This window comes from Humulus lupulus, chromosome 6 (genome assembly GCF_963169125.1).
Source record: "Humulus lupulus chromosome 6, drHumLupu1.1, whole genome shotgun sequence".
In the NCBI taxonomy this organism is placed as follows: Eukaryota; Viridiplantae; Streptophyta; class Magnoliopsida; order Rosales; family Cannabaceae; genus Humulus; species Humulus lupulus.
The window spans coordinates 221,702,688-221,774,776 of record NC_084798.1 but is presented as its reverse complement, the minus strand read 5'-3'; the positions used below and the strand labels follow the sequence as shown (position 1 = coordinate 221,774,776).

At 32.6% G+C, this 72,089-nt stretch overlaps 7 protein-coding genes across 8 annotated transcripts; 4 read left to right on the top strand and 3 right to left on the bottom strand.

The window, feature by feature from the left end:
• The first annotated feature begins 12,284 nt into the window (after nt 1–12,284).
• On the top strand, nt 12,285–15,766 carry LOC133783477 ((R)-mandelonitrile lyase 4-like). The gene is made up of 4 exons (XM_062223112.1): nt 12,285–12,434; nt 12,928–13,602; nt 14,508–15,291; nt 15,574–15,766. The coding sequence occupies exons 1-4, from the start codon at nt 12,353–12,355 to the stop codon at nt 15,611–15,613; spliced, it is 1,581 nt and encodes a 526-aa protein (XP_062079096.1). The 5' UTR covers nt 12,285–12,352; the 3' UTR covers nt 15,614–15,766.
• A 3,386-nt stretch (nt 15,767–19,152) lies between these two features.
• LOC133783476 (putative 4-hydroxy-4-methyl-2-oxoglutarate aldolase 3) lies at nt 19,153–19,930 on the top strand. The gene has a single exon (XM_062223111.1). The coding sequence runs from the start codon at nt 19,369–19,371 to the stop codon at nt 19,870–19,872; it is 504 nt and encodes a 167-aa protein (XP_062079095.1). The 5' UTR covers nt 19,153–19,368; the 3' UTR covers nt 19,873–19,930.
• Nucleotides 19,931–20,049: 119 nt separating this feature from the next.
• On the bottom strand, nt 20,050–24,145 carry LOC133783475 (COP9 signalosome complex subunit 6a). Its single transcript, XM_062223108.1, has 9 exons — nt 23,724–24,145; nt 23,537–23,625; nt 23,355–23,448; nt 23,040–23,101; nt 22,869–22,947; nt 22,564–22,656; nt 21,453–21,553; nt 20,828–20,883; nt 20,050–20,423 (listed from the first exon to the last, which is right to left on the bottom strand). Exons 1-9 carry the CDS (start codon nt 24,043–24,045, stop codon nt 20,342–20,344), a joined length of 978 nt encoding a protein of 325 aa, XP_062079092.1. The 5' UTR covers nt 24,046–24,145; the 3' UTR covers nt 20,050–20,341.
• A 220-nt stretch (nt 24,146–24,365) lies between these two features.
• LOC133783474 (peroxisome biogenesis protein 5) lies at nt 24,366–32,143 on the top strand. 2 transcript variants are annotated; one of them, XM_062223107.1, is made up of 15 exons: nt 24,366–24,611; nt 24,730–24,861; nt 24,950–25,112; nt 25,355–25,548; nt 25,953–26,204; nt 26,712–26,828; nt 28,099–28,242; nt 28,966–29,171; nt 29,606–29,852; nt 30,047–30,131; nt 30,374–30,487; nt 30,711–30,931; nt 31,218–31,283; nt 31,452–31,546; nt 31,645–32,143. In XM_062223107.1, the coding sequence occupies exons 1-15, from the start codon at nt 24,489–24,491 to the stop codon at nt 31,721–31,723; spliced, it is 2,238 nt and encodes a 745-aa protein (XP_062079091.1). In that variant the 5' UTR covers nt 24,366–24,488; the 3' UTR covers nt 31,724–32,143. The 2 variants fall into 2 exon arrangements, with proteins under 2 accessions (XP_062079091.1, XP_062079090.1); XM_062223106.1 differs by having other exon boundaries at nt 24,367–24,611; nt 26,706–26,828.
• A 5,446-nt stretch (nt 32,144–37,589) lies between these two features.
• On the bottom strand, nt 37,590–39,709 carry LOC133784542 (scarecrow-like protein 18). The gene has a single exon (XM_062223840.1). It carries the CDS (start codon nt 39,186–39,188, stop codon nt 37,833–37,835), a length of 1,356 nt encoding a protein of 451 aa, XP_062079824.1. The 5' UTR covers nt 39,189–39,709; the 3' UTR covers nt 37,590–37,832.
• A 6,449-nt stretch (nt 39,710–46,158) lies between these two features.
• Nucleotides 46,159–49,090, bottom strand: LOC133783472 (probable protein phosphatase 2C 18). The gene is made up of 5 exons (XM_062223105.1): nt 48,499–49,090; nt 48,021–48,407; nt 47,598–47,715; nt 47,079–47,302; nt 46,159–46,997 (listed from the first exon to the last, which is right to left on the bottom strand). Exons 1-5 carry the CDS (start codon nt 48,745–48,747, stop codon nt 46,476–46,478), a joined length of 1,500 nt encoding a protein of 499 aa, XP_062079089.1. The 5' UTR covers nt 48,748–49,090; the 3' UTR covers nt 46,159–46,475.
• Nucleotides 49,091–62,287: 13,197 nt separating this feature from the next.
• LOC133786160 (ribosome-inactivating protein gelonin-like) lies at nt 62,288–63,157 on the top strand. Its single transcript, XM_062225371.1, has one exon. The coding sequence runs from the start codon at nt 62,288–62,290 to the stop codon at nt 63,155–63,157; it is 870 nt and encodes a 289-aa protein (XP_062081355.1).
• The last annotated feature ends 8,932 nt before the right edge of the window (nt 63,158–72,089 follow it).

Sequence of the window (72,089 nt, the reverse complement as noted above, 5' to 3'; positions counted from 1 at the left end):
TATGCATGGTTGATTCCTTATCCTAGCAATAAATATAATCACCCATATCATCTGATATCATTCAAAATATATATACCATAAATGTGTTATTCTATATTGTAATAACTCTCATATAGTCCTAAAAAAATTTAGTCTCAATTTAGGACCAGTTATAAAAAAAAAAAAACTCTACATTGTAATAAGTTATAATATTTCTTGGTCTCGCCTTTAAAAAATAAACCTCCACGTAGTAATAATTGACATCATATTAAATATATTTATATATATGCTATATTTTAGATACTAAAAATTCATAATAAAATTAATTATCAATTTAGACTTTTAAAATATTATTGTATATTTCCAACATTATATTTATATAAATATATACATTGTAGTCATATTTTTCTGTTATTTTGGTTTATCAATGATTTACATTAAATTTGACATGTTTTATCAATTATTATTTAATTTAAATTTAAATATATATTTAATAAAATATGTTTCTCCCAACATTATTTATTTATGTAGATAGGTTTTAGTATATGTATAGACATATAGAGAGAATAGATATTATATGTATATAAATATATATATATATATATATAAATCCACTTTTTGTCATTGGTAATATCGTATGGAAATTGTGGATCTCCTAAAAATATACATTTAAATATTGAATGATAATTGTGGATCTCCTAAACAAATAAATAAAATTGTGGATTTCTTTTTTACCTTCACATGTATATATATCTCATAAACCTTTCTATTTATCATAATTCTTTGAAGAAATAAGAAAATGAATGCAAATGTACCTACTCCCTTAACATAATCACAATCATCTTTTAAAAACTCCAAATTTCCAATTTTTGTTTGAATAATTTTGTCAAACACCATAAGTAGCTTCTTCTTAGTAATGAAATACAATGAAAAACAAAAACAGGGGAAGAGTTATTTACTTTACATTTGTAGTTGAATGCAAAATAAATTTAAACCGGTTGCATAAGATATAAAAACTAATATAATATTAGATAAAAAAATTTATTTTTTTTCCTTCAAAAACTTGGAAAAATATTATTTTAGCCCTTGTATTTTTTCTGAATACGCGATTGGCCCATGTGTTTTGTTAAATGACAATTCAGATCAGATCATGTGTTTTACAAAATAGTACCCTAGACCTAATTTTGGTCAAAATATTTTCAATTATAAAATCAATTATCGGGTCATTATTGATGCGATGGATTCAAATAAGCAACAAAAATGGTCGAAGAGCTAAGAATGAAATATTATATTTGAATTTTTTTTTACTAAAATTAGATATAATGTACTATTTTGATCAATTTTGTAAAACACATAGCCCGAATTATCATTTAACAAAACAAATGGACCGATTGCATATTTAAGAAAAATACTAGAGCCAATTTGGTATTTTCCCAAAAAACTTTGATACTATATTTACATTATTTGTACTTTCAATCAATTTATTTGTCTCAAAATTTCAATTTTTTGCATGTTATAACTACTTTATTTGTCAATCCTCATTACACTATGTTTTTATAACTTATCATAACTATGATATTACAATATATAACTATGCTATTCATACCATATTACCACATCATACCTATATTACATTTTCTCAACTTTTGAATTGATTAAATTGCTTGTAGAACTATGAAATAGAAAAAGACTTGTGTTTTTTATTTTAATCATTTTACTCATATCTTATCTTTAAATAAAAAAAAATAACATAACATAATAAATGAACATATGCAATTTCAATGTAAAAATATAATTTATTATGCAAATTATAAATTATATAACAACGTTCTTCTTCTCATTAACTTAAAAGGGAACTCCCAAGAGATTTTTCAACAATAATATAAGCAAAATTGTGAATTTTATAGTAAAACTTGGTCAACTCCAATTTAGTGGTATCTTCATAAGATCTTCCCAAAATTGGTGGATATAAGATACATACATATTTCATTTTAGTTAAATTATATTTTTATTATAAATAATTTTTAAAAGAAAATAAATTGTCGTTACCAATGAAAAAAAATATATCCAAACCATTCTAATATAAACTAAATTTTGTATTTATTTTGTTTATGATATTAACTATATATATTTTTTACATTTTTTAAATTAAAATTATAATGGCAGCACATGTCCACAACTAGTATTATACTATATATGTTTGTATCATCCGAGGAGAGCTATAGGTGCATGCATACATGATATATATATATACATAATATATATATTTTAAAATATATAAGACACACTACTTTTTATTTTATTATATAATGAAAAAAATATTATATATTTAAAAAGAAATAAGTATGCATTGTAATTATTCAAACTATATATGGTCTCCACCTCATCAATTTTGAAAGATATATGGTTGCCTTAATTATAAAGAACTAGAAAATATAAGCGCGCTCCGTGCAGTCTTTTGTAATTATTAAAACATATATATTTTAAAATATTTTTTGGGAGATTGTGGGGTAGTGATTCATTTTCACCATACTCGTACAACATGTCATTTATATGAACACGTGAAGACATCTTGACTATAATTTTCACCTTGTATTTTAGTTGTTTACCTATTTTGACCATTAATTTTTTTTTAAATTAACTTGTGGACATTGTGTTTTGTCAAAAATTCAAAAATAGGAATGTAAAGATAGATTATTTGAACCACGTATAATTTGGTTGATTACCTGTTTGAATATTTTATTGTTAAAAGTTAACATTTGAATTCTGAATTTTGTCAAAAAGTTAAAATATAAATAAATAGATTTTATTATTATTATTATATGTAGATATTTCAATTGTTAAGATATTTTAGAAAATAGAAAATGAATAAAAAAATTAGATTAAATGAGAAAATAAAAAAAAGTGATTTGAAGAGATTTTAGAGTGCCACATAATCTCCTTGAAGCTCTCATTTATATATATATATATAGATTGTAAAGAATCATAAAGATGGATGGCATTGGCACGTGGGCTAAAATTTGAGTATACAAAAAAGTTTCAACCAACAAATTGATTGAAATGCAATATATATAATTTGCACATGTTTTAACTTATTGCATATAATATATAAAGGAGAATTCTCCTATAGGAGCTTCACTTTAAACTCTACTGGTAGGACTCTCAGTGTTCTCGACCCGTGAATAATTTTCGGCGCGATTTTTTTTATGATCGTGTATATTGTAGCTATTTAGAGCATCTTGCAAATTTTCAGAAAATTCTGAATAGTTTAAAGTACTGAAAACTAGGTTCAAACATGTTTTCCACGCACATAAAAAAAATTAGTCACGTGTGCAACAACATGTTTGAACCTAGTTTTCGGTACTGTAAACTATTTGGAATTTTCTAAAAATTTGCAGGATGCTCTAAATAGCTACAATATACACGGTCATAAAAAAAAATCGTGCCGAAAACTGTTCACGGGTTGTAAACACTGAGAACCCTACTGGCAGGGCTTAAAGTGAAGCCCCTATAGAAAAATTCCCCTATATATAAATATATATATATATACACTAGCTAGAAACATCATACAATCCACGTAAAATTCAAATTTACTTAGTTTTAAAGTTGTAAACATTGTTTATAATTTTAATAAAAATTTGTTTACTGACTTTTTTTATAAAATCTATATATAATAGAATGAATAATAGTCCTATAATATATATAAATATTTATATCAATAATCTCTACATATATGACATTTAAATACAACGTTGACATAGATATATATTTACATGGCTATATGATATATATAAAATACAATAATATTTAAAAATAAATTAATAATAGAAATAAAATAAGAATAAAAAAAGTCATAGTGTAGATAGTTGTATACATGCATCAACTATTTTTAGTTTCTAATGTATCTCACAATGTCTTTTGGTAAATTTGATGAAGAAAAAGAGCTTCAATTACTTGATAAAAAATAAACTATTATACAAATTTATAAGATAAAAAAATGATATGTATGCGTTTATTATTTTTACATAAATATGATTTAATTATTTAAATTATCATAAAATTTCTTAAAAATATCCTATTTTAATTAATTAATTATTTTTTGTTTAAGTTTATATTTATTATAGTTTTTGAATTTGGCAGTGAGAACAAAATATTCTATATTATATGATTAATATAATATTAAGTTTAAGTTTAATTCAATTTTATTTAACTTATAAAATATATAGTTTTATTATTTTAAATAATTATCATTATAAAATATCTCAAAAATATCATATTTTAATTTATTTAATTATTCATTTATTTAAATTTAAGTCATGTTTACAATCTATCGTTAAATATAAAAATATTCTGTTAAATATAAGAATATTCCATTAAAGTTAACGGAAAAAAAAACCGTTAAAACAAAAAAATTACGTTATCTACACACTTTTTTATATAGAAGAGATATGAGTAATTAAAGGTAAAACTACCTCATCTTTACATTTTTATACACATAACCTCCAATTTTTTTTCGTCGGTGAAATCTCTCAATCCAATCCACTGTTCCGTTAGCAAATCTAAGGTGTCGTCCATTCCAATCTGTTAACTGCAACAATGAATAATCCATGTGTACACAAGGGTACATGTGACACGTTTCTATTGGTCAATATTATTTATTTATTTAAATATTATAAACATTATTTTAAAATAATAAAAAAATTAATAAAATTAAAAACTAATTTTAATTTTTTTTCTTTCTCTACTACCCGATTTTCTCTCTCTCTCTCTCTCTGTCTGTTTCTTTCTCCCAGAACTTCTCTCTCGATCTCTCAACTTCCCTCCCTTTCTTTCCTTTTTTTTTTTATTTCTCCCATATCCTCTCTCTCGATCTCCCAACCTCCCTCCCTTTCTTTCTTTCTTTCTTTTCTTTCTTCCATATCCTCTATATCTATCGCTCTCAATCTCCCTCCCTTTCTTTCTTTTTTTCTTTTTCTTTCTCTACTGCCCATATCCTCTCTCTCTCTCAATCTCCCTCCTTTTTTTCTTTCATTTTTTTTCTTCTTCTTCTGCCCAAATCCCCTCTCTCTCGATCTCCCTCCCTTGTTCTCTTTCTTGAAGGTCGACGAAGATGGTGGCTCGAAGGGCTGAGGGTTGCGTGGGTGGATCTATAGAAAAAAGAAGAAAAAGAAGAGGGGAGGAAGAAGGAAGAAGAAGAAGTCAAAGAAAAAAAAAAGAGATGTATCGTGGGATAGAGAGAAATTTGATTTTTTTTTATTTTTGATTTTGTTTAGATTTTAGTTATTTTTTAAATGACGTGGCATTGTTATTTAATATGTGGTCCAATAAATTATAGACACATGTATCCAAATTGGTAGTTAACAACCACAATAAACGGAGACATTAAATTTGATAACAGAATGGGGGATTGAGAGGTTTCACCGGCGAAAAAAAAGAATTGGGGGTTAAGATAGCAAACGGTAAAGATAAGAGGTTTTACCGCGAATTACTCTATATATTTATATAATGAAGGATAATATACTTTGGATTTAACCATTGTGATCATTATATAAAGCATGTTGTCTAACATAAACATGATCTTTATATTGTGAATGAATGTTATATTAGTTAGCCTCATTTTCATCACCACAAACCACCATATTAATAGAGAACGAGTGAGAGATATAGAGAGCTTAAAAATGGATGATGAGCCCCCTTAACCCCAAAACATCACCATCGCGAACCACCACCACCTGCAAAAACGAAAAAAAGAACACCTAAACCCATTAATCATTGATTCTTGTCGCCCTGCAGAATCCCACAAACCACCGCCACCACACGAGCACCACCATGAGTCGTTGATGCTGAGACCCACGAATACCCAAACCCACCACTGCCTCAAACCACCACAACTTCCCTTAACAACCATCTACAAAACAAGAAAAAACTAATGAAAAGTAAGAGTGAAAAATATATGGAGAAAGAGGAACAAGGATATAAGAGAGAAAGAATGATAGTGAGAGCTTGAGAAAGTGAGGGTGAAAGAATGAGAGTGGGGCGGGTGGTAGTAGAGAATGAGAGCGTTAGAGATAGATCTTAGGGTTTTGAGAAGTAATGGGCTTCGACCCATCTTTTGGCCTTTTTTTTAGTCCATCAGCATTGGTTTAGAACCGACACTATTGATATAAAAAATGTCAATTCTAAACCGACGCTTATATCTTTTTTTTTTTGTTTTTTTTTTAAATTTTTATAAACAGCCGATTAGCTTCACTACATAATCGACGCTATTGATATCATAACTGTCACAATTGATATCAAAAGCTTCAGTTTAGAACTGTCGTAATTGATATCAGAAGCGTTAGTTTAAAACTAACACTAATGGTCTTTACTAACAACGTTGGTTAGGGTACGACATAATTAACAAAAATTAGCGTCAGTTTAAAACTGGCGCTACTGAGCTAGTTTAATCGATTGCGACAGTGAGTGTGGAAAACTGACCCTAAAATGTATTTTTGTTGTAGTGGTTAAATGACATTTCGAATCCCTTGTATTTGCAAAATGAATTAAAATAATACCTTGGAAATCGTGACCAAACCATCAAAGTTGAACAATCCGGTTAAACCAAACCATCAAAAATGGTTTCACCGATCACAGTTTTTGGCAGTTTGGGTTACAAACCACGGTTTGCGATATAAATGAGCACCCCTAACTGTTGTACTGGTTTTTTTTTTTTTTTAAGGAATTGTTGTATAGAATTTAGACTGTGTTTAAGAGACCTGAAGTTTTTACTCTAAAAGTAACTATAATACTTTATTTATTTTATGTGTTCCATTTTCTAATTTTTTCTTTTTTAGTTTCTATTTATTAATTTTCATTAATTTGTTCCATTGCCTGCTATGTTCACATTAATCAATCACACCCTAGCTAGATGATAACATTGGTGTTATCTTCGTTACATTTACATCGATCTAGGGTGTTCATCAAACTGCCCACATCGCTCAAACCGCACCACAATTTGTGGTTTGGAACCCTTTATAGTGCAGTTGCAGTTTGTTTTTTTTTTCCAAAACGTGCGGTGAAGTGCGGTTTGCGATTTTAAATTTTATAAATGTGGTTCAAACCGCACCGCACCACATCATTATATATATTAACTTTTATATATATTTTTTCAATTTTACTACATTTAAACCTAATTAAATCTTATATATTTATATAGTATAATATACACAATGTCTAGAAAAAATATTATGTTTCACAGGAGGCTAACACATATTCTACTTCAACCTAAAAATATTACTCCTGAATTAAAATCTTTACTTCTATATCGAATTTTTTATTTGTTATTAGTTTGTTGTATTGTTATTGTTTTGCTAAAAGTTTATTAATTTGTTGTATAATTATTGTTTTGGTAAACACTCTTTAGTTATGAGCTTTATTATGAATCTTTATTAATTATAATGTTTAATTGTTAAATTATTTGGCGATATGTATAAACCGCACCGCATTTTTGAAAATTTTTAAGTAATAAAATGATCGAGAACAAAACAACTTAATTATAGTTGAATTTTTAAAAAAATATGGTGTGGTGACTAAATTTTCAAAGACTCGTATGCTTTAAATTTTAAATTAAATACCTATATGATACAATTAGATCAAATCGGAAACCTCAAGTACTATCTTTTAGTTTAGGGAAATCTAAACTAGTGAATGATAGTTAAAGAACTCATATTGCATAGGCTTAACTTATCTTGTTTTTGTAATATTCTAATAATGTTTATAATTTTTTGGATTCTGTGTTTTGTCCCATTATTTGATTGGACCTTGTGTTTCAACAAAAAAAATTTGGACCCTATATTTTGTAAAATAGTTCAAATAAACTCATAAATCCAATATTGATGAAGAAAAAAAATTAAATATAACAACATAGTTGTTAGGCAGAATATTTTTGTTTTTGTTTTAAATTTTTAGTTTTGTGAATTATTTGTGATTTTAGTTCAATTTTTTTTGACAAAAATCGAGTTTAGGATTCTATTTAAAATATTTTGCAAATTATAAAATCCAAAAAATAATTTGTCAAACCACATAATTTAAATAATTATGAGAAAAAATACATTGTTAAAAAGGCATAAATACATTCTAATATTACCTCAATATAAATACATGTCACCCTACACCAAATTACATGACTAGTCACGTTGTACTTATATTAATATTATATTACTTAGGTGGACCAATTTGTTAAAGTCTTTATTACTTAGAAATCTCAAACGACTATAATCCTATGAAGTGACTACATCATGCCCAATATATATATATATATATATATATATGTAAAAATATATGGAAGAACCCTAAAGTACCAATTCAAAATATCCCAACTCAAGTGTTAGAAATCTCAAAATTTACTTGAATTGGGAGATGTATGATGTGATTTGAAAGCAACTTCTCTCAAATGGAGCCTTCATAGTACATTTGACCACAACTTTAAACTACAAATTTATAGTAGTGTCACTAGTCACTAGGGAGGTTGTGCTCATTGAATTCCTATAGCATCATGGACATGGTGGTGACCCAATTTGAATTCCTCTCTCTTGTCTTGTTTTATTTTCTTAAGTTTTATGATATTGTCGGATATATTCTCATTTATAAAAATGAGCAACTAGTACTTTTACTTTTGTTGTTGAGAACTATTTATAAGGTTCTATGTTATATTTTAAGTAATTCGAATGAGTTAACTAGTAAGGTGCACGATAAGAAACATGAGGTTCGATCTCAAAACCAATTGGTGATGAGTGAAGAAATTCATGCTCTTATAAATGGTAAATTGATCATACACATGGAACTCTCTAACACTTTTAGGTATCGAAGAACTCTTTTGCATGCTTGGAAGTGACATATTGAAGTGCTCTAATTGTTCTTCTATAGAGAAAAGGGTTGTCTCCATAGGATCGCCATCAGACTTTGACAAATTTTGATGAGCAACTGCTGGTGTAGGGAGTGGCTTGAGGTCTGAACTCAATTGAGTCACAACTTGTTTGTTATTACCGGTCACTAAGATATCATCAACTTATACTAGCTAGGAAGGAGCAACATTAATGTGTTATTGGCTCTGTGAATGTACTATGACATATCCAATTTGTTCTTGAGTCTCCTCTTCCACAATTTGTTTGTGATTAGTAGGCTTAAATAGCCATATTGTTTTTGAGATTAATTCAACAATATTTCCATTGCAATATCTTATTCACACTTTGGTTCCACAAGTTGTTTGATTTTGATAGATTTTCAAGTTCTAAATCAAATTTTGTCTATATGCACTCCCTCTCCCTATGCTCTTCCACCAATTCTCATTGGTTTGAAGGTTGATCGGTCTTTCTTTATACATTGTTGAATCATATTTTTTTAGCAGTCGTGTCTATTTTCTCTAAGAGATCTATATTTTCCAATGACTTGTAGCATTTTTGAGTGGATATTGCAAGTTTATTGTCTAATTTTTCAAAAGAGTTCTTAATCCATATTCGTTGTTAGGGTAGACAAAGAACTTGTTGGTTTAGAAGATTTTTTTTTCTTTTCTTCAAGACATGGCAGGTCCTAAGGATTTGGAGGTGCAAGACAAAATCATATTATGGAGCCTCTATTATAAATGTAATTTTTATTTGGATACACAAAAATATGATATTTGTTTAAACTATATATAAAAAATGTTATTTTAAAAAAATTTAGCGGGCTTATTTAATTGGGAGCCCAAAACCATGGCCTACCTTGCCTAAAGCATGGACTGGCCCAGCTCAGGATCGGTAAGGTTATGGAGGTCCAATGAAAAATCACATTATGTGACATCTATTATAAATATATTTTTTATTTTGATATATAAAATTTTAATTTTTTTTAAAACTATATATAAAAAAAAGAGGAAATTACATTTTATATGGGATTTTTAATAGAGTGTGCAAAAATATGGCTTTTTTTTTTTTAAAGTTAATATATGGCTTTTTTTAAGATTTTTCACTTTTATGGGTTTATTTTCCTATATTTTTGTATAAAAGTTAGTTTATGCGAAAGTTTTACTCTTAATTAAGTTTTATTAATTTGGAAGGGTATGTTTGTAATTTGATTATTTTTTTTAGCGTATTTGTTTTTTTTATATAACTAATTTTATATTAAATTTTTCTTTGGTTGTTTTGAAAAAAAATGTTTCTTTTTTTTGTGATATGAATTGTGTTTATCATTTTTTCATTTGTTATAAACATCTTTTCTTTATTTTTATATTGTACATTTCTTTTTTCAAATCCTAGATAATGTAACCAGTTACTTTATTGATCTTTGACAATTCTGTAAAAAAAAATCCTAGAGCTAGGTTAAATAATATGTACCAGGAGGAGTAACCAGTTACCCTTAAAGGAGTAACCTTCTGCCACAAAAGGGGTAACCAGTTACTATAAGAGGGGTGACAGGTTACTCATATTAAATATGAAATGAAACATCAAATCTGAATGAAAAAATGAAGAACACTTCATTAAAAAAATGAAGAAGTAACTATGACTTTAGTAACATAGGTAACCAGTTACCATAAATAACTCAGAAATATACACACAAAGAACGTGAATATAACCAGTTACCCCCATAAATATACACACAAATAACGGGAAGGTAATTAGTTTCCACAAGTTTGAAGATAGAAAAAAAAAATCAGAACCACCCCCTTTCCCTTCTCTCTTCATCTTCTTCATATAATTTTTTTTTTTCTAGATTTGAATATTCTCATCAAGTAACTTGTTACCTATTCACGTTTTCATATTTTTATTAGTTTTCTTTCTAAATTTTGGTGTTCCTATAAATGTTATAGTAAAAAGAAAATGCTGAAAAAATTAATTTGAATTTTTTTACATATAGTGGAAAAAACTATAAAAAAATTACAATAATAAAAGATAATAAATAAAAAAATAGTAAAATAATTATGTAATGTTAAAATATGTGTGAAAAAAGGAAAAAAATAAAGAAAATGGAATGAGAAAAAAATAAGTACAAAAAAGAAGAAAAAAGAAGGAAAAAAAACTTAGGAAAGAAAACTAAAAAAAGTAAGAAAAAAACAAAACAAAAGAAATGATGGAAGAAAAAAAATAGATGAATGAATAAAAATGAAAAGAAGAAGAAAAATAATGAAAAAATGGAAAGAAAAAAAAATGAATGAAAAACTAGTAGAAAAAAAAGAAAAAAAAATGGAAGAAGAAAAAAAGAAAGAAAAAAGAGATCATATGTGTGAAAAAAGAAAAAAATGAAAGGAGAAAATAATAAATACAAAAAAGAAGAAAAACTATAAGGAAAAAAAGAAAGAAAACTGAAAAAATATGAAAAAAAAACAAAACAATACAAATGAAATAAAAAAATAGATAAATTAATAAAAATGAAAGAAGAAGAAGAAGAAAAACAGAGAAATGGAAATAAAAAAAGGATAAAGGAAAAATTGGTAGAAAAAAAAAAGAAAAAGGAAAAGATGGAAGAAAAAATAAGTAAGGAAAAAAAAGAAAAAAAAATGAAGGAAAAAATAAAAATTTTAAAAAAATAAAAATAAAATTACCTTTAAAATCAAATAAAACATAACTATGATAAAAAAATATAGCATTTCTATATTTTAGTTAGTTACTAATTGTGTTTCCCATATTTTAACTTTTTTTTAATAAATTTTCTTATACAAATTAAGAAAAATATAATTCTTATATTTTTGCACATTAATAATATAAAAATCATATTTTTTAAAAATTCCCACTTATTTAGTTGGGAGCCCAAAACCATGGCCTACCTTGCGTAAAGCATGGGCCGGCCCAGCACAGGATCGGTAAGGTTTTGGAGGTCCAATGAAAAATCATATTATGTGACATCTATTATGATATATAAAAATTTAATTTTTTTTTAAAACTATATATAAAAAATGCTATTTTTAAGAATTTGAGCCCATATATAATAGGGTGTCGTGAATTTTTCTTCTTCTTCTTATTCAAGGAAAGGTGGCTCTTATCAACTTTGACAAGCAAAAATTTCAAAGAATGAATAATGGTTTCTTAAAGAAGGAAGATTAGATTAGATTAGCTACGCGCTTATTTAATTTTCTCTCTCTTAAATCAAGAGAACAAATAATAAGGTGTAATTTTTCTAATTATTATATTTTTATAAAAAAAATATAAAAATTGGCTACAAGAAGAAGATAAACTTGTCTAAATGACACAACTCAATTTACATTTGTCACGAGAAAAGTCTTTTTATTATTAGTCAATTATCATTATCCTATAAAGAAAAATCAATTTTTTTTTCCTATATAAAGCGACCTCTCATTGCAAATTTTATATTCAATAAAAACAAACAAACACACATACATACATATTTTGGAGATCGATAAAAAATGGCGCCATTATTGTTGCTCCTACTATTGTCACTACTAAGTTTTCATCATCAATTTCAAGTTCTTCAGGCTCAAGATCATGGTAAGTTTACATCTATATACATATGACAATTTTTTTTGATACGGTTTTACTTTTTAAGCCCTACTTATAGGGTTTTTAGTATTTCTCGAACTATTAATAGTTTTTGGTGTGATTTATTTTTTATAATTGTGTATATTATAGCTATTTAACACATCTGTAAATTTTTAAAAAATTCAAAATAGTTTACAATACCGAAAACTAAGTTTAAACATGTTTTTCACGAGCATAAAACAAATTAGTTATGCGTGCATTAATATATTTGAAATTAGTTTTCAGTACTGTAAATTATTCAAAAATTTTTAAAAATTTACAAAATACTCTAAATAAGTACAATATATACGGTGATAAAAAAAATTGCACCAAAAACTATTTCCATTCACACTAATATTTATACCGATAAAACTTAAGGTGACTTCATCCCAATATATATTAATAAGCATAACTATTATTATAATTAAGGTTTAAGGTGATTAATCAAATCATATAATGGCAGATTTCAGTTACATGAAATCAGTACACAATGCAAGTGAAATGGGATCAGTAGAAGAAGAATACGATTACATCGTGATCGGAGGAGGCACAGCCGGTTGCCCCTTAGCGGCGACTCTATCAGAAAACTACTCAGTTCTCGTCCTCGAAAGGGGCAACGCTCCACAATCGCACCCAAGCGTCTTGACCACAGCCGGATTCTTCTCCGATCTCCTGAGCAGCAAAGATGATGGTACGACGCCGTTTCAGAGGTTCACGTCGGAGGACGGAGTCGGAAACGCAAGAGGAAGAGTTCTAGGCGGGTCGAGCATGGTCAACGGCGGCTTCTACTCCAGAGGCGACGACGAGTTCTTCGCCAAATCGGGGGTGGAGTGGGACATGGGTATGGTGGAGAAGGCGTACGAGTGGGTTGAGGAGAGTGTGGTTTCGCGTCCGGGATTGGATGTTTGGCAATCTGCTTCGAGAGAGGCTCTTGTGGAAGCCGGTGTGGCTCCGGACAATGGGTTCGGTTTGGATCACAAGATTGGGACCAAAACTTCTGGATCGACTTTCGATCGGTTTGGGAGAAGGCATGGAGCTGTGGAGCTTCTCAGCCGTGGAAACTTGGAGAGGTTGAGAGTGGTTGTGCAGGCCACCGTCCACAGAATCATCTTCTCCACAAAAACCTCATCAAGTACAAGTATGTATTTGTTTGTTTCTTTTATATACCTTAAATTATATATTTATTTTATTTTAATAAGGACTATTATCAACCACAAAAAAAGTCTTTTAAGTCTTCAATTCAAATATCTTAAAAGGATTGAGCCCATCTATTTATATATTTAGAAAGTCCAACATTTTATAAAGTGTTTATATTTTGTTGGAGGCTTTGTTTTTTCTGATTACTTATTTAATCTCTGTGCTTTGAAAATTTTATTTTTGGATCTTATATTTTGTAAAAATAGTTTAAATAGATTTTTAAATTCAATTTTGATAAATGAAAAATTGAATATAATAACATAATTTTTAAGCACAATGATTTAATTTTTGTTCTGAATTGTTAGTTTGGTGAATTATTTATGATTTCAGTTGAGAAAACTTTGACCAAAATCGGGTTTAGAGATCTATTTTAATCGTTTTAAAAAATATAGGATCCAAAAAATAATTTATCAAAACACAGGATCCAAACAAATAACGGGACAAAACGCAATGTCCAAAAAGTTGTAAACTCAATTTCAAATTTTATGTGTACAAATAGTGTTTTATATTAATATAAATTTAAATATGATAATATTTAATACAACATTACATGTTTAATACTTATATTAATATAAATTTAAATACTATAAAATAAAATTATAATAATATATAATACATAATCTTAATTTTTATTAGAAAGATTATTTAATTTTTATTTAATATGTTTATGTTATTTTTATATATATAATAATTTTTTTATTTATTTGTAATTTATATAACAATGATATAAATTTAATAAAATTAATTAATAAATTCTATATATAAAATTAACCAAACGTGCATTGTTTGTATCTAATATATATATATATATATATATATTCATGAGTTGATGATGGTATTTAACAGAAGCACCCTCTGCAATCGGAGTCATATACACTGATTCAAAAGGAAAGTCTCACAAGGCATTTGTAGGTCACAAAGGGGAAATTATTTTGAGTGCAGGCGCCATTGGAAGCCCTCAACTTTTGCTACTAAGCGGAATCGGTCCACAAAACTCCCACCCCAACGTTGGAAAATTCATGGCCGATAATCCTTCTAACACCATCAGTCTCATACTCCCAAATTCATCAATGGAGTCTTCCACAATAAAAGTTGTAGGAATTACTAATGATTATTTCATAGAGCCCACCCTCTTTCACATTCAACTAAATGCTTCTACAAATTTGAGTTTAGGTATCATTGCTGAAAAAATCCCAGGACCCTTGTCGAGTGGCTCCTTGTGGCTGTCTTCTTCGACCGACGCAAAAGCTGCACCACATGTTCGATTCAACTACTTTGCCAACCCGATTGACCTGTCGCGCTGCGTTATGGCAATGAAAAAAATTGGTGATATGTTGAAAACTGATGCGATGGATCAATTTAAGCATAAGAGTAGTGATGATGATGAGGGAGAGTTTTTGTTCTCTGGATCATCTCTGCCATCGAATAATAATAATCAGTCAGAATGGGAATCATTTTGTCGAACAACTGTGACTACGATTTGGCATTATCATGGGGGATGCAATGTGGGGAAGGTGGTCGATGGTGATTTTAGAGTGATGGGAATTACTTCACTTCGAGTTGTGGATGGTTCAACTTTCAATCTCTCTCCTGGGACCAATCCTCAGGCCACTCTTATGATGTTAGGCCGGTAAGTTAGTTAATTAATATGCATCATTATATCATGTTATTTGAATAATGATATTATTACTAAAATTATGCATCAAAATATTACAACAACTGCCGTGGTACTATCTTTTTAAAACAGTAAGTCCCGTCTAAAATAAATGTGATTAGTTAAAAGAAACTGTCATGTCAAATTAGTTTAATGTTTTGATAGATAATTTTGATATATATATATATGATGACTCATAACTAGGATAATTTTGTTCGGATTTGATTAATTATATTGTGTCCTGATTTGATTTTGCAGATACGTTGGGCTTAAGATGTTGGAAGAAAGAAGAGGATAATACGAGTGACTTATAAGATTCCAACATACATCAAATTATACTATTTTTTTAGTATTTTATCAAAATCATACTCATTTCTATTTTGTCCATGTCGAGGGTTATTATATTGTTTTTCTAGCGTTGTTTAATATGAGTAATTTATTATTTATAATCTTCACCATGCTTCATCACACGTTTAGTGGAAACATATTAATAATTTCTATTCACATATTTATTAAAATAAAGAGTTGGATAAGGGGTAAAAAAAATTAGAAGGATATTTCTCCCTCCAATTACCTAATGAATACCAACGAGACTAATAACTTCTACATATTATAAATAAAAAAAGAGTAATTTAGGGTGTGTTTGGAAGTCACTTTGTAATTATTAGGCCGTATAATTATAGTAGTTACACTTTATTTTAGAATACCAAAGTGTACTTAGATAACAAGTGGTAATTTTATATGAATTCCTAATATCATATTTGACAAGATAATTAATAATTATATAATCAAATATAATATTATGTAATAGTTATTATTTAAAACTGATAGTTCACTATAAGAATTGAATGATGTAATTAGAGCACTTCAATTATCTCTAATTACATAATCACTGTGCAATTAACTAGTTAAACAAATATGTTAAATCTAATAATTACTTTGAATTACACTCAATTCCACTTACAAAGTGGTTTTGACAACGTACCCTAATAATATTAAGTATTTCGATAAAGTTTTCCGATGATATAAACGGTTTAAATATTCTTTTCTCAAACAATTTTAATAAACAATATAATATAAATAATAATTTTTATTCTTCCATATTTTATTCTCGTTCAATTCTAAATTTATTTACAAAGGTTTGGATTACACTTTTGGTAAATTTACCATTAATATTTTACTTTTTAAAAATTATAATTATAAGATTAGAAGGACAAACAACCCTTGAACCCCTAGTCTTTTGCAAAGAGTTCTCCTATACCTCCCTCTCTTTTGCACCCTTGTCAATTTGCCCATTATTTACAAAAGCAAATATCATTTGCCCCATTTTTCATTTTTGTCCAAAAAAACAAAGTTTTCCCATATTTTTATTTTTTTAACCATTAAAAAAATAACCGTAAACATATATTTTATAAATTACTATATTATAAACATTGTTGACCACGATTTTGGCCAACGACAAATAAACGTCAAAACTACAGTAAACCTTTAAGAGAAAATATGACACTGATAATTTTATAATGATTCAGCCCCAATTTATTGGTAATAGCCTAATCCACTTGGAGTTGTGATATATATATATATATATCCTACACTCAGATGAACTTGAGTCAACTGAGTTTCTTAAGTGTAAGTATAAAAATACAGAGTTCTCTCTCTAAAGAATACAAGCTTTCTCTCTCTGAGTTCTCTTAGAAAATGCCCAAGAATGCCCCAAGTAACAATCCCAAAGTCTCAAAACTAGAGAGTTTTTCTCAGTCTCCAAAGATCAGATCCCCCTAAATGATGCCATCATGAGCCATTTATTTATAGGCTCATGGATCGTACATCAGATATATCCCTTTGACCGGGTCCTTGGTTCTTCCAACAAACTTTTATTAACTAAAATATAAATAAATCCAAATTACAATAATATAGCTATTATTTCGGGATATCTGAGAGATTCCCGAGGCAGTTGCAAATGATTCGGGTTGAAACCGTTACTAAAGCTTTTACTGAAGAGTTACTAGACAGTAACTTCTGAGATTCTGATCCGTGGACCGACCAAATCCATCCTCGAAGTGACTGGTCGGCCAAGACAACTCACCGGTCGGCATAGGCAAAACACTCCTCTAGCACACATCTGGTCTGACATGACACATCTCTGGTCTAGCATGACACATTTCTGGTCTAGCAAAATACTTTGCTGGTCTGGCAAAACAAATGGCTGGTCGGCCAAAATACTCCACTACCCGGCCAGAACATTTTACTGGTCGACCAAAACATTTTATTGGTCAGTCAAAATTTTTTATCGGTCGGACAAAAGTTCTATCTGGTCAGTCAAATCACTTCCAAACCAGATAAATAATTTTCACGACCAGTAATATCACAACTCCGAAGATTAATCTCAAACCTTTCCCTCCTTGGCCAATACATTTATTGACTATTAATGTGTCATTTAACCATGCATTGCCGCTTGTCACTTCTGATTGTCACGTCATCGAATTGAAATTTTGGGGATAACAAACATATATACATATTTTATTTTCCTTCTAAATTAATATATATAAGCATACATAAGAGTTTATAATTAGTTAAAAATAATTACTCAAACATACACATATTAGAGTAATAAACTCACTAACATATATTAACTTATACACATATAGAAGAAAAATAAAAATTAATATATATTAATTTTTATTCTATAAATATATAGGGAAATTCTCTTATAGGGGCTTCACTTTAAGCCCTACCGGTAGGGTTCTTAGTGTTCTCGATCCGTGAAGAGTTTTCGGCACGAATTTTTTTTATGACCGTGTATATTGTAGCTATTTAGAGCATCCTGCAAATTTTCAGAAAATTTCAAAGAGTTTACAGTACAAAAAACTAGGTTCAAACATGTTGTTGCACGCGTGACTAATTTTTTTTATGCGCGTGGAAAACATGTTTGAACCTAGTTTTCGGTATTGTAAACTATTCAGAATTTCCTGAAAATTTGCAGGACGCTCTAAATAGCTACAATATATACGGTCATAAAAAAATCACGCCGAAAACTATTCATAGGTCGAGAAACACCGAGAGCTCTACTAGTAAGGCTTAAAGTAAAGCCCCTATAGAAGAATTGTCCTAAATATATATTAGCGAGTTTATTATTTTATATAAATTTATTATTTTAATATATGCTTATATATTAATTTAGAAGAAAAATATAATATATATACTTATAATATATTATTTTAGAAAATATATAGCTAAGAAAAAATTAGAAAAATAAAAAATTGGATTAGTAGTTTCTTAAGGATAATAATACAAGTAAAGAATAATTTATATACATAGTTATTTATTTTTGTAATTATTAAAAAGAATTAAATGGGAAAATGTAGTTTTTTTGTGGACAAAAGTAAGAAATAAGAGAAATGATATTTACTTTGGTAAATAATGGGGCAAATTGATAAAAGAGCAAAAGTGATGGGGTACGTGGAAACTATTTGCAAAAGATATGGGGCTGAAGGGTTGTTTGTTCTAATTATAATGAGAGGTTCTTGGTAAAATGATCTTTTTTTTTAAGTTATTTTGCACTCTAGTTTAATTTTAATAATTCTTTGCAAAATGATATTTCATCATTTAGACAACTATTCGACAATTTGCAAAATGACATTTCATAATTTAGACAACTATTCAACAATTTAGACAGCTGATTGAAAAATTTAGACAATCGGTCGAAAATTTTAGACAATTAATCAAAAAATTTAGATAACTAATCAAAAGTTAGATACTATTTTATAAAAAATTATCGGTGGGTGTCAATAAAATAATTATATCTATATTCTATATTGGAATTATGTTTGTTGACTTGGGAGAGAGAGGTGTGAAAGGAAAACTAGTCAAAATTAAAAGTTAGAAGATAAACAAAATAAATATTGGCGGTGATGACTATCAGGGCACACAAGCCAATAAAAGAAGAAGTGATATATCTGTTTGTGACTTTCTTCTGCTTAATTTACTCAAAAGAAGTCAGATTTGAGATTGAGATTGAGATTGAGATTGTAGATTTGAGATTGGAGATTGGGGATGGCTGGGCTGCTGGCAACCGCCGAGCTATGTGACACAAACGCAGGGCTTCTGGCCAGTGGTGATCTGAGAGTGATGCAGCCAGTGTTCAGGGCGTACGGGCAGAGGAGAGCATTCTCAGGGCCCATAATGACTGTCAAGGTGTTCGAGGACAACACCTTGGTGAGGGAGGCACTGGAGACCCAAGGGGAGGGGAGGGTGCTGGTGGTCGACGGAGGAGGGAGCCTGCGCTGTGGCATGCTGGGTGGGAATCTGGCTCTGCTTGCCCAGAACATGGGCTGGGCTGGGATTGTGGTCAATGGGTGCGTCAGAGATGTGGATGAGATCAATGGGTGTGATATTGGGGTCAGAGCTCTGGCCTCTCATCCTGTCAAGTCTAACAAAAGAGGGGTTGGGGAGAAGCATGTTCCTCTTCATATTGCTGGGGTTTTTCTTAGGGATTCTGAGTGGTTGTATGCTGATAGCGATGGCATTCTCATCTCCAGCACTGAGCTCTCTCTTTGATACTCCTTTTTGCTTCTTTTTCTCTTGTCAAATCAATAAAAATATCATTTCAAATTCATTCAAGATGTGTCTTTACATGTACTTTTAACTTTGGAATGGAATTGAAATGGAATATAGATTAGATTAATAGAATGCTCGTTTGTTCATTTGTTTGTTTTTTTAATATGTAGAAGGAAAAACCATAAACTTTTGAACTTCTCTTTAAACTTTCTATCAAATATGAAATATGGCATATGCAGCCACCACTAATTCCAAGCTTTTGGTCATTTCCAAAACCATATATTTCCATCAGTAAGAAATGGCTAAAATAAACATAACAGATACAGATTTCTCTTTCTCACTCTCACTATTGTTTCCTAACAAATAGCTCTAAAGCCTGTATAATATTGCACCAAACAGCAGTAGCACCAGGTAAAACTACTTCCATTTCAACTCGCTGAGATAGTCAGGTAAAGAGTAGAGCAAACAATCAGAAAAAAGCAGTTCGTCCACCTCTTCTACTATGTCGGTCATAAGCAGTGTTGAATTTGTCCACTAGCTCATTCATTGCGCTGTGGCAGAGAAAACATAACGGGATCAGATGAGAATATTACCATATGCAACAACTATTATAATTGCTCGCACTTGAGGCCTCTCGACATGTAATAAATCCAATATCTGTACACAACTTATTAAACTTAATGCGTTGGCCATTGGCAAATTGGCCAATACCAGATTCAGCTATACTAATATCGCTCGTTTAGCCAGCTTTGAGTTTACAAGCACAAACTGGAGCTAGTAACTGTGTGTATGCGGCAAGACTATGAAGCTCAAGCTCCAGTTAAATGATGATGCTGAGTCAAGACTAGCAGCTGGACACATTTGGAACTCACCACTAAACAGTACTATTATTATTATTGTTTATTGTCAATTCTATTACCACATTGAAATGATAAACATCTAAGAGTTCAGTTACCTTGAGCAGTTGGTGAACATGGCTAGGTATGTAATCAGCAACGTATCGTTGTATTCCTATTAAAAAAAACAGTAGAAGAGAAGACAAAGTGAGCAATAGGGTCCTTCTTGGAAATAATGATGACTGTCAATTTAATACGATTTACTATATTCACTGATTCACATGTTGATTTGAAATTGAAATGCAAAATTGCAACATAATGAAACTTTAACCTCTTCTTTTGGTCCAATTCGAACCATGTAATAATTACTTATCCTTTTCATCACCTTACCCTCTAGTCTATTCTGTCCAATTACTGAAGAGCAACGAGGATCTCAAATAGACACAATCCCATTCTTTAATCACACTCACAAATCTCATCTATTTGACATTCCAACGTTGGCCAGAATTTTTTTTTTTTTATATGTAAAGACAGAAAGATTACAAATGAGCATTGATTTTTTACCGTGACATATTATAACCAATGATGTCAGTTTTTAATACAATTTTGTTTTGTCAGAAAGGCATAGTCAAAAGGTTTCACATTCTTTTGCTTTAGGTGATTCAAATTCTCATTTTCAACACAATTGTAGAAAATATGCTATGAATACAAGTGACAATTACAAAATGAGCACGCTGCACTTACCATCAAGAAATCATCAAAGAACTTTCCAGATTCTATGGCTGGCAACCTTCTCAGAAGACTTGATACTTGTCTTAGCAGTGAATTCTCACAAGGTATTTCACCTACATATCCAGAAAAAGTAAAGGGGTTTAACAAAGTGCTATTCTCCACACTTTTGGCAGACCAAAATGGCCAAAAACCTTGAGCCAAACTTGATTAAATTATTTATGCCGAAAATATTTGTCATTATTGAAAATCCAGTCACCCAATGCACTCACAGAATCGTACTTATTTTCCAATCTGGTTCTAACTTGATGTTACAAGGATTCACATATACAGGTTGGGAAGATTTCTTGTTTTCTAAAGCTCTAAGAAGCAGCATGTAATAGCCAAGTCTTGTTCACAATCAGAATAACTAAAAATATTCATAGCAACTAAATCTATTGTTTGGTGTAACACTGGCAACATGGAAGCAACAGCTTTAGCAAACAGTCCAGTGTATCATGCTAGAACTGGAAACATGGAAGCAACAGCTTTAGCAAACAGTCCAGTGTATCATGCTAGAACTGGCAACATGGAAGCAACAGCTTTAGCAAACAGTCCAGTGTATCATGCTAGAACTAAACACGTAAAGACATATCTTCATTTTGTCCGTGACATGGTTATTCAAGGAAGTTTAGAAATCATATATGTTCCCATACAAGGTCAAAGAGTTTGCACATTGACTAAGGGACTTTCAGTAGCACGATTTCTAATGTTCAAAGACAAGATCAGGGTAGTTGAGTCACTATTTCGCTTGAGGGGGTGTGTTAAAGAAGAAAGAGTTGAGAAGAGTCTAGAAGAGATACAGCTCGGGTTAGAAAAAACAATTAATTATTTCTGTTTCTGTTACTAGCAGCTGTATTGGTTAATGTTAACTGAAATACAGGGGCTGTTAACAGATTTCCCTTTATGTAGTACTCTTCTATAAATTACTAATTACTCAACTCAGAAAGGTACTTCCCAGTGTTGAAATATTTCTCCTCTTTTCTTTGTTTTCTTACTTCCCTAGTCTCTTAAGATTTGAACACTAATCATCCACATATTTAGGATAAAATATCTATCTGCTCTACTACTAAATGTCGGTTCATACCTTTCTGCATCGAAAGAAGATAGTGATGTAGCACTCTAATTCTGCTATTCAGCATTTTGATGGCACTATGTATGCCTGTAAGGTGAGCAGCCACTGCAGACAACTAAACTATATTAATATATAAAACAAAAGAAAAAATACTTAGGTTGGAGTGATCACTAATTTTACGATTCTCCGGAGAAAGAATAAACCATATAATAGAAAAGAATTCCCACCCTATGATTATCAATTATCAATAATAAACAAATAAGTAACACTTAGAAAAAAATTAGGCAGGGAAGGTAAAGAGAGGAAGAAGGACTCACATTGTGTAGCAGCAGAACCTCCATCAGAAGGTTTAAGATGAGCAACATGATCAACTGAGATTCTTTCTGCTTCTACTGTCTATGAAACAGGTCCAACAAAAGAAAAAAGCCTAAGTAACTCTGATCAATACTAGTTAAAAGATTTATACTCCATACATACTAGTGTCTGACCTCAATAGTGTAGCTTGAACGGACAAAAATTAGTTGTGGTATCCCATCTATGACATGCAGCTCTTGAGTTTGCATAGAAAAAAGAGTAATAAAGTTAAAAGACAATTTTTTTTATAGAGCTACTTAAACATGAACAAGTCTACAAGATTATAAACAATTCGCTAAGCAATTAAATCATCATAGAACCCTGACCACATGAGAAAGGTGAAAGGCTGAAATCTAACTTAAGGAACTTATAAGAAAAGTACTCAAGGGGAAAATGTGGGTTCCCCTTAAAGTCCCCTGATCCTGGAGCTTAATGAATGAGTGACATACCACTTTCAAAAATAGTAACTGGAAGATCCTTTTGAGCATGGTTGATTGATGGGTTGAGGAGAACATAAACAGGGCTTTCATTAATATCCATCAGCTGAGACAAGCCAAAATGTTTCAGTAAGTTGTGCAAGTTAAGGGTTAGCTTAACTTTACAGATAGAAGTATAACAGAAATGGGCTTACAGCTTTATGAATGTTCATGTCGGATTCCTCAGCATCACTTCCAGTGGAGTACCAACCAAGAATGTAAAAATGGGGGAAAACCTTCTTATCTGACAACCACAAAAAAAAATCAGCAAAACCCTACGAAATACTGAAAGAATGTAACAAGCAAATTACGATGAATAAGAGAAAAAGAAGGGAACCGAACAGAGTTCTTGCTTCTTCTCGAGGAAAACACGGTCGAGGGAATGGGTGGAGGCATCGTAGAGAAGCTCGAAGCTGTTGAAGATCTCGACGGTACGACCTCTCTGGACTCCGATGACGCATCCGTAGACCCTGGGAGGCGTAGATGGAGGCGACGAGGAAGAAGGGGCTGCATCAGAGGAGGAGGCGGCGGCGTTGTTGATACACTCCGCGGGAAGATGCGGTGGTTGCATCTGAGACTTAACCCTCGTATAGTGATCGGATATGTTTACTATAACGAGTGGGTGTAGCTTGAACGTTAGTCCACTGCTCGACGATGACGCCATTGTTTCCGTTCTTCTTCTTCTTCTTCCCTCTCTTCTGGTTTCGCCGATTCGCAATTGCACTCTACTGTAGTCTCTCTCTCTCTCTCTACACCCGTTGCCTTTTCCCAAATTCAGAACAATATTTATTATTAATTTGTTTTTTAATAATAAAAAATAATTATTTTATAATTGGGCCTGTGATATTTGGACTTGGGCCGCGGTCCAATTATCATTTTGGGCCGAGAACGTAGATTATGATGACGTCAGCAGAAAGAAAGGAAGAGGTTGAGCTGTATATAGTATAGTTATCGTTTTACAAACAATACCAAATCCCAAGCCATATTTATTTGTATTTTTATTTTAAAATTAAAATAGTGAAGAGAAGAGAAGAGAAGAGAAGAAGATTTTGAGGAGTGTGTGGACGGAGTGGAGGAGGTCGGTGGTGGTGATCGATTTCGGAAGATATGGCGATGCGTGATCTTGTTACTGGTGGAGCAGCTTGTGCCGTTCCTGGCTCTTCTTCTTCCTCCGCCAATCCTCTCGGTGCTCTCGCCAACGCTCTTATTGGTTCTTCCTCCAAGACTAAGGTCCTCTCTCTCTCACTCTCTCTCTCAATTCCAGTTCCAATTCCAATTACACTTCTAATCTTTCTTTTCTGTGTTTTTGCTCTTGTTTTTTTTATTTTGTGATACGGTTTGACAACAGGAAAGGCTAGAGGAGATTCCTACGGCGGCGCACGGACCTTCCCAGAGACCCTTTTACGACCAAACTAATGACCATCTGCTTCAACTCCCTGGCTCTGAGTTTGACCGTCCATTCCTGCAACCGGGCACCCAGGTTTGAGTTTTTTCACCATAACCTTACGCAATTTGCTTTTTTTTTTTTTTCAGTTTCGCTCACCACAAAACGTATTTTTTCGTCTCAGGGATCGGACTTCATTGGCGCCTTTCGCTCTGCTGATCATGCTAATCTTGCAGATGCCTGGGATGAGGTGCAAGCCCCTCATCTTACTCCTCACCACAGAGATATTGAATTCCAGCATATCTATGACCGTGGTGCTTCTTCTCAACTTCAACCGATTTTGGAAGGTAATTCTTTTGATTTTCAGGTTTGTTTAAATTATGAGTGTGAAATACCCATATGGAGAAAATGAATTGACTAAAAAATTATGTAAGATGAATTAGTGGAGAAGTCATTATATTGTCACCGACGCAGGGAAATAAGTATCCAATTATTCTCTCAAAATTGAAGCAAGGGGGTTTGGGTTTGGTGATACTGAAATGTGGAAAATTATGCAGTGTCATTTTTACATGTATTTCTTCTTTTGCAGGGCCACCGCAGAGAGTATTGTCAAGCTTTTTGCACTCATTTGTTGAGAGTAGTCGTGGTGGAATGCCTTTCCGCCCTGCTCCTCTTCCTATGTTAGGATTGTCTCAAGGTGACAAACAGTGTATCCGTGATCGTTCCAGCATAATGGCCAGACACATTTTTGCTGATAAGGGTGAAGAATTTATTAATGCACAGGTCTGAAACTTATTCTTCTTCAATTAAATCCGATAAGTTATTTTTTCATTTTCTTGGGTTAGGCCATTTTTAACTTCACCGCATCTGTATGTACTCAACCTGTAATAAGTGAGCACTAAACTCATTAGACTATGTGGTAACTGTTTGGACTTTGACAACATGTTTTAATTTTTTTCCTTCATATATGTCCAAGTTTTTTGCTGCTATCTTTACGTTCATTGTTTGGAACTGTTTTCTGCTGGCTTCATTTATGTGCTTCTGATTACCACAAGCTTCAACTGCAACATTCACTTATGCTGGTCTTTATAGCCTTTTTTATATTTCATTTATTTCCTTATCTTAAGAAGAAAGTCATCATGTCATTTTCTTCTTAGTGACTAAATTTTTTGACTTGTAATTTTCAGGTGAATGCACTTTTATCTTCTTTAGATATAGATGGCAATGGTCAGGTTAAGGGGCCTTTTCCTGCCAGATTACGGGAACTAGAGGATTACTGGAATGAATCCCAAGGCATGATAAAACCAGGTTTTCCGGCTGCAGATGGATGGGTTACTGAATTCAGCCAGCATCGTGCAGAACGTGGTGATCCTAATGCTTGGGCTCACTCATTTGAGCGACAGCATGGTGCCAATGGATGGGCCTCTGAGTTTGAGCAGGCAAGGAAATATTAGAATATTAGTCAACAGTATATTTTCCCTTTAATTTCTGAAGTCTTTTATTCTTTTTTCTTTATTTCATCATATATTTCCTTAAGAGCTTCAATCATAAAAAAATATTTCTATAAATATTATAAGAAGGTGAGAAGTAACAATGGTGTGCTCTGAGTTCTTGTGACACTAGTATTCCAGGCAATAGCTTATAATGTTAATCCATTTATAGGATTTTAAAAGACTAACCATAAAGATAATTGGCATGTAAGCCTTTACATTAAAAAATGGCTCTTGGACCATGTATCCGAATTGGATCACTTAAGTTTTGATTTACAATGTAGTTAAATTTATTTTTTTGTTATAAATTTTATTTTCTTTTTTGCATCAACTTCATCCACTTAAGGGCTGTATCTCTTTGATTGATTGTTTGGCTGCTCTTTCAACCTTTTGAAGAATTATAAAATAGTCATCCATACATTGAGTTTGATTTTGTAATTTTGTTCACAGGAGCAGTCTCAGTTGACGTCAATGGATCAAATGGGTGGGGTAAATGTTGCAAACTTAGCTGCTATGGAGCAAAGTCGTATGCTTGCTAATACATTAGCTCAGAACAATGATCCTAAATTTCAGGTTTGTAATCTATGTTGTGCTACAACTTTATGATTCTCTTGTTTTTAACATGAAGATATTCTTCTGCACGTGTTTATTGCTTCTAACTTTCATATATATTTTTTCCATGTCTTTTTGAGTGTGTGTGATGATACAAGTATTGTGATCAGTACACTTTTCGTTGATTACAATTATGCATATGTTGTTGGGCCATTAGTTTCTGGAACTTACTCATCTTTCAAGATGTTTGAGGAAGGGAAATTAATGGCAAACTACCATTTAGATTTTTACTTTGTTTGTATTGTATATTATATTGGTTCCACAATTTAAATATCTTGGAACATGGAATTTGATAGGCTGAGTAGAATTACACGCTATTGCTTGACTAATTCTATGGTCCAAGGATGCTAAACTAGGCTAGAAGTGAGTATAATAATCAGTATAATAATCGTGTTAGTTTCAAGTTTACATGCTTATTATCCATTTAATGAATCATCATTCAAAACGATGTGCCATAGTGTACTTTTACTGTATTTTTCTAATCTAGTTCTTATGTAAAAAGTCCAATTAACTCATTAAGTTTATAGTTTTATTTTGATTGTATGGAAATGATAAAAATTTATTTTATAAAATTATTATTTACTTTTTTTTTTAATATAAGAAGCTGACAATATATTTGATAGAAGAAAACCAATAGGTCTACAATAGATGGTAAGATATTATTCACGACAGGGGAAAGGATAAACGATCATCTAAGATCACAGCCAAAAGTTCCAATCTCTAAGTAAACCAAAATATGAGAACACAATGAGATCCAAATGACCACCTGAAATTTAAGTCTCCCAAAGTTGAAATCCATCCAAAACTAATTCCTGAAAGAACCTCTTATTCTTATTTCTTTCTAACCAGAGTTCCCAATAAATTGCCTACAAGGCGACATTCCAAAGTTTTTAACATCTGTTGGACTTCGACCCTAAACCATCGCACTATGCCAAATTATCTTCACAATGATGGGGCCAAACCCAGAAAACTATTACATATAGCAGCAGTTATAGTTTCTTGTTCCTCAAATATTGTAGAGTTAGGCGAAGAGCTCAGTCAAAAAAAAAGAAAAATTATATTTTGGAGAAAATAGAGGAAAAGATGGAGTGTGATTATATGATCTATCAGAGAACAGTTTTATGAGCCGTTGGCACCATTTGCATTTGAACAATTAGTGAAGTCTTATTAGTTATTCTATTCCTCTTTTATTTTGATAGAGCTAAGTGTGCCAAACTCATTGTTTATGCAGAATTCAAAGTTTCTTCAGTTTGTGTCAAAGATGAGTCGTGGAGAACTTAATATCAACGATAATCAAACTGCATCATCATCTGGGGACTGGGCAACAGAATATCAACAGAAGTACAACCCGGGCCCTGCTTGGGCTGATGAATTTGTGCGTAAAAAACCGTATATTAATGTGCTTACATCATAATTCTGATTTCTCGGGAAGCCTTTTATTTTGTCATTGAATATCTAATATGCATATTAATCTTATCTAGTGCAAGCAGTTTTCATTTTTTACTAATTGCATAACCTTCGATTAAGGAGTAAAGAAGTCCTTAATCCTGATTTTTCATATCAGACTTTAGTTTTCATCTGTAGCTGATTTTCTGCTTGATCTGAATCTACTTGGCATAATTTAAGATTTTGGGATTCTTGGGCTGTACTTGTGGATTTATGTTTTTCTAAATTTTGTGTGGTTGCTCCATGTGATGCAAGATGCTAGTAGTGATCTTGTTGCTCTACTTTGCTCTTAAATGTTGTTCCTAGGAATGTAGAATCATAATTGCTCCTATGTTCACTATATTCTATCATACCTATGCAACTATATATACATATATAGGTGAAGTTTTATTACCAGTGTTTAAAGTGTCTTCTAAATATTAAAAGCGTGGCCTAAAATCCTCACTCTTCTCCTGATATTGAAGTGAAGTAACTTAATTTGTGATATCCATTCTTCTGAACAAGCTGGAGTAGAATATACACAAAATAGTGTTAAAGATACTTGTCAATAATGAGACAATATAACATATTTTTCCCAACTTTATTATTGTTAACTGAGGAGTTATTGATCTCAAGTAAAAATCTCTGTGAACTGATATTTTGAGGTTTATAGGCTTCTCGTGGAGCTGATCGCTGGGCGAACGAGTTTGCTTCTGGTGGAGAGAGACATGCTTCAGCTGATGATCAGTGGGTGGATGAGTTTTCTAATTTGCATATTAATAACGAGTCCAAGGACTGGGCAGACGAATTTGGGAAGCAAGTTGGTGAAGGAGCTTTTGGGGATAGTTCAGCTGATGCTTGGGCTAATGCTTATGATGAGTAAGTATGCTTGCTTTTCCATGTTTTTTTTTAACGCAGTAATGTTGGAAATAAGCAAAAGAAATTTAATGTAATCAATTCTTACTTTCAGTAGGATAGCCTGTTTTATTGGGATTTAGAAGTGCTTCTCTACTTATCTCTAATTACCATCATTTTTCCCCTTGTTGACCATGATATTTATCTAGTAGAGGGCAGATTGAAGGTATAATGTAAAGTAAAAGTCCACTGCTTCAGTGAATTCCAATGAATAATGAACTTAAAATTTTAGTCTCCGGTGTTGTTATAGTGCGTCTGAAGTTTGAAGGTTGTAACCGCTGTACTGCTTTGGATGGATACTTTTTGGTCATCATAAAACAAGAGAACTTAAATCATAACTAAAGTTTCTTTTTGCTTTGAAAAACTTGATTTGTATCTATATGACTCCATATGTATAGGTACCTAAATGAGCAAGTAGTTTCCAAGCAGCGGTCAGATGCTTCTAGGGGGGTCTATGTCTTCTCTGATATGAATCCCTATGTTGGTCACCCGAATCCCTTAAAAGAAGGTCAAGAACTGTTCCGCAAAGGCCTTTTGAGTGAAGCCGTGCTTGCTTTAGAGGCTGAAGTTCTGAAAAATCCTGAAAATTCTGAAGGTTGGAGGCTACTTGGAATAGCAAATGCAGAGAATGATGATGACCAACAGGTGATTCTGCTACTTCTATATTTAAGTTACAGTAAACAAGTTATTACTGGTATAACTACAAGGCCAGCATTAGCGGAATTATCTTGTACTCTAGGTTTTCAGTTCCATTAAATAAATCCCCTTCCTCCCTCCCCAAAAAAACTTGGGGTAAAGTATTTGTATAACACATTTATCTTGAAATGCAATGTTTGCAGGCTATTGCAGCTATGATGCGGGCGCAGGAAGCTGATCCAACTAATTTGGAAGTGCTTCTTGCTCTTGGTGTGAGTCATACAAATGGTCAGTAGTTTTTTCCTCAAAGTGTGTATGGAAAGTAGAACATGGGTCCTGACATCATGCTTATCATGTTTTGTATTTCACCAATTACTCTATTTATAAATGATCTATTATTATGTATTGAACCAGTTAATTTGGTAGTAGTGTGGAAATGTATTTCTTTTGAAGTATTATGTTACTGGTAAAGGACAAAACAATTTTTATTTTTAACACTGTTGAAATGATTCTTCGTTTTTAATATGCAGAGTTGGAGCAGGCAGCAGCGTTAAAATATTTATATGGTTGGTTACGTAACCATCCAAAATATGGGACACTCGCGACTCCAGAGTTGGCTGATTCATTGTACTATGCTGATGTAGGTGTTCTCTTTTTGTTATTTGTTTCATCTTTGCATACTCTGTTATCCATAGTAGTAACAAATGTGTGAAAGTCATTTAAATGTCTATTTTCATACGTGAGAGCGTTAAGGAAATCTTCTCATGACTATAGATGTCCATTTAATTGAAAATAAACATAAATTTGCAAATATCCGCGTAAACATTTGAATGCAATTCAAATTTATTTTTTGCTGCTGGTAGGTAGCTAGGTTATTCAATGAAGCTGCTCAAATGTCGCCAGAGGATGCAGATGTTCACATAGTTTTGGGTGTTCTTTACAATTTATCTAGAGAGTATGACAAAGCCATCGAGTCCTTTCAAACAGCTTTGAAACTAAAACCGCATGACTACTCTCTCTGGAACAAGCTTGGTGCAACACAAGCAAATAGTGTTCAGAGTGCAGATGCAATATTGGCTTATCAACAGGTAAAAATCTCTATTGTTAATCCCTTATATACTCCTGGGGTAATATAATATATAAACGAAAGATTTAACTTGAAATTTGCTTTTCTTTTCATTTGTATGTAACATTTGATTCCTATACTTCTGATAATCTACATGGTCAAAATACTACCACTAGATAATGAGAAATGATCATTTTCATGTAAAGATAAAGTCACGGTTGCAAGTGTTTTGACCTCTTGTTCGGCAACCCGAATACTATGATACTGTTCTTACCTATAAACTACCTATTGTGTCGTTGTGTTTGCAGGCACTGGATTTAAAACCTAATTATGTTCGTGCATGGGCCAACATGGGTATCAGTTATGCCAACCAGGTTTGTTCCTACTCTTTTGGACTTGACTTGTTATTTCGTAGTGCCCTAGTTTCACATGCTCGTGAATCCCTGCAACTCTATCACAGACAATTACAAATAAATCTGACCCCATCCATAGCAATTAAAGTTGTTTTTGTCATGTTTTGGTTCCTTTTCTTGGTACTTTAGGGCATGCACGAGGATTCCGTTCGTTACTATGTTCGCGCACTGGCCATGAATCCAAAGGCAGACAACGCGTGGCAATACTTGAGAATTTCGTTGAGGTATGGACGTACCACATGGGAATAAACGGAGCGCTGTTCCTTCCCTTATGCCATAAAAGGTTAATATGTCTTTTTTTCCTTTGTTTGGTTTGTTGCAGCTGTGCCGATAGGAACGACATGTTAGAAGCTTGCGATTCGCGGAATCTTGATGTTCTCCAAAAAGAGTTTCCTCTATGATACTTTTGAATAAAACACACACTCTACAATGTAAGGTTTCTTTCCATTAGAGGAGGGTGTGGATGAAGAATAAATGGGTCATTGACGAAGGGACTAGTTACTAACTCAGATGGTCCCCTCCCCTATGTTTTTGGGTTTAGATTGAGAGAGGTGGGACTTACCACTTGGAAGTATTTTACAATTTGGGTCAGTAAATAGGTTAAAGGCAAGCACTTGGCCTAGTAGGCACGGAAGGATAAAAAAAAAAAAAGAAAGGTTAAAAAATAAGGAGGGTCCCCTTGCTCTGAATATATGTGTCAATTGTCATCATAGTCTTGATATTCATGCATACAAATTTACTATAGCAGTTAGTTTGTTACATTGTATCATGTATGTATGTATGTTATTATGATCATAAGAGAGAAGAATCTCATTTTTTTCTTTCTTAGTAATTTATTGTATGCATAAAAAATTGGAGTTGTTAGTATGAATTAGGTTCTTAAGTAACTCTAACATATGACTACTTAAATATAAAATATAATAGATGGGCCATAGCAATATGGGATTATGACTTGTGTTTTGGCACATTACTTGTTTGGATCTGTGTTTTGGTAAATTATCTTTTGGATTTTGTGTTTTTTAAAATAGTTAAAATAGACTTTTAAATTTGATTTTGATTAAAGTTTTTTGAACTAAAATCACAAATAATTTATCAAACTAACAATTCAGAACAAAAATATTCATTCTGTTTATCAAATCATAAGTTTAGATGCCTATTTGAATCATTTTATAAAATACAAAGTCTAAAAAATAATTTATCAAAGATCTAGATAATGGGTCAAAGATCTAAAATGGTATAAACCTAATAATATTGAAATTTGATTGTGCAAATGTATTCATCAGTCATGATTTTGGGTTGGTGAGACATAAATGCACCATGGAATTGAGAGGAGAAAAGTGACAGTGATCAATTCAGAATGGAACTAACATAAGGCCTTCAAGTAAGTGACCAGTGAGCCACATGAACTCATTTATTCACACACACCAAACCAAACCAAGCCAAAGCTACTCACTCACTCACTCTCTCACTCTCGTAGACTCTATACCTAACTATTTACTATTTACTATTTACCACACCACCTAATAGTACCATCTTTTCTCTTCTTTTTTTTTTACTTGTAATGGAATATCTGTAATGTGTTTATATATACACACACTACTTGACCTTGTGGCATCTTATATTACGTGCTTCACTGGAGAATAATAATAATAATAATGACAGTATCCATTGGAGAATCCTGTCGACAGTGTCTGTCGTGGTACGTGTGTGTGTGTTTTTTTTAAATAATTCTTTTGTCACAAACCACAAAAAAAAAAAAAAAAAAAAAAAAATACAGAATATATAAAGGGTTGATGTTCACTTGCAGTATTGTCCCAACTAGCTAAGCTGTTCCTCGTCTCTTTCAATCATACCATTTTTTCATAAATATATATATATATTATATCTCATATGAAGTTGCAGAGCTGTACATTTGATTATATCTTATGATATCACTCATTAAATAAAATGAATCAAAACCATAACCCTAAGTATAAATGTTTATGCATATTACTTACTATAGACTATATATATAGAGAGAATATTACTACTCTCGATATGAACTACACACAAAGTAGTACTGTATATAGTGAGTACTTTGTTTTGTTTTGTCTTGTAGCATAGTGACGTAAGAAGAAGTGTTCAATAAATAAATATGCATATATATATATATATGTATATACACACTATTAAATCAAGTGATCCAAATACAGCAAAGGCTAAAGAGTGCTCTTGTCCTTACATTTTTCACCAATCTGACTCAAATGTCCACCACCAGTAGTAGTAACTAGGTATCTCTAGCTACGCTTATTAATTGCTTATTATATATATATATACTACTCTAGTACGAGAATTTGTTTAGTTGACAAAATTAACCAATATACTAATCATAATAAATATATGTATTTATATCTAACGAGGACTTTGACTCTCCTCATGTATATAATAATTAGCTAATGTTCAAGTATATATAATAGTACAATATATATGTACCTTCCTTGCTATAAATAATGGCCAACAAAGCTTGTCTCTCATAATTTATATATATCTACTTTTGAGTATATATAGATCTTATTAGGGGTGAGCATCGGTCGGTTTGGGTGGTTTTTTCATAACATAAAATCCAGAATTCGGTTTTCGGTCTGTGCAATCCAAAAACCGACCGACCAAACTAGTTAAAAGAAAAAACCGATCGTTTTGGACCGCGGTTTGGTTGGTTAAACCGACCAGACTGAATTTCTTATTTTTTTAAAGTTTTAGTTAAAAAACTAAATTTTTTGGATTGTTGGAATTCATTTTTGTGCATTTTTAAAACATAAATATATAGAAGATAATTTCATATATTTTTATTTTTATTTAATAATTTTAATAATTAATAATTAATAATTATATAATATTATATTATTATATATTATATTGTTTGGCCACTTTCGGTTCCGCTGATCGGTCCGGACAAAATTTTCAAACCGACGACCGAACAGTGGCGGTTTGAGCTGTTGGCGGTTTTTTTGGTGTTCGGTTTAATCGGTTTCGGTTTTTTCAGTGTTTGGAAAGTCGGTGTATACGGTTTTTTTGGATTTTATGCTCAGCCCCTAGCCCTAGCCCTAGCCCTAGCCCTAGCCCTAGCCCTAGCCCTAGCCCTAGATCTTATATTCTCTTGATAATTAAGGGTGGATTTTTCTCTTCTTACTAATATATATTTATATATATATATATAAATGTATACATGAATCGAAGTGGAGAAGAGATGATAATAGTTTTCATCTTTTAACAAGAGAATTTGTTTAGTGGACAAAAATTAACCAATACTAGTCATAATAAACTTTATATGTATTGACTTTGACTCTATCTATCTCCTTAATTATGTATATAATATATAATTAGCTAATATATGTGTGTACTGTATATCTGGATCACGATCAGCTATTCATCAATTATATATAATAATTACATTTGTTTTGTATAGAATAGTGAAACAAAAATATTCTCTCATGTTGTTCAGATAGTACTGTAGAGTAGAGGATTTATATAATATATGTGATACCTTCCTAGCTTCCTTAGAGCTTAATTGATTCTCATTTATATCTTCTTCTGACTATTTATATAGATCTTATATTCTCTTAATAACTAATTTAGGTTGGATTATTCCTCTTCCTATTAATATCTATATATGTATATTTAAAGAAGGGATATTCTTCATCATATTTTTTAACATATAAACACTGATTTCTCAATAATACCCAAGAAAAATATTTTGAATTGCTGATTTATGGCTAATCATCATATTTTTTAACATACGTGTGCCCAAAATACTATTATAGATGAGTTTGTTTGCTATATAAATAAAATGCAATTAGTAATGTGCTCTCCAAAGAGCAACTATTATCAAAATCTCCAAAGGTGCTGAGTTGGAATCCCATTCTAACTAAGGATTTTTGTGGTTCCGGAGGATCTAGCTACAGGAGAACCAGGAACGGTGAGCTTTTTCCCTTTTTCCACCCGACTCTTTGGTCTTAAAAATTGTTAGTTTTAAGAATAAGTGATTGCCTTTCTCCGACTCTTACTGCCTAACCTCTCAAACAATTATATTTTTTTACATAACGTTACATTAATATAGTTACAAGGGACTTCACTCACAAATTTTCAGAAAATTCTGAATATCTAAGATGCCGAAATTAAGATTAAAATAATTTGTTACACGAATACGCACACTAAATTATGCGAAATTTCATAAAAATTTGTAAAAATTATCAAACATATAAATTATATATACACCGTGATAAAAAAAAAACATAAATAATTTTTTTTCAATATATATAAATATTATGTTTTTTGAAGAAGGGAAAAATAGATAAGAAATAGAGGGATTGATAAAATAGAAAAATGGGAGAAGTGAAGTGAAGTGAAGAGAGGAGGTTGCGTCTGAATCATGAGATGGATATGTCTGTCAAATGCCAAATATATATATATATATATGCGTGCAATTATATATATATTTATATATATTAGCAGCTACACAACCCTGGCCTGATCCTGATCGATCTATCAGTCATTCATATGTGTGCATATATATATATATATATATATAACTCCCCTACACGCAAGCTTTATAATAACCTAAAGCTAAATAGCTAAGCTAAGCTAAGGTAACCCTCCATTGCCATATGCCATGCCATGCCTTGTGACCATCTTATCAATGTCAGATATATTTATATTCAAAATACAATATACAGTTTTAGTTTACTAACCTATATTTATATATATTTGATCATCATCATTATCATCACATATATATATATATATATATATATAGAGAGAGAGAGAGAGAGGACTACTCAGTCAGTGTTTTCAACTCCACTAGCTAATACTACTGGATATAGATAGAGATTAAAATCAGCATATTTTGAATCCCTCTTAATATATAATAGCTAAGCTAGCTATGTGGTTTCAACATGGAAACTGGAACCCTAAACATATATATATATGTATTTATATAGTTGTCCATGTAGGGTCATTTCACCCATGCATATATAATTATAATTTAACTGAGAAAAGTCGTTACCACTCCCATTATTAACAATATTAATATATATATATATATACATATGTTCTTTCACTAAATCAAGCTAAGGGCAATATATATATAGCAGACAGCTGGGACAAAAAGTCCACACAAAAATATATCTGAAAGAGAGGGGTTGATGCTGTTTAAGAAGGTGGAGAAGTAGAATAATATGATAAATATATATATATAATAAAAAGAGAAAATTATGGAGAGATTAATAAAATGTAAATACAAATTAAAGATGGGATGGGATGGGATGGGATTGTTGTTCATGTTGGAATGGAGAGGAGGCAATCTCAGCATGAAATGCTCTATTTTTGAGCACTTTGATGCTTTTGTTGAGGGAACACAACCCCATAGTTTATGCTACCTCTATCTAATTAAATATTATTATTATTATTATTAATTAATGTTAATTAATCTCAAAATTAGTTAAAGACATCGACAAGAATATTAAGATTTATATATACATCTGTGGAAAACAAGAACCCTCATGCGTTGTGTAGTCCTTCCACTCAACCACACAATGGAATTTTAGGGAACAAGATCGTATATATATATATATATCCCCCACAATACAATACATTGTTAATTTATTATTCCTTTTTCGATCTCTTAAACCAACACACATCACAGAGAGACACAACAAAACCCTAGCTTAGCTATATATGTATCTAATCTATAGATATTATATTCTATTCTATTCTATTCTAACTAACAAAAAGTAGTATCAATCTCAACTCTCGACTCTCAACTAAACGGCCGATCAATTAACAAGATATACTCGTATACAGTGATATATTTAATAATAAACTATATACAGTGCTTAAATTATGCTTTCCAAAACATTAGTTTTATATATATATAGAGATGAGATAATCAAGATCATACTAAAAACAAATTAAAGTATACAAATATATATATAGAAGATCGAGTTTGATGAGTATTATCCCAAGAAAGAACCGTCATGAGAAGCTAGAAGAAGAAGAAGTACATGCAAACATTTCCATTTGCATTTGCATTTCCATGCAAACGCAACTACTATGAATTAATTTGATTACAACTCTTTCGAATCATTTATATATATATGAGATCAGAGGAGACAATTAACATATCAGATACGAAACTAATAATTCATGACATATATATATATATAAATAGTACTTGAAATTAAATCCCAGTCTTTGTTTTTGGTACAGGGTTTAATTTGTGATATATATATAAAAATATATTGATATAGATGCATATATAGGTATACATTATTATTATTAGCTCAGCTCATCTCATCTCATCTAGAGAAGTAACAGTAGTAACACTACAGAGAATTATAACGATGATGATGAGGACAAAAGACTCAATGGATCCAGGAATTAATATATATATGTATAAATATAATTAAGAATGAAGTCGTTGATGATCACCATAGAGAGATGGATTATAATTATATATGTTAGCTATATATATAGCTAGTGCCATGAAGATACCCAGAAAAGAGGTCGATTCTGCCAACCCAGAAAAAACGAATCGTTAAGAATGTGAAGCTGGTACCCCTCGGATGGGTAGTGAAGCCTCAGGAGAAGCTTAGCTTGAGAAAGAGCAAAGGGGCTCAACGGCACATTCGAAAACCCCGAGCTTCGAAGCATAACTTCCCACGACTCGTACCTCTGGGATCCTCGCCTGATCGTCATGCGTTGCTCTTCGTGCGCGGCCACCAAGTCCATGATCTCCCTTCCCAGCCACACCTGCTCCACCGCGAGCCTCTCCCGACTGTTGGGGGGAAGAGTGGCCTCAAGGGAGTCGAAGATAGCAGTGTAGTGGTCCAACGCGTCGGCCAGGGTGTGGTTGGCCTCTCTTTCGGCAATGGTGACCACGGTGGGATTGAGGGCTTTGATGCTGCGCAGGAACAAGTGGATGCTGTCACTGTCGACAGCCACGTCGCTGTCATCTTTGAGGAGTCTGTGGAGGTAGAGGACGCAGTTCACGGCCAGGGCTTCGTCGATGTTGATCACACTACTGTTGTTGATGGTGTTTATGAGAAGATGATGAGGGTGATCGGCAGTAGATGGGAGGAGCAGGGGGTGGAACTGGAAGTGCAGGCCGAGTGACTGAGCGAATCTCAAGAGGCGGTCGCCTGTGCGGCGGAGAAGAGATAAGTCGGTTCCGGTTGCAGTGATGCGGAGACGGAGCATGGGGTGGCGCTCTACCAGAGCCTGCATAAACGGTGGCCATTGGAGGCCGTGCATGATGTCGAAGTCGAGGATGTGGAGTGCCTGGTGGTGGGTCTCGTCTATGACTTCCAAAATGGCTTGGTTGGCTGTGAGATGACAGAACCTTATGAATGGGGTTATCTGGTTTAGGGTTATATAGCAAGACTGAAGGGCTTGCAGATCTTGATTATTACGATGATGATGGTGATGATGGTGGTGGTGATCTTGATCTTCCTCATTGTTATGGAGGCTCATGCGGTGGTGCTGCATGAGGTGGAGGCGGCGGAAGAGGGCTCTTGCGAGCTGATGAAGCAGCCTCTCGACGGAGTCTCCGTAGGGAGAGGAGTTGGCCGACAAAACCGAGACCAAGCGGTGAGCACCGCCCAAATCGGACTGAGAGATGAGCTCGGCGCACCTGATGACCAACTGGCGCATGTGAATTGCGTTGATGGGCTGAGACGCCGGCGCTGGAAAGGCCAAGTGGGAATGGGATGTGGTTTGAAGTAGATCTGGCAAGGCGGCGGCGGCTGCAGTGTCTTGCTCTTCTTCTTCTTCTTCTTCTTCGTCTCCTCGAGGCTGTTCGTGGTGAGAAGAGTTGAAAGACCCCATCAGCATTATCAGCTGATTTTGATGATGATGATGATGATGATGATGATTGCTTTCTCCAGATTATTAATAATTTGTTAATATATATGTGTGAGTGTGTTAATTAATGCTTGCATATACAAACCCCAGATGCTATAGCTATGCAAACAGTAGGTGTGAAAGGATGAGCCAGGTGATATATATTGGGGAAAACTGTTCTAATTAGGTATATATATAAATATAAATAATATGTAAATTAGAGATGAACTATATAGGAAGCTGAATAGTTAAACATTGGAAGAGCTATAGTAAGAAATCCAGCTAGAGTGCATATATGTATATGTATATGTATAAATGGATGAGAAGATAGGTAGTGTAGTAAGGTAAATATATAGAGAAGAGTTGTGTTTGGAAAGCTGGCTAGAGAGAGAGAGAGAGATAGCATATATGATATGATGAGTACTGTTTGGATATTTATATATATATATATATGTGGATTTGTTAGGTTAACGTAACATATATATATATATATGATGATTATGATTCATGAGATGAGATTGATATAAGATGATGATGAGGCAGCTTTTTATATTATGACGAAACCATCATCTCTGCCACACACACTGGCCGAAATTGAAATGCTTGCAGTGGTTAACGTACTCTACTATGTATGCACATTGGCCTGAACATAATATATGTACATTTATAAATACTCTTCAATGCTTCTTTAAGAATATTTCACCAATAAATAAATAACTCAAATCTACACGCTCTGCTAATTTACACTATATATATATATATATATCCTTGTATATATTCTTCGTTAAGTATATATTGTCTTCTACATGTATGTAAAAATTTAAGCCTATAAGACTATACTATTTCTCATGATAATATCTCCCAATTAATTAAGTAACGCATAAACGTATAAGATGATTACATATATAACTTATAATAAACTTAATTAAACTTATAATAAACATATATATACAATAAACTTATAATAAATTTGAATTAAATCCTATATATATATGTGTTCTTGGTGAATGTAAATGACACAATTTCATGAAAATGGGGCACATGGAATGGCATGATGGATGTTGAGTTAAAAATATATAAATTTATAAATTAATAAGGGAGATTATATATATATATATTTATTATATAAATGAATATTGAAAAATTCTAGATATATATATTTAACAAAAATCATGCATGGGTTTCTATTTTGGACTACTACTTGTCTAGAGATGCTCAACCTTTTACGCGCTTCCCCATCAATATATATATATATAAATCAAATTCAACTATCATCATTTTCCTTTGTAGGTTTAAGACATATATATATATCTGAAAAAGAAAGAAAGAAAGAAGAGGGAGAGAGATATAGGTAGAGAGGGCTATATAGGTAAAAAGATTCCACAAACATATATACATATAAATATGAATAGAGGAATCTTTGGACAGGCAAAGACAATATTGTATTGAACATGAATGAATTAATGTGTATTTATTTATTATTATACCCAGGAATATATAATATAAGAAGATATATATATGTATGTATGTAAAGTTGTAGGTTGGATCTGTGCATGAATAATAATCGTTCCCCAATGAACTCGATCGATCATCATCCATCGATCAGTTTGTTATTACTTATTAATTACTTCTCTCTCTCTCTCTCTCTCTCTTTCTCTGTGTATACAGTTTCAGGTAACCTCAGATTCCATGCCAGCATGACCTTCTTATTCTATGAACGCATATCAACCTATATATATATATATATATGTATGTATGTATGTATGTATAGTTCTTCTTCTTTTAAAACAGAATAAACACACAATTTAATAAACCATGATCAGAAATATATAATATTAGTATAATATTCATTAATTAGTAGTGTCACCTATTTAATCCTAACCTAATTGTACTTTAACACACTCCATCTATACAATAATTGGAATTTGGAAATTGTAATGAAAAGAAGGGTATGTTCTTTTACATATTATTAATTATTAATTAACCAACTTCTATCAATGAAAATGAAAAGGCACTCTCATATTCTCATTAATTATGTAAATTAATAAATTATTTGGCTCCTATACATGTATAGGGGTCTCTATGATAGCACCCCCAAATGTTGTATTGGTATAGCAGACCCTAAAAATGTTACTTATTGGAGAGTTTTTATCCCAATTCTTTTTATAACGTTGTTTATTGCAGTTATAGTAATTCTTCTGCAAATTAAAAAAAAAATTGGAATAGTTTAGTTATTTTTATACGTGTATTAAAAAAACATACAAATATACGTGTGACAATTATTTTAATTTTGTTTTCAGCATTATAAATTATTCCTAATTTCTTAAAAAATTACAAGATGTCACTATAACTACAAATAAACACCACTGTAAAACAAATTAGCATAAAAACACCCTAAGTGACAATATTCATAAATGTATATATATGAGTTTATTATATTATTGTAGAGGCTGTTTCCTACCATTGATCAAATGGGCACTAGCAACCTGTCAAGAATAAAAAAGGAGGCAGTAGTTCAATTGGGAGCACCAAATTGGTGTCAGCCAAATAGACTCTGATGCTTAAGTTAGCCAGATAGTCGTTAAAGATAAAAGGAATAGTAAAATAATAATGCACAAATAATATTAAATGAATTAGTAAAATAATGGGTGAATGACGGCGGAGCTCGACAGTCTGGTCAGGTCAGTCTGACTAGTTTGTGGTCAAGTGACGGCGGAGTTTGACTGTATGGTCAGGTTAGTCTGACTGATTCGATTCGCTTGACAAGATCGACTTGAGAGAAGTAAGAGAGAGTATATCGAGTATTGATTATTCAATCCCCTGTTCTTCCCCTTAGGGTCCAATTTATAATTATTTTTCTTTCAGTTGTTCCTCTGTCTTCCTGATTTGTCTGACTCGCTCCAAGTAGTTACTTTTTGAAATTCTCAAAAAATATGGCGTGAACCTTAACTGTTTCAAGATCCCTGGTTAATTGAGCGTATTTGACTTCGGATCCAAATATGGCTTTGGACAATTAGATGGTATATTATATATGCGAGCCTATTTAGGGCCTTACTGTCTTATTGAGGCAAGAGGCTAACCCAAGTGCTTGTTGGACTTTTTTTTATAAAGTATACAGATTTTGACAACTTCAATTATTTTCATTAAATATTAATGAATTGAGAGTTATGAGAGGAAGTCGGCCCGAATATATAATATAATAAATACACATAAATTAATATGGTATATGCTCCGCAGGGGTTGAAATAGATAGTAGCTATAGATCAGAGAGATGAGAAGTTTCTATATATATGCATTATTGGATTGGTATGATTGTATATATTTTATTTATAAAAAAAAAAAAAAAAAAGAAAAGAAAAAGGGACAGGGGATGGTAGAACTTGACAAAAAATACACGCAAAGCCATAAATGAGGAATATATATATATATATATTTATAGACTGAGTGAGTAAATAAGTTACCCCCACTCACTCACTCACTAACTCACTCGCTCACCAACTCACTCAGTAACTCACTCGGTAGCTCTTCATTGCTCATCGCTGACACCTGTTGTTCCTTGTTTGTCTCTCTTTGTTGGATTCGCTCTCTGCTAATCCCATTCGCAGCACCATCATCATCATCATCATCGCATCGCATGTGCCCCCTCTCTGACTCTGCCCTTTCTATTTCATCCATTTTTATTTTTTCAATTTCGATCAACTTGATTTCCCTTTACATACATACATATATATACCTGCCCCTGTAGCTAGAGGTATATAATTAACATCGTCATCATCATTTATAATTACTAAAACTTTCATTAATGACATTATTCTTAATTAAGTAGAAAAGTTACATAATAATATATATAGGACAATTTTTCTTTAAGCCATACTGGTAGGACTCTCAGTGTTTCTTGACCCGTGAACAGTTTTCGGTACGACTTTTTTTTATGACCGTGTATATTGTAGCTATTTAGAGCATTCGACAAATGTTCAGAAAATTCCGAATAGTTTACAGTACCGAAAACTAGGTTCAAATATGTTGTTTTTCACTCGCATAAAAAAAATTAGTCACGCGTGCTACATGTTTGAATCTAGTTTTCGGTATTGTAAATTATTCAGAATTTTCTGAAAATTTGCAGGATGCTCTAAATAGCTACAATATACATGGTCATAAAAAAATTGCGCCGAAAACTATTTACGGGTTGAGAATACTGAGAGCCCTACCGATAGGGCTTAAAGTGAAGCCCCTACAAGAGAATTTCCCTATATATATATATACATGGGGGAATCCTACAGGGGCTTCACTTTAAGTCATATGGTAGGGCTCTCAGTGTTCTCGACCTGTGAACAGTTTTCGACGCGATTTATTTTATGACCGTGTATATTATAGCTATTTAGAGTATCCTACAAATTTTTAGAAAATTTTGAATAATTTACAGTACTGAAAATTTGCAGATGCTCTAAATACCTACAATATACACAATTATAAAAAAATCGCGCCAAAAACTGTTTAGGAATCGAAAAACATTAAGAGTGTCACCGTAGAGTTTAAAATGAAGATCCTGATAAATAATTCTCATATATATATATATACATATATAGTTAGTAATACATGTATAATAATGGAATTAATATACATGTATAGTAGTAGTAGGTAGGTAATACTGTTGATAAGTTAGGTGATGCGCAAGCAATTAATAATGCCGAACTCAACTCGTCAAATGGAATAATAATGGAATAGGATGGACTTTATTAGTTGCTGGAAAGTAGAAAGTAGAAGAAAGGGGAAACCCATGTCTCTACTTATTTGCCAAATGGGCATGGCATTGGCAGCAATAGTAGTAAAACACAGTACACTCTAATAACCCTAAAACCCTAAAAGCCTAGCTAGTTACTGTGTGTGTGTGGGCTCTCAGATGATTTACACAAGCAAGCAAACCAATAATCTTTTTTCTCTTTTTGTCCTCATCTCTCTGTACCCCACGCACGTGCATGCCTCTCTCTTACTTTTACAACTACTATCTACTACCATACTATACTATACTATTCACATACTTCTCTTCTTTCTTAATCCATGGATTGATAAGTAGTTTTACGTGTAATAACATGCACAAGTAATAATGATAGTAAACAGAAAGAAAAAAAAGGCATCTCTCTCTCGTGCGTACAAATCAATCACTACAAAACAATGGTATTTAATGGTGCCTGTATATGTGTATGTGGAAATCAGTGAGAAGATCATTTATAAGAAAGGTCATCGAGATACCTCTTTGTCTCTTAGCTTCGGACAACTCCTTTCTCATAATTGCACTTTTAAATTTCTTTTCCTTTCCTCATATCTTTCACACACATACACATACACATATTTATTATCTTCTCCACCTTCTATAAATATATGCCTATCAACATGAATTAAATGCATTAATATTCATCTACTGAAAAATAATGGTTATATATTTATAGTAATATGTGCTTTTTTCTAAGCATAGCATAAACATGCATGGAATAATGAGTATATATATTATATTAGTTTTTGGACTAGTGTGGGTATTATATCATAAATGTGTATATATGATGATGCAGAGGAATCTTCCTCTCAAAACTCTTTTTTTTTTTTTTGGTATGCAGTACCAAACAGTAATCAACAAAGGTTCAAACGAAACTCATGATAGCAACATATACATATATATATATATATAAATATATCATCAATAAATAAAACAAACGAATCAAATAAGTAGTGCGAAAAATAAAGGTTGTGTTTGGCAAAATTTTTGTTTTTGAATTTTTTAAACATATAATTTTATTTTTGTTTCTTTATTTTTAAAAAATAAAAATATGTTTGATAACTATTTTTGTTTTTTATTTTTATAAAACAAAAAATAATAAACTCGTTACATAATTTTTATTTTGATTTTTGTTTGACAATACGATGTGTTAATTTGAAAAAGATAAGAAAAAAAAAAGAAAGAAAAAGTCGAATAAGAGTTTAAATTTTTTTTGAAAGTGAAAAAATTCTATTTTCAAAATTTAATGAATTTTAATTACAATTTAAAAAAATAATAAATAAAAATATAGTTATCAAACACATTTTATATTTAATTATCAAATTTTTAATTAATTAAATAAAAACTATTTTTTTAAGTGTTACCAAACAACACAAAAATAAATCATTGTATCATAATCTCATAATTTTTCATAAAGAGTTACAAGATGATAAGAGAGTGCTTTTACGTTTAAAGTTGTGGTATAATAATAAAAAAAAAATTCATGTAAATATACCCCAGTATATATTATACCATATATCCACTATATTTTTATTAGCTAGTAAACACATATTATTTGAATGTGTCCATTAATAATTAGCAAATTTTTATACCAAATAATTATAACATATATTTTATGATTATTATTATTATTATTTTTAATTTTGAACAAATTTTGTTGTTGTTTGAAAATGATAAAGGGTGATTTATCATTTAAAAAAAATCAGAAAAAACAATTTTTTTTTAAAAAAATTAATTTTTTATGCTTGAATAGGAAAGTGAATATGATACCAATTAAGATACGTGTGAGACTAAATATATATGTGTTAGAATAATGTTTTTAGAATGTAGAGAATAATAAAGTGTATGGTAAGAAGTGTGTAATTTACAGATACTATAAAAAGAAAAATACATAATGGTATAAGTAACGAAAAATCATCACATAAGTAACGAAGTCAGTTACTATTTGCAAGTGAGTAAACTTCTTCAAAAGTTACAACGAACTTGCCTACAGGTAACTCAAAATTTAACAGGACTTCAAGACCCTCTAATTACGACCCATTGATATGAAATAATGGGAATATTATACATATATATATTTATATAAGTTGAGTTTGATTAAAGGAAGGCAAATATGAGTTTGGAGGTTGTGTAAAGAGTCAGATGTCAGTGTGAGTTTGATCAATGCCAAGTATATATGTCAAGAAATGATTTAAGGTGAAAGACAAGTGAATCTCGAGTGAAATCAAAACTGAAAAATCACAAGTCACTGAATGTGTACTATTTGCTTCACGACCACAAATAGTGCACATTCAATGACACAAGTCAGAGACTCTCAGAGATCAAAACTCCCCAATATGGCCCTGGGATTTTTACGGTTACTGTTAAATTGCAATTGCAAATACAAAGAAAGAAAACTTATATTTTACAGCCAGTGAACTAGCACAAACTAATTCCTTTCTATAAAGAAAATATGGTCGTGAAGCAAAAATGAAAAATCACAAGTCCTGTTCTGTTCTGGCGAGATTTCACAGCCACTTTCTCCGGTTCGCTGATCTTTTATCGCCGGACAAAAACCTAGGAAGGCTTAGCAGACTATTAACCCGAGTAACGCCTTCCAAAGCTGACCACTCCTCGTCCTCGTCTGCACTTGAAATGAACTCGGCTAGGCTTCTCCTAGACTGACTCTTCGCAGGAAAATTTTCCTCTGTAACAGGCACAATCTCACTAGAGCTTCCTATAGTTTCCAAAGGAGGATCAGGATTGATAACAATACCATGAGAATAATCGATAACTTCTAAACCTTCATCGGCTATTTCCTTTGCTCCTTCATGGTTCTTTGTCTTATCAGTCTCGATGACAGCCACGCTGATCGAATACTTGTGTTCTAGAAACAGACAAACGACAGCACAATCATCATTTTTCGAAGTGGGATATTTAAGCCTCCAGGCTCGAACAGCACAGTCCACCAGAGCTCTGGCGGCTGTTGCACGACTGGGAGCTGAGGCAACGATTTCCACAGCTTCCTTATTTGATAGGACATCCCAAACCTGAAGGGGGCGAATTCAACTCGTTAGAGAGGGAAGAAAACTTCATTATTTCCAAATACAAAAACAAAGAGAGAGCAATACCCCATCGGTGGCAAGAATAATGAATTCATCCTTTTCTGTAAGATGGCGATAGTAAACATCTGGGACCGAAATCAAACCAAAATCCTTGAGACAGAAGTCCCCGAAAGCTCTAGCCATTGCTAGACCAGGCGAGTCGTTATTAGGCAACCAGACACGTGCTACCTCAGGCTCGTCCTGCATTGCAAATACTCTTCCTTTGCATTGTTGGATCCTAGCAGCTTCACCTAAGTATAGAAAAGGTAGCACACTAAGCAAAAAGTTCCACAAATGTTCAAAAAACAGAGAAGGGATTTTATGAATTCAGTTCATACAATTGAAAGAACTCGAGTAAATTTAGTATCCTAAAATCGAACTCTTTAATCCATTGCACAACGCAGTAGTCACAGACCCGAATTGAGTTTTGATGCTCAATTGTACAAGATATCTAGGAGCCATAATAGTTTCAAGAACATACAAGTATGAACAATAAGAGTGAAAAATTGTTTAAATGTAAGAGCAAAGATTATGAGAGAGACAGACCAGGAAGATCAGGCTTCAAGTCCACAGTTAACTGCACAGCAATCAAAGTGCCGTCTTGATCCCTCGTCGCCATTACTGCTCTCGAATCCCCAACATTTCCGATCACAAGATGCTCACCCTGAGAAACCATACAAATGGATATTACTCACATCAGCACCCTCCATTGGATTTATAAAATGTCAAAGAACTATCTTCAGCTTAATTATTAAAAATACCAACATAATACACACATGAATATCTTCCCTAGTCTATGGAATCAACAGTTGAAATAGTAAGCTGAAAGAATTGACTCAGTCCAAACGAACTAGTGCCTTTCCAATGAAGTTAAGTCTTAAAGCATATCTAAAGGTCCACATTCAGTTAGTTGGGACACAGAATATCATATTTAATTCCTAGAAAAGTAAATGGAATTGTGTTGTTCACCTGCTTTACTAAAGTAACAGCCGTTGAGCCACTGCAGAAGCAATCAATAGTAGGGTGTAGCTTCAATTCCTTATCCATCAACTTAAAAGCCTTTAAGAAGGCGTGTTTAAGAGGTAGATACATGTCGGGGAGTGGAAGTTGTTGGGGTTGGTTTTGGTCAGAACATTCATTATTATCATCATGGTGACCTTCTTCATGGTCATCCTCATCCTCATCCTCAATCTGGTTCTGGTGGTTTTCTCCATTGGAAGATGAAGACCTAGCTTCCCACTGGGTAGATAGTATGAGAGGAAGAGAATCACGGATTTTCTTGGCTACCATATGACCGAAAGGACCATGCCCATCAAATACCCCACAAAATATAGTATCACTCCGGCCACTGAAGCTCTATACATATTAAATGGATTTGTTTTTAATCAAAAACAGACTCATATATATATGAAACCAAAAAAGAGAAAGGAATGAAAAAATTGATTACCTCCCAAACGAGCATGGCGTCTTGATTGGTTCCTTTCTTGCCTTGCTGAGTATGCAAGCAGGAGACTTTAGAGGCTGAGTTGAAGCACATCCTTCCAGGGATCTCAATCTCCTTGCCTGGTTTTCTCTTCTTCCTCCGGTGGCTCCTGGGCGGAGTACCGGTGCCGTAGCCGCCTCGTTCTCCACCGCTCTCTACATCTACTGATTCAACACAATCTCTCCTCTCAGATTTCGAATAGCAAGAACCCATTCCACGGTTCTTTCTCTACCTAAAGCTCTTTGATTTTGATCAATGGAAGAATCCTCCACCACAACCACAACCAACTACTCTACTACCCTCTTTGCTTTGATTTAATCATTGTCTCTATTCTACTCTCTCTCTCTCTCCATCTTAATTAATTAATTAAATAATTAGTTGCTAGTCAGCTTCCCCTTCACTACTACGACTCATAATTTTTTTTTTTTTTTCAAAAGAATTTTAAAAAAAAAAACATTGGAAGTTAGAAGCAAGGGATTGGCCGTTTGGATAGGGACATGGAAGGCTAACTAAACCAAGCAAAAAAATGGAGAGGAAGCTGAGGTGAGATGAACTGAAGTACTTGTGTTTGTGTTGACATTAATTCCTGGTCGTTGTTGTTGTTGTTGTACTAATGGCAGACCAGCCCAATTTCTACTTCTCAGATGGGCCTCACTTTTGGGCCACCACTTCAACAGGTCACTCAAACACTTGTTCTTCACTTTTGGGCCTAGTTTGGTTTTTTAATTTTGAAGAAATTATATTTTATATGAGTTTTTTTAATAAGGTTTGCAAAAGTATGTTTTTTTCAAAAAAAGTTATTCTATGGCTTTTTCTAAAAGAATTCATATTTATGGGTTTAGTTTTCCATATTTTTGTATAAAAATTAGTTTATGCCATAGTTTTACTCTTCTTAATCAAGTTTCTAATATTTAGTTAGTTAGCAATTGTGTTTCTCGTACTTTGGTTTTCTTCTTAATAAATATTTCCATACAAATTAGGAAAAATATAGTCTCCATATTTTTGCACAATAATGACATAAAATACCATATTTATGAAAAATCCCCTATTTTTTTTTTGTGTCATAAGAATTTCAACTTTGGCAAAAAAATATAAATGAGGGATCCTATTTATAGGATGAGGTAAGGTGAGGACTAGAATGCAATTTAAAAGTAACTTAAGGGTTACAAAAGAAAGACTAAAAAGTAATCTAAATAATTAGAATACTTATTATTATTATTATTATTATTATTATTATACTATTGTCATTATTGTGTTGTCCACTGCATTTGTTGAAAGCAACCTTTTTTTTTTGGTGTAAAGTAAAACACAGCTGGAGGAAGGAGATTTTGCCATACAAATACAAGGCTGTCCCATTTAAACACAAGCACAAAACAAGGCATTTTGGCGCGGAAGAGAAACGGTTTGGGCTTCAAATGAATTTTGGGCTCTAATTTTACCTATTTTTCTTGCATCTTTACAATGGTATACATATAATAAAAAGTAATTACAAAAATGCCTTGCCACATCATAAAAAAAGACCGGATTCTAAAAGTAATATATCTGAATTTGAAACATTTTCGAAATCTTGTTTTTTCCATTTTTCTGGGTTTTAAAAAGTAATATTTTGATTACTTAAAATATTAATAAGTTACCAATCGGTTACTTTTTCATAAAAAAATTATTTTTAGAGCATATTATTTTATATACATTTTGGTTACCTCCAAAACTTATTTGTTAAGACTTTTTTACCTTAAGATAACGATTAGTTATTTTTAGGTTATATTATGGTGTTTTATTATTATTAAGATACTTTTATGTTGCCCATTAGTCATTTTTTAGAAACTAATGAGTTACAATAAAGTCTAACAAATTACTATATAGCTTATTATTAAAAGTTATTTTTAGTATACTATGCAACTTCTTTTTTAATGAAAAGTTTTAATTCACTTTTTAGTCATTAATGTAATTTACATGGGAGTAATATTATTTTTTTATTAAACAAACAAAAAAGAAACTTAAAAGTTACTTTCGAATTATAATGATAAATACACATTTTGGTCTTTTATTATTAATTTTTGTTTGATCAAATTTTTTAAATACAACACATAAATTAATTATTACAATTATTAAGAAACCTTTTTATTTTTATTTTTTTTTATTTTTTATAAACAAAGCTGAAAAAAGAAACTTAAACGTTACTTTTCAAACACAACACAAAACTATCCCATCCCATCATCTTCTCCGCCAACATCAAGAACATCATGCTTGTCATATACCGAAATGACCACCTTCAAGAGTATGTCGCGATGATATCACTCTTGAGCCAAAACAACCAGTGATTTGCCCGGAAAAAGCTTATAAAGTCGCACAATACCCACAAACTCACCGAAAAAAAGCCGACATCTAACCAGAGTGAATGGATGGGTTGTGTTCCTCTCGAAGAGCTCGTTCCAACGGTACCACCCTCGAAACTTGGGGTGGTCAGAGTTGAGCGAAAAATGCAGTCAAAGTCGCACCTCCACCAACTTTGGTTGGCGCATGTAGTCTTCTCCGGCATCGGATGGTGGCAAGGTTTGGACCGTGAGATCGTTGGCACAGTGTCTTCCCTCCCGTCTGGCGTGTGTAACAATATGGTAGTAGCAGCAGCAGGCAACAGCAGCAGGCAGCAGCAGCAGTAGTGGCTAGTAGTAGTAGTAGTAGTGGCTAGTAATAGTTGTTGTATGTTTTTTACTGTGGATTTTGGTTCAAGCCGGGACTTAGTTGGACACTCGTAGCAACACTTATAGATTTTATAAGTTTAACCTATAGTTTAAGAATATTAATTATAACATAAGATTTGATTAATATAACTGATTATGAAGATGATATTTATTATACAATAAAGTTTAGATAGATCCAATAAGATGATGACACTTGTTGTATGCATGGTTATTAAGAAATTAAGTATTTTGAGGAAATAGTTTATTAAGAGCAATATTTGAAAACCCCTGAGTCTGCTAGCAGCTTTTAAATCGTATTAGGACTTGGTAAAAGCTATTTACTCAATTAAAATTGAGCTCAAAAAGTGCAATTACGTGTATAGTATTTCAACGTATGCCGATATATCGCCACTCGGGGAATACGAAAAACACGTGAACTTCGCACGAACACTTCAACGAGCCTCGGGAATATGAGCCCAGGCGATATATCGCCTACTAGGGGTGATATATCGGCTCAGGAGGATGATTTTTGAACAATTTTGAAACCGAGCTCATTTTATTCCATAACCTCTTGATAAGCCCAGAATCTTTTTGACCGAGTCTTAAGCCTTTGCTGAACATATATTCAAATGTTTTTCAATTAAAAAACCATTATTTTATTCAAGATAAATGAAGATCTTTTCATTCTTGAACTCTATAAATAGGACCTAGTATCCAGCCATTCATTCATTCATCAAGCTGGGTTCAGAGCCTACAAGCTGCTAGGTTTACTTTAGAGTGTTAAACACTTGGGTTGGGGTTATAAGCTTTATCATTACAAGCTTATTAAACACTTGGGAAGTAAGATTCATAGTGTGTATTTCGATTTCGAGGTTTAGTTCGGTTATCAAGCATTCAAAGGTATTCCTATTCCTAGTTCAATTCTGTATATTTTCATAGTTTTTATAGTTTTTCTCTACTCAAATCCTAACTCAGTATTCTTAACTCTTGATTAGGCATCTAAGTTCTTAGAACTTGAGGTTCTTGTTGGTAAGTATCTTCTCGATGGTTTAGTTCATTCTTTTCATCTCTTTTCTTTTAGAATACTCACATCTCTATTAATGGTTTTTAGGAGTGTTCCAAAATCTCGACCTTGTTCTCATCATCCCGGTATTTTGGTAAGGAAAATAGGATAGTTCTTACGTGATATGTGCTATGTTTATATAATATGTTATGATTATGCTACAGTATGATTTTATGTGTTATGATAAATGTATGTTTGGGGCTTATAGTTGTTATGTAGCAAACCCTAATACTTTTATGTTTTGGGGCTTATAGTTGTTATATAGCAAACCCCAATACTTTTATGTTTTTGGGGCTTATAGTTGCTTAACTAGCAAACCTCATTGTAGTTTGAGGCTTATAGTTGCTTAGTTAGCAAACCCCAATAGTCACCATGTACATGGGTTAGAATTATGATGTATGTGTTATAGTATATGATATATGTGCATAGTTTATGTGTATGATTATGTTTCGTGCTTGTAGTAGATTTTTCTTGCTGGGCATTAGACTCATTCCTTTATGTTTTATATGTGTAGGAAAATAGTTATGGCGGCGAAAATGTTCTAGGCAGCTTGGGAATGTGTATTGAGGAAGAATGGAATCGGTGGACTGCATAAACGATTCGATGATGAAGTTGTTTTCTAGTCATTTAAAATTATTCTTTATATGTATTTTCCGCACTTTGTTTTGTAAATTTTTTTAAGATTTAAGTTATGTTTTATTTTCAAACAATGAGATCTCATATCCTAACTGAATTTTTATGTATTTAACCTTTACTTTACAGTTTTTAATAAAGTTATAGTTATTTCATATGTATGTTTACTTAAGATTAGTGTCTGTGTATAGTAGTTATTAACGGTCCAAAATCTAGAATAATTGAGTCGTAAGAGTATGACAACTTACTTGAAAAGTGAAAGAGTTTTCAAAGTTTCTAAAAAAAAGTATAAAAATGTAATTTTTGACAATAAAGTTCTACAAGTTATTTTTTGAAATTAAAATTAGAAAAACGTACGATAGTGTAATTTTCTCTTTTCTCTTCTATTCATTTACCACACAATTACACTTTTTTTTCCCACTGCAATATCAACATAAATTAAATATTTCTAAATAAAAATTTATCAAATAAATTTTATAAACATATTAATTCAAATATAATTTATTTTGATATTTAAAACTCGTAAAAGTACATTTTTGACGACTAATTAGGACATGCTAGGGAAAATGATTGGTTCAACAATGATTTGTTGGGTGTGGATGCTAATTATTAATTAATAATTAATCACACGTTATTTTTTAAATACAATTTATTTTAATTTTAAAAAACTAGTTCACATGCTGTTCGTATTTATTTTATTTAACTTTTAAAATGATCATTTAATAATTTTGAGGTTATTATTTTACTGTGGGTAGGTTATTTTTTTTTGCCTTTTGAGCTAGAAGAACCGGTTTTCTAACAAGAAGTTACAGAAACAATATTTGAATAATAGTTTTTAAATTTTGTTTCTTGCTTATTTTATATTTTTTATACTATTGCTGTACTATTGAGGGTCAATAAAGTAATTTCATGATTTATGATTTTTTTATTCACATGTATCTACCTCCAATGAAAATGTATTTTTTAGAATGTGGATTGTATTTGTTAAGTAGTTGAGCTGACCCAGAAGCTAGGAAGAGGATCTTCATGATGCAGTTTCATAGTGAGAGAGTGGTTGTCGTTGTGGTGAGGAGAGAGAGAGAGCAGAGGGTGGTGGTGGTGGTGGTCAACCATTTTTTTTAGTTCTCATGCTTTGTAAATTTTATACCTTATTTTCATAGAAAATAGTACAAAAACAATAAATTTAAACAAGTTACCAGTTTTTATTTTTTTCATTTACCCCTACTTTAATTTGGACGAATATCAACAATTAGATACCAAAACAGTCAATTTCTATTCAATCCAACGATTATAGTATTATTGAAGTTTCACATCCCTCTAAATGAAGTGAGGTACTTTATAATTGGCCTTAGATAATTATCATTGTAAAATGTCTCAAAAATATATTATTTAAAATTGTTTAATTAATTATTTATTTAAATTTAATTATGTTTACTATTTACCATTAAATACAAAAATATTCTGTTAAACATAAGAATATTTCGTTAAAGTTAAGAGTAGACACAAGTCGGGGAATGGGAATTGTTGGGTTTGGTTTTGGTCCAAACATTCATTATTGGTTCTTGTTCTGGTTGTTTTCTCCATTAGAAGATGAAGACCTAGCTTCCCACTGAGTAGATAGTATGAGAGGAAGAGAATCACAAATTTTCTTTGCTACTATATGACCGGAAGGACCATGCCCATCAAATACCCCACAAAACATAGTATCACTCCGAGCACTGAAATTCTATACATACATGGATTTTAATATATAAAGAAACATCAGAAACAAGGGGTTTAGGAATTGAACCATCCAGAAATCCAAGCTTGTTTTTAACAGAGATAAAAAGTCTCATGGCTCTTGAGATGCCCTATGGTAGGACGTCTGCCACATACTCGTAATTCCAAGGTTTAGACACTTGACCAAATGAATTAAATAAAATGATACTAAGAAATACATAAAAATTTAAAACTTTTATATAAACTTATTAATAGAAATTATTACACGTATGCATACTTTAAGTTTAATTTAGCAATATGAAAAATCCTAAATCACTATTGCATTGCTACTGAGTCCGTGCTCAACAAGTTGCTCAACATCTAAAGCCACACCTGTAAAAATGTTGGAAAATAACATAATGAGCTAACACTCAGTAAGCAAATCTCATGCATACACATACACATGAATGTCGTGAGCTTGAAGTACAAATTTTGATATACGACCAGCCTATCGACCAGAGACACATCCATATGTTGGGTACAAATTTTATATACGACCAGCCTAGTCGTACACTCTGTTTATTTATGTATAAGTTTGTAAAGTTGTAATAATTGCCGAGAATATTTCTTCATTATGACCTTGATATCCGTCTATTAAGGAAAGATATGGCCCATTGGCCCATGTAACCTTCATTGAGCCTATAAATATACATGAAATAGCTTAAGGGAATGATCTTCTTTTTAATCTGAAAAAACTCTTGTTAAGAAAGGGAGGAAAAATAGAATTGTATTGCTATTATCCATCGTCTTGATTGTATCTTCTTCCAAGGTCTGTGAAACTGAAGAACCCTAGTTCTTTGATCACGCCTTTGAAGTTCAATATTAATAATAGCACTAAGTGGACGTAGGTCATTACCAATCTTTGGGGCCGAACCACTATAAATCCTTGGTGTTTTCTTCTTATTCATTAGATCTCAATTGTCATCTTATCATATATTTGACTCCGTGTCAGTTGGCCAAATCGAGGGTCAACACATGCTTTAAACCTTGCTCATAAGATAATGTACTCTAATAATAATAATAATAATAATAATAATAATAATAATAATAATAATAATAACAATAACAATAATTATCGTCTATCAATAAACTTATTTAAATATTAATAACAAAATATCTCAATAACAATACGTATGTGAATGTATATAAGTCATTTTATAAAAGAAATCATATTTTTAACACAGTCTTGTAATAATCGATATAATGATAATAATATAAATATAAATATTTATATTATTATTAATCAGTCATAATATCAATCTCAGTGATATAATAAATATATGTTCTCCAAAATTCACTGGTCTTACAAATATCAATAACTGTAAGAAACTAATATTTGATATTATTTTAATATTCAAATATTAACGAAAATATTAATATACAATAATAATTATTGAATAATAGGTTTACTATAAATCACACTTTTCACACATATATATACATGAAATTATATTATTGATTTACTTAACAAAATAATAACAATAATAATTAAAAGTGATTAATCATAATAATTTCCATATTAATAGAAAATCAATTAAATATGTCTTTTTAAAATTTATTAATTGTCTATTATTTTCTATAAAATTGGGCAGCATAACGACTATAAAATGGATAAACCCAAACCCAAAATCAAAACATGTATATAAAAAAATACATGTATATAAAAAAATACATGTAATCCTAGACAGCCAATATAATTATCGAAAATATTCAGTACGTCAAGAATATATAAATATATACTATAAATACACATAATAACAATTGTTATAATTAATCACAATATAGGTCAAATAAATTATACTACAATGATCGGGTTTCACAACAAGTCAAACAATGATTTTTTGAAACTCAAAACGAACTTCAGAATCTTGAACACTAAATTTCGACCGTCGATCTATGGTGGATCGCGGTGGCTCGTGGTAGACCCACCACCCAACTATGGTAGATGTAGGAATAATTTATTGGGTTTTGAAGCCTACGACACGAGGAACACGATGGTGGTGATGGATCGGCAAACGGATGCCCGAGGTGGCCGAATCACAACTTTGAAGTCACAGGGTGGCCGAACTTAAATCGACCGGTTGAGATGTTTAATCGACGAGTGAGCTCTAGATTCCCGCGTGGTCGATAGTTCGGAGGCCTCTGAATCCAACGGTCCGGCGCGTGGCTATATGTGGTGACCGCCGGTGGATGTTCGGGGGTTGGGCAGACGCATGCACGCGAGAAAGAGAAAGAGAGAAAGGGAAGAAGAAAGAGAAAGAAAGGAAGAAATTATGAGGAGAGAGAGAAGCAACGGGAAATTATGGTTGAGACCTTTCCCTTTTTTTAAAAAAAAAATTACATTTGGACCATAAAAGTTTTAAAATTCTTTTCAAATAAGCCCTTCAGTAAAACTTTTTTAATTTTATATGGGCCTTCACTTTTGGGCCACCACTTCAATTCTTCATATCAGGTCACTCAAGCACTTGTTCTTCACTTTTGGGCCTATATTGGTTAATTTACATGAATATTTAAGATTTAAAAAAAATACTGAACAAAATTACAAAAATATAAATAAGTATATTTGTAAATATTGATTTTTTTTAAATAAAGTTTATAAATTTGTAATTGAAGTTTACAAGTTTGTAACTATGTGTTACGATTTTGTGAACAACATTTACAGAATATATAGAAAATTGCAATATGCGATTACAAGAATATTACAAACTGTTATCTGTATTTTTGTAATTTTTATAAAGTTCGTATTTTTCAAATTTATTTTAAATTTATAGTGTTATGTGTATTTTTTCCTTTCTTTGTTGAGATTTTACAATAATATGATTTTTTTTGTGTCATACGAATCTCAACTTTGGCAAAAAAAAAAAAAAAAGAATGAAGGGTCCTATTTATAAGATGAGGTAAGGACTAGAATGCAAGATAAAAGTAATTTAAAGGTGATAAGATAAAGAATAACAAGTAATTTAAACAATAATTATTAGAATAATAATGATAATTATTATACTATTGTTATTATTGTGTTGTCCACTTGGATTTGTTGAAAGCAACTTTTTCTTCCAATTTTTTTGTGTCAAGTAAAACACAGCTTCAGGAGGAGATTTTGTCTATACAAGGAGGCTGCTCCATTTGGCAAAAACACAAGCAGAGAACAAGTCATTCTGGCCTTCAACTTAATTTTGGGTTCTTAATCTTCAAAAGTACCAATTATTTTGCTTTTCTTTCACCATTTTTTCTTCTATTAATTTAACACACAATTACACTACTTTTTCTCTGCACTATCAACATAAAATTAAATATTTCCAATATAAAATTTTATCATATAAATTCTATGAAAATATTAACTAAAATCTAATTTATTTTGATATTTAAAAATCATAAAAGTGCATTTTGGACCACTAATTAGGACTAGCTAGTGAAAATGATGAGAATTATTAAAAATATGGCTTTTCAGCCATCAATGTGCAAAAATATGGGAATTAAACTTTTCTTAATTTGTATGGGAAAATTTAATTAACAAAAACTTAGTTTATGGGAAAACTAATCACATATTGGAAATCAAAATTAAATAAAAAAACATCAGCAAAATGAGGGGTGCTATGGTAATTAATATAGCAAAAACTCCTTCAGCCAAGCCACCTCTTCTCTTTCATTTTGCCCTAGTCGCCACCTCTATGTCCTCCACTCGCCTGCCTCACCATCTCCACCATCATCTCCGGCCACCCACCCTCACCACCTGCGATTCACCTTAGGCGCTCACCTCCATGAAACCCAGCCAAGAACACCCAGCCGCACCATCGACGAACACAACCTCAATCCGCGCGTCTCTGCGCGATTCCATTAGCGATTAATAAATGTGCAAAAAGGCGAGTTGAAGTTGCGAGTGCAAAAAGAAGAGGTAACATTTAATGTTTTTCTAGCAACGGAGGTTCCAACTTGTTGTAGAGATGATGTGATGGAAAGTAAGGGTAATAATCTTAAAGTTACTAAGAAGAAATCTATGGTTGAAGGTGGAAAGCGAATAGTTCGTCAGAAAGTGAAAATAATCTTTAGTGAGAAAGTTTGATTGATTTATGAGCGCTAGAAAGTTAAAAAAAATATGCAATATTAAGAAACGAGCGTCTTCTCATGATACTATGGCTCTCAAGGACATGAGGGGTGGTTTGGATCCGAGTTGAATTTAAGAAAAAGGTCAGCGTCCGGCTAAATGACGTTAACGATAGCGCCATTGAGAGGCATCTCAAGTTTATGTTTTCGATTATTTTCTATTTTTATGCTGTTTTTAGTTGAACAATTTTATTTTTGTTTAGTTTTTGTAAATATTTTATGTAATTAGAACCGTGAAAAACGTGAAAAAAAAGAAAGCAACAAAATAGCACAAAAGTTGAAATTAGAGCTGCAGCTCTAATGTGATCAGAAGGGGAGGAGCCAGGAAATTTGAATTTGAGCTGCGACTCAAGGAGTTAGAGTTGCAGCGCTGCCTAAGTCAGAGGAGGTAAGGATTTTGGGAGAGATTAGAGTCGTAGATCTAGGGAAGTCAAAGAGCAAGTGTTGAGAAAAGCCAGAATTAGAGCCGCAGCTCTATACACCAGCGTCGCGGTGCCAATTGGACCCAGAAATGCAATTTAAGGGTTTCCATCAGATTTTTTTTAGCACAACTCCCATTCCACTCCTCTATTTTTATGTTATCCAATGGGGTCTCAGGTAAGTCTCTTCTTTTTTATTTGAGTTTAACATTGCGAACAATGTTAGTCTTATGTTTGGGGGAAGGAATTTATTTTTAGCTTTGCAGTTCTTTGTTGTTTTCCAAGTTTAGTATTAGTTGTTATTGTGTTTGAGTCTAGTTTTCACGGTATTTTTAGAGTGTAAATCAAGTGGATAATTTGTTGCCAATGAGATTGAGTAAACCCTATGTTGTATAATCCGAAGGAAGAGTTGTGCATATAAAAACAATCTGTGTGCTTGATTGTAATACTTTGTCGCTTCACTGTGGTTAATTGCATACTTGTTTGAACTATTGTTCATAGCTATAAATGTGGGATTTGTTTTTTGTATATGCATGTTGAATTTGGACTGTGGATTGTATAAGTTGAAATTTTTCTAGAACTTGCTTGCTTGCTATTTGAGACGAAATCCTAAACAACACACACTTAAGAAGAGGATATAGGCCATCTTTGGAACGATTGAGCCTTTCAAGCTAACCCTTATGTATTTTATCTTTAGTTATCCTATTTGAGCCTTACAATTGATCTTTTTCATTGGTTAACACTTGTTTGAGCCTATACTTGCATCTGTGTATTCATTATTCCCTTTGTCCTATACCATGAGCATAAAAACATATCTTTTGATTGGAGGGGGGAGCGAATGTTTAAGGGACATATGCAGAAACATGTGGTTACTCAGTGCATAAAAAGATTGAAGAAGAGAAAAAAAGAAAAAAGAAAAAAGAGAAAAAGACATTATAAATTCAGAATAAACTACATTCCTTAAGTTATTTACTGAAAAATCTAAGTTTGGGAGAATGTAATTTGAAAAAAAAAAGTGATGAATAAATAGTCAACTTTTCTCAAATCTTGAAAAAGAAGAAAAAAAAAGGGGTAACAATGGGATGTGAAGTTGAGTTAAAGGGATAGGTTGCTTGGTTTGGATGCTTATGGTATACTTGAGCCTGAAATGTCTTCTCATTCACCTTTACCTAAGCCATCTATTACAAGCGTTGTAAAGCCCTATTGATTTTAAGAGTGTATTTGTTTACATTAGTGGAGAATAGTAAGTATAGTAAGCATATGGAATAATTGTGTTGAGTGGATTGATGGTGAGAATTTGGCATGCATAGATTGGTTCAATTGTTTACATTTATTGGTTATGAGTGAATGAGCATGAGTACTAATGGATTACAGTGAATGGGTGAAGTATTTTGATTGAAATTCTGGATTAATTTTTGAAGTGGCACGCTACTTTTCTTGAAGAAACGGTGTTAAATGGGCTAAGGAATGGAAACTGGATGAAACTGGGGGTGAAATTGATGATTTGGTGAAAATTTGGAATTAGAGTCGCAACTCTATGGTGTAGAGTCGCAGCCCTAAGAGTTACAGAGAAGAAAAAAAGAATCAGCCAGAATTAGAGATGCGGCTCTACCAGATAGAGTTGCGGTGCTACATACTATAGAGATGAAATCTGGAATGCGAAGAACATTAGAGCCACGACTCTACACACCAGCGTGGCGACGCCAGCCCGTACGGAAGTGAATTTAGGGCATTTTTCAAAGGGCAATTTTGTCCTTTCGCACATGATTAATTAGGGACTATAAAATCTTTCTTAATGACCTTTTTAAGAGGAGATTAACCCTAGGAGACGGATAGAAGCACATTGTGGAGGATTGCAAGTGGAATCAAAGAACTTATCATAGTTTTTTTTCTTTCAACTTTTAATTTCTGTAATTTGGATGCTTTTTTAATTCTTCTATGGTTATTATGAATTCTTTCATGAACTAAACTCTTTTCTAGGGTGTTAATGGGTTCTCCTGAAACTTTATTTTGAATTAATGCAAGTTTTATGATTTATATTTTATCTTGTGATCTATTCAAATTTATGTTTAATAATGCTTGTGATTGACTGGCCATCTATTACATGATTTATATGATTTTGATTCGAAATCTGAGAAGTGAGAATTGATTATGCTGTAATTGAATAAACATAGATTTCATTATAGGACGAGAGTACCTATTTGGTCTGTGTAGCTTAAGGGTTGTCCTGCTTAATGCTTGTCTTATGTTCATTTATCATAGAGATGTAGAAAATTTACATAAGGTTGAGACTTGTATATCCTAGTAAGAATATAAATTACTTTTGTTGACCAGTTATCACGAGAGAGAATTAAATTTTATAATTTGTATTACTGAAATATAAAGTGGATGGTAGAAGAAGTTGATTTCTCTAATTCATTTAATTATTGAATTCTATTTCCTTTATTATCTTTTATTACTGCAATTATGTTCTTATTTCAATAATTTTACTTAATTTTTATAATCAAATTATCGTTAACCAAATAAAATATTAGGATTAATGTTCTCACTTAGTAACAGTCTTTGTGAGTTCGACCTTTATTATATTATATTCCTTGTTAAACAAAAATGTATACAGTGGAAAATATGTAACAGTAACCCTTCATAGGGACGATAACTTCTTTGGTACATGCCAAAACACTGCCAAAATTGTAACTCAAACCAAGTTTCTCACAAAGCTTAATATAACAAGAGTAACTCGTGAACTAGCTCTCTTAAAAGACTCAACCACATAAAAATAATCGACAATGAAAAAAAAGACAAAAGCAAAAGACAAAAGACAAATAAAATAAAATGATATATTTATGTCGGCTATATCAGGATAAGACCACGAATCTTGTTCATGGCTCTTATTAAGCCACCTAAAATCCAAATCCTAATCCAACTACCTTGTGAGAAATGTGTTGGCGTAAAATATAAACATGATTTTTATGCCCACCTACCTTTTTTCAGTTTTTTTTCTTTTCTTTTTCTTGGGGACGATGGCATATACAATATATATATATATATATGAGTTTAGTTGATTCATGTATTAGCAATAAAGCTAGATTTTACGCAAGATGGTGCAGGTTGTGGTGGCAACATGGCTATGCTGCTGGAGCATTGCACTCGGATGGGCAAGTGTGCTCCCGACGACAGCAAGCTACGGCACTGCTACTTTCAACACTACATTCAAAGACGCGAGCGTGGGATTTTACCAGTTGTTCATGCAATCTCTACGAAGAGAATTGAAAAGTGGGACCGAGAGCTACGACATTCCAGTGCTGCGCACAAAATCGGCAGCGGTACGAGACAAACAATTTGTCTATGTGAGACTTTTCAATCCAAGTGTCTCCATTACATTTGCAATATATGCTCTGAACTCATATGTGGTGGCCTATCAAGCTGATGCAGAAAAACGTTGCTACTTCTTTAAAGAAGCTCCTACCAATTCAAAAACTTTACTTTTCAATCAATGTACCAAAAAGGTTGACGTTAATCTCGTGACTAATTATGATACCTTAGGAAACAGGGAGAATACTAGGTTGGGATTCAAGGCATTAGACCTATCCCTAGATGTATTTAAAAAATTTGATAGCAAGGACCCAACAGACGAGCTTCGTCAAAATCTTCTAGTTGTTATCCAGATGGTTGCGGAGGCCGGTAGATTCAAATATATTCAGACACAACTGGAGCAGAAAGGCTTTGAGGGAGGGTTTTTCCCAAGAGGTGATATTATCAGCTATGAGAATAAATGGCAAGATCTTTCCAAAGCAATCCAGCAATCTAAAGATGGGAAATTTACTGCATCAGTTCAATTGCAAAATCAAGACTATTCTCCACGCATTGTGTCCACGGTTGCACAAGTGAAAGCCGACATGGGACTCTTGCTGAATGTAGCCACAACGATGAGTGAAGAAAGCTTTGAAAACACAGCTGCTACGATGTGATATCAATCTGCTAATGATTAAGTGGGTGATATTTTTAATAATGTTTCCCTTTTTATCATCTTTCTTCCTACTATAGATGATGATATTTGTAATAATGTTTTAATATGATGAATAAAATCACCCTACTTTAAGGTCGTATAGAATTTGACATTCTCGAAAGTTTGTACCATCAAGGTGGATGATATCTTCGTTTCCCTTGTATTGTAACATCGACTAATATAATTTGTTGTTATATTATTTTATATAATATAATATTAGATTAAATAATGTAGCAAAATGTGATTTGTTACACCTTGTAACATATGATTGAGAGTTACAAAATTTGACACATGTGAGTGCCCAAAATGTAACATATTTTGGAGTTACAAAATCAGTTACAATATTGTAACTCCCAAATATCACCCAATAATGTTTAGATTTGATTTTACACATTTTGATATGAATTTGTACGTCCTCGTATTCAGCCCAGGCCTTTTAGGCAGCTCGAGTACAACTGGCTGGCCAGGAACAATACTGGAAGATCTACAACTTCATATTTCCTCTACGAGGACAGTGCGACTCCCTAGAAAAAGCAATAAGACACGAGCTGGAGACACATATGAAGCACAGCATCCGAGGTGCCAACTGACGCTATGATCAGTTCAGGGTACGCTGGAGATCTGCCATTTTCAGGAACATTTATAAACCTGGATACGTTATATATAAACATGCGAGATCAGACATTACATGTCCGTTTATCCCTAAATTCTTGGACACGAAATATAAACGTGCTGATCAGACATCACGTGTCCGATTATGAATGGGACATTGCACGAAATAGCACGTGTCCGATGGGTAAATGAATCTATTGGAGTTGAAATGGAGCCTTAAGTCCACATTTGAAAATTTTTCCACTTTTCAATGGCAATTTTCGTAAGTTTTTGCCTTATATTCGTACATATCGTAGTATTTTGGTCGTATCAACCTCCTCACACGTCAAAATTGCACGAAATTTTATACATAGAAGCCTAAGACATAGGGCTAAAACATTCGTAGCCATGACCTTTGCAGATTCCTTAGTATTCACTTTCAAAACATTGCTCGAATTCATATTATAGAAATCAAACTTTTCTGAAAGGGGTACCCCTTTGGTGAATTGGAGAGTTCACTAATTTCTCCGAAATTTATTACACTCGTGTTCAACTCGTTCAATATTTTTCCCCAAGATATATCATGGGTAAATGCATCTATTGGAGTTGAAACGGAGCCTAAACTCAACATTTGAAAATTTTTTCCCCTTTTCGATGGCAATCTTCGCAAGTTTTGCCTTATATTCGTACATCTGTCAATATTTTGACTGCATCACCCTCTACATACCTCGAATTTGTACGAAATTTTACACATAGAAGCCTAAGACATAGTGCTACAAATTTTGAGCTCATGACCATTGGAGATTCCTTAGTATTCACTTTCAAAACATTGCTCGAAATAATATTATAGAAATCAAACTTTTCTGAAAGGGGAACCCCTTTGGTGAATTGGAGATTTCACTAATTTCTCCGAAATTTATTACACTCGTGTTCAACTCGTTCGATATTTTCCCTCAAGACATATCATGGGTAAATGCATCTATTGGAGTTCAAACGGAGCCTTAACTCAACATTTGTAAAAAAATTCCCTTTTTCGATGGCAATCTTCGCAAGTCTTGCCTTATATTCGTACATCTCTCAATATTTTGACCGTATCACCCTCTACACACCTCGAATTTGCACGAAATTTTACACATAGAAGACTAAGACATAGTGCTACAAATTTTGTGCCCATGACACTAGGAGATTCCTTAGTATTCACTTTCAAAACATTGCTCGAATTCATATTAAAGAAATTGAACTTTTCTGAAAGGGGTACCCCTATGGTGAATTGGAGATTTCACTAATTTCTCCGAAAAGTATTACACTCGTGTTCAACTCGTTTGATATTTTTCCCCAACACATAACATGGGTAAATGCATCTATTGGAGTTGAAACAGAGCTTTAATTCCACATTTTAAAAAAATTTCCCCTTTTCGATGGCAATTTTCGCAAGTTTTTGCTTTATATTCTTACATCTCTCAGTATTTTGACCGTATCACCCTCTAGACACCTCGAATATGCACGAAATATTATACATAAAAGCCTAAGACATAGGGCTACAACTTTTGTGCCCATGACCCAAGGAGATTACTTAGTATTCACATTCAATACGTTGCTTGAATTCATATTATAGAAATCGAACTTTTCTAAAAGGGGTACCCCTTTGGTGAATTGGAGATTTCACTAATTTCTCTGAAATGTATTACACTCGTGTTCAACTCCTTCAATATTTTTCCCCAACACATATCATGGGTAAATGCATCTATTGGAGTTGAAACGGAGCGTTAATTCAACATTTGAAAAAAATTTCCCCTTTTCGATGGCAATTTTCGCAAGTTTTTGCCTTATATTCGGACATCTCGACGTATTTTGACCATATCATCCTCTACACACCTCGAATATGAAGGGAATTTTATACATTGAAGCCTAAGACATAGGGTTACAACTTTTGTGCCCATGACCCTCGGATATTCTTTAGTATTCACCTTCAAAACGTTGCTCCAATTCATATTATAGAAATCGAACTTTTCTGAAAGGGGTACCCCTTTGGTGAATTGGAGATTTCACTAATTTCTCCGAAATGTATTACACTCGTGTTCAACTCGTTCGATATTTTTCCCCAACACATATCATGGTAAATGCATCTATTGGAGTTGAAACAGAGCTTTAATTCTACATTTGAAAAAAAATTCCCCTCTACGATGGCAATTTTTGCAAGTTTTTGACTTATATTCTTACATCTCTCAGTATTTTGACCGTATCACCCTCTACACACCTTGAATAAGCACCAAACTGTATACATAGAAGCCTAAGACATAGGGCTACAACTTTTGTGTCCATGACCCTCGGAGATTCCTTAATATTCACCTTCAAAACGTTGCTCGAATTCATATTATAGAAATCAAACATTTCTGAAAGGGGTACCACTTTGGTGAATTAAAGATTTTATCTAATTTCTCCAAAATGTACTACACTCATGTTCAACTCGTTCGATATTTTCCCCCAACACATATCATGGGTAAATGCATCTATAGGAGTTCAAACGGATCATTAACTCAACATTTGAAAAAAATTTCCCCGTTTCGATGGCAATCTTCGCAAGTTTTTGCCTTATATTCGTACATCTCTCAATATTTTCACCGTATCACCTTCTACACACCTCGAAATTGCACGAAATTTTACACATAGAAGCCTAAGACATAGTGCTTCAACCTTTGTGCCCATGAACCTCTGAGATTCCTTAGTATTTACTTTCAAAACGTTGCTCGAATTCATATTATAGAAATCAAAATTTTCGGAAAGGGGTACCCCCTTTGGTGAATTGGAGATTTCACTTATTTCTTCGAAATGTATGACACTCGTGTTGAACTCGTTCGATATTTTTTGCCAACACATATCATGGGTATATGCATCCATTGGAGTTGAAACGGAGCTTTAATTCCACATTTGAAATTTTTTTCACCTTTTCGATGGCAATTTTGGCAAGTTTTTGCCTTATATTCGTACATCTCTCAGTATTTTGACCTTATCACCCTCTACACACCTCAAATATGCACGAAATTTTATACATAGAAGCCTAAGACATAGAGATAAAACTTTTGTTCCCAAGACCCTTGGTGATTCTTTAGTATTCACCTTCAAAACGTTGCTCGAATTCATATTATAGAAATCGAACATTTCTAAAAGGGGTACCCCTTTGGTGAATTGGAGATTTCACTAATTTCTCCGAAATGTATTACGCTCGTGTTCAACTCGTTCGATATTTTTACCCCACACATATCATGGGTAAATGCATCTATTGGAGTTGAAACAGAGCTTTAATTCCACATTTGAAAAAAACTTTCCCATTTTCGATGGCAATTTTCGCAAGGTTTTGCATTATATTCGGACATCTAGACGTATATTGACCGTATCACCCTCTACACTCCTTGAATATGCATGGAATTTTATACATAGAAGCCTAAGACATAGGGTTACAACTTTTGTGACCATGACCCTCGGATATTCTCTAGTATTCACCTTCAAAACGTTGCTCAAATTCATATTATAGAAATCAAACTTTTCTGAAATGGGTACCCCTTTGGTGAATTGGAGATTTCACTAATTTCTCCGAAAAGTATACACTCGTGTTCAACTCATTCGATATTTTTACCCCACCAATATCATGGGCAAATGCATCTATTGGAGTTGAAACGGAGCTTCAATTCCACGTTTGAAAAAAATTTCCCCTTTTCCATGGCAATTTTCGCAAGTTTTTGCCTTATATTCGGACATCTTGATGTATTTTGACCGTATCACCCTCTACACACTGCGAATATGCAGGGAATTTTATACATTGAAGCCTAAGACATAGGGCTACAACTTTTGTGCCCATGACCCTCGGATATTCTTTAGTGTTCACCTTCAAAACGTTGCTCGAATTCATATTATAGAAATTGAACTTTTATGAAAGGGGTTCCCCTTTGGTGAATTGGAGATTTCACTAATTTCTCTGAATTGTATTACACTCGTGTTCAACTCGTTCGATATTTTTAACCCACTCATATCATGGGTAAATGCATCTATTGGAGTTGAAAATGAGCTTTAATTTCACATTTAAATTTTTTTTCCCTTTTTGATGGCAATTTACGCAAGTTTTTGCCTTATATTCGTACATCTCGACGTATTTTGACTGTATCACCCCCTACACAGCTCGAATATGCACGGAATTTTTTACATTGAAGCCTAAGACATAGGGCTACAACTTTTGTGCCCATGGCCCTCGGAGATTCCATAGTATTCACCTTCAAAACGTTGCTCCAATTCATATTATAGAAATCGAACTTTTCTGAAAGGGGTACCCCTTTGCTGAATTGGAGATTTCACTAATTTCTCCGAAATGTTTTTCACTCGTGTTCAACTCGTTCGATATTTTTACCCCACACATATCATGGGTAAATGCATCTATTGGAGTTGAAACGGAGCTTTCATTCCACATTTGAAAAATATTTCCACTTTTCGATGGCAATTTTCGCAAGTTTTTGCCTTATATTCGTACATCTCGATGTATTTTGACCGTATCACCCTCTACACACCTCGAATATGCAGGGAATTTTATACACTGAAGCCTAAGACATAGGGATACAACTTTTGTGCCCATGACTCTCGGATATTCTTTAGTATTCACCTTCAAAACGTTGCTCGAATTCATATTATAGAAATCGAACTTTTATGAAAGGGGTACCCCTTTGGTGAATTGGAGATTTCACTAATTTCTCCGAATTGTATTACACTCATTTTCAATTCGTTCGATAATTTTACCCCACACATATCATGGGTAAAGGCATCTATTGGAGTTGAAAATGAGCTTTAATTCCACATATTAAATTTTTTCCCCTTTTCGATGGCAATTTTCGAAAGTTTTTGCCTTATATTCGTACATCTCGACGTATTTTGACCGTATCACCCTCTACAAACCTCGAATATGCACAAAATTTTATACATTGAAGCCTAAGACATAGGGCTATAAATTTTGTGCCCATGAACCTCGGATATTCCATAGTATTCACTTTCAAAACATTGCTCCAATTCATATTATAGATATCAAACTTTTCTGAAAGGGGTACCCCTTTGGTGAACTGGAGATTTCACTAATTTCTCCGAAATGTATTACGCTCGTGTTCAACTCTTTTGATATTTTTCCCCCACACATATCATGGGTAAATGCAACTATTGGAGTTGAAACGGAGCTTTAATTCCATATTTGAGAAAAATTTCCCCTTTTTGATGGTAATTTTCGCAAGTTTTTGCCTTATATTCCTACATCTCTCTGTATTTTGACCGTATCACCCTCTACAAAAATCGAATAAGCACAAAAATTTATACATTGAAGTCTAAGACATAGGGCTATAACTTTTGTGCCCATGAACCTCGGAGATTCCATAGTATTCACTTTCAAAACGTTGCTCCAATTCATATTATAGAAATCGAACTTTTCTGAAAGGGGTACCCCTTTGGTGAATTGGAGATTTCACTAATTTCTCCGAAATGTTTTAGACTCGTGTTCAACTCGTTCGATATTTTTACCAAACACATATCATGGGTAAATGCATCTATTGGAGTTGAAAATGAGCTTTAAGTTCACATTTGAAATTTTTTTCCTCTTTTCGATGGCAATTTTCGCAAGTTTTTGCCTTATATTCGTACATCTCGACGTATTTTGACCGTATCACCCCCTACTCACCTCGAATATGCACGAAATTTTATACATTGAAGCCTAAGACATAGGGCTACAACTTTTGTGCCCATGACCCTCGGATATTCTTTAGTATTCACCTTCAAAACGTTGCTCGAATTCATATTATAGAAATCGAACTTTTATGAAAGCGGTACCCCTTTGGTGAATTGGAGATTTCACTAATTTCTCCGAATTGTATTACACTCAAGTTCAACTCGTTCGATATTTTTACCCCACACATATCATGGGTAAATGCATCTATTTGAGTTGAAAATGAGCTTTAATTCCACATTTTAATTTTTTTTCCCCATTTCGATGGCAATTTTCGAAAGTTTTTGCCTTATATTCGTACATCTCAACGTATTTTGACCGTATCACCCTCTACACACCTCGAATATGCACGGAATTTTATACATTGAAGCCTAAGACATAGGTCTACAACTTCTGTGCCCATGACCCACGGAGATTCCTTAGTAATCACCTTCAAAACGTTGCTCGAATTCATATTATAGAAATTGAACTTTTCTGAAAGGGGTACCCCTTTGGTGAGTTGGAGATTTCACTAATTTCTCCAAAATGTATTACACTCGTGTTCAACTCATTCGATATTTTTCCCCAACACATATCATGGGTAAATGCATCTATTGGAGTTGAAACGGAGCCTTAATTCCACATTTGAAAATTTTTTCCCCTTTTCGATGGCAATTTTAGCAAGTTTTTTCCGTATATTCGGACATCTCGACGTATTTTGACCGTATCACCCTCTACACACCTTGAATATGCGCGGAATTTTATACATAGAACTCTAAGACATAGGGCTACAAGTTTTGTGCCCATGACCCTCGGAGATTCTTTATTATTCACCTTCAAAACGTTGTTCGAATTCATATTATAGAAATCGAACATTTCTGAAAGGGGTACCCCTTTGGTTAATTGGAGATTTCACTAATTTCTCCAAAATGTATTACACTCGTGTTCAACTCGTTCAATATTTTTCCCCAACACATATCATGGGTAAATGCATCTATTGGAGTTGAAACGGAGCTTTAATTCCACATTTGAAAAAAATTTCCCTTTTTCCGAAGGCAATTTTCTCAAGTTTTTTCCTTATATTCGGACATCTCGACGAATTTTGACTGTATCTCCCTCTACACACCTCGAATATGCCCGAAATTTTAAAAATTGAAGCCTAAGAAATAGGGCTTCAACTTTTGTGCCCATGACCCTCGAATTTTATTTAGTATTTTCCTTCAAAAAATTGCTCGAATTCATATTATAGACATCGAACTTTTCTGAAATGGGTTCCCCTTTGGTGGATTGGAGATTTCACTAATTTCTATGAATTGTTTTACGCTCGTGTTCAACTCATTCGATATCTTTCCCCAACACATATCATGGGTAAATGCATCTATTGGAGTTGAAACAGAGCATTAATTCGACATTTGAAAAATATTTCTCCTTTTCGATGGCAATTTTCGCAAGTTTTTGCCTTATATTCGTACATCTCGACGTATTTTGACCGTATCACCCTCTACACACCTCCATTATGTAGGAAATTTTAAAAATTTAAGCCTAAGACATAGGGCTACAACTTTTGTGCTCATGACCCTCGGAGATTCCTTAGTATTCACCATGAAAACGTTGCTCGAATTCATATTATAGAAATCGAACTTTTCTGAAAGGGGTACCCCTTTAGTGAATTGGAGATATCACTAATTTCTCCGAAATGTATTACTCTCGTGTTCAACTCGTTCGATAATTTTCCCCAACACGTATCATGGATAAATGCATCTATGTGTGTTGAAAGGGAGCTTTAATTCCACATTTGAAAAAAATTTCCCCTTTTCGATGTCAATTTTCGCAAGTTTTTGCATTATATTCGTACATCACGTCGTATTTAGCCGTATCACCTTCTACACACATCGAATATGCACGGAATTTTATACATTAAAGCCTAAGACATAGGGCTAAAACTTTTGTGCCCATGACCCTCGGAGTTTCCTTAGTATTCACCTTCAAAACGTTGGTCCAATTCATAATATACAAATCGAACATTTCTGAAAGGGTACCCCTTTGGTGAATTGGAGATTTCACTAATTTCTCCGAAATGTATTACGCTTGTGATCAACTCGTTCGATATTTTTGCCCAACACATATCATGGGTAAATACATCTATTGGAGTTGAAACGGAGCCTTAATTCCACATTTGAAAATTTTTTCCCCTTTTCGATGGCAATTTTAGCAAGTTTTTTCCGTATATTCGGACATCTCGACGTATTTTGACCGTATCACCCTCTACACACCTTGAATATGCGCGGAATTTTATACATAGAACTCTAAGACATAGGGCTACAAGTTTTGTGCCCATGATCCTCGGAGATTCTTTATTATTCACCTTCAAAACGTTGTTCGAATTCATATTATAGAAATCGAACATTTCTGAAAGGGGTACCCCTTTGGTTAATTGGAGATTTCACTAATTTCTCCAAAATGTATTACACTCGTGTTCAACTCGTTCAATATTTTTCCCCAACACATATCATGGGTAAATGCATCTATTGGAGTTGAAACGGAGCTTTAATTCCACATTTGAAAGAAATTTCCC

Bases quoted from the DNA above. Each gene is read 5' to 3' on its own strand.
- LOC133783477 (XM_062223112.1), top strand. From the start codon at position 12,353: ATGGCGCCATTATTGTTGCTCCTACTATTGTCACTACTAAGTTTTCAT. The intron at 13,603-14,507 runs GTATGTATTTGT...GGTATTTAACAG, and splicing joins AAAAACCTCATCAAGTACAA to AAGCACCCTCTGCAATCGGA. The intron at 15,292-15,573 runs GTAAGTTAGTTA...TTGATTTTGCAG, and splicing joins ACTCTTATGATGTTAGGCCG to ATACGTTGGGCTTAAGATGT.
- LOC133783476 (XM_062223111.1), top strand. From the start codon at position 19,369: ATGGCTGGGCTGCTGGCAACCGCCGAGCTATGTGACACAAACGCAGGG.
- LOC133783475 (XM_062223108.1), bottom strand. From the start codon at position 24,045: ATGGCGTCATCGTCGAGCAGTGGACTAACGTTCAAGCTACACCCACTC. The intron at 23,102-23,354 runs GTATGTCACTCA...TGCAAACTCAAG, and splicing joins AGTTACTATTTTTGAAAGTG to AGCTGCATGTCATAGATGGG. The intron at 21,554-22,563 runs GTATGAACCGAC...CTGGATATGTAG, and splicing joins TCTTCTTTCGATGCAGAAAG to GTGAAATACCTTGTGAGAAT.
- LOC133783474 (XM_062223106.1), top strand. From the start codon at position 24,489: ATGGCGATGCGTGATCTTGTTACTGGTGGAGCAGCTTGTGCCGTTCCT. The intron at 29,853-30,046 runs GTGATTCTGCTA...CAATGTTTGCAG, and splicing joins AGAATGATGATGACCAACAG to GCTATTGCAGCTATGATGCG. The intron at 30,932-31,217 runs GTAAAAATCTCT...TTGTGTTTGCAG, and splicing joins CAATATTGGCTTATCAACAG to GCACTGGATTTAAAACCTAA.
- LOC133784542 (XM_062223840.1), bottom strand. From the start codon at position 39,188: ATGCTGATGGGGTCTTTCAACTCTTCTCACCACGAACAGCCTCGAGGA.
- LOC133783472 (XM_062223105.1), bottom strand. From the start codon at position 48,747: ATGGGTTCTTGCTATTCGAAATCTGAGAGGAGAGATTGTGTTGAATCA. The intron at 47,716-48,020 runs GTGAACAACACA...ATGGTTTCTCAG, and splicing joins CTGTTACTTTAGTAAAGCAG to GGTGAGCATCTTGTGATCGG. The intron at 46,998-47,078 runs GTATTGCTCTCT...CGCCCCCTTCAG, and splicing joins TTATTCTTGCCACCGATGGG to GTTTGGGATGTCCTATCAAA.
- LOC133786160 (XM_062225371.1), top strand. From the start codon at position 62,288: ATGGTGCAGGTTGTGGTGGCAACATGGCTATGCTGCTGGAGCATTGCA.